General features: G+C 49.3%; 3 long non-coding RNA genes across 5 annotated transcripts; 2 read left to right on the top strand and 1 right to left on the bottom strand.

Annotated features, from left to right (window-relative positions):
* The first annotated feature begins 27,938 nt into the window (after positions 1-27,938).
* On the top strand, positions 27,939-29,910 carry LOC144248626 (uncharacterized). Its single transcript, XR_013341934.1, has 2 exons — positions 27,939-28,393; positions 29,644-29,910. It is a non-coding gene; the product is annotated as an uncharacterized LOC144248626 (long non-coding RNA).
* Positions 29,911-35,985: 6,075 nt separating this feature from the next.
* LOC144248630 (uncharacterized) lies at positions 35,986-39,828 on the top strand. Its single transcript, XR_013341942.1, has 2 exons — positions 35,986-36,189; positions 39,675-39,828. It is a non-coding gene; the product is annotated as an uncharacterized LOC144248630 (long non-coding RNA).
* Positions 39,829-43,612: 3,784 nt separating this feature from the next.
* On the bottom strand, positions 43,613-53,798 carry LOC144248628 (uncharacterized). 3 transcript variants are annotated; one of them, XR_013341939.1, is made up of 5 exons: positions 53,623-53,798; positions 46,263-46,326; positions 45,896-45,973; positions 45,176-45,352; positions 43,613-44,720 (listed from the first exon to the last, which is right to left on the bottom strand). It is a non-coding gene; the product is annotated as an uncharacterized LOC144248628 (long non-coding RNA). The 3 variants fall into 3 exon arrangements; XR_013341940.1 differs by having other exon boundaries at positions 45,275-45,352; XR_013341938.1 differs by lacking the exon at positions 43,613-44,720 and having other exon boundaries at positions 44,722-45,352.
* Between the last annotated feature and the right edge of the window lie 17,033 nt (positions 53,799-70,831).

Below are 70,831 nucleotides of genomic sequence, written 5' to 3'. Positions count from 1 at the left end.
TCAGGCCCCAGCCCAGGGCCAGGGGCCCCTGGGCACATCCTTTGGCCATTTTCCCTGGGAAAGAAAACTCACCAGTCCAGGTTGCTGATGTCAGTTTGTAGGGCTCCCTTGGCTTTATCAGGGCAGCAGAGGTTTGTGGAGGGGACAACTTCAGTTTGGAGTCCAGCCTTCGATATAAGGATTATTTGCATTCAGGTCCCAGCCCAGGGCCAGGGGCCCCTGGGCACATCCTTTGGCCATTTTCCCTGGGAAAGAAAACTCACCAGTCCAGGTTGCTGATGTCAGTTTGTAGGGCTCCCTTGTGTCTATCAGGGCAGCACAACTTGGAGGTGGGGACAACTTTGGTCTGCGATCCATCCTTCGATGTAAGGATTTTTTGCATTCAGGTCCCATCCCAGGGCCAGGGGCCCCTGGGCACATCCTTTGGCCATGTTCCCTGGAAAAGAAAACTCACCAGTCCAGGTACCTGATGTCAGTTTGTAGGGCTCCCTTGGGTCTATCAGGGCAGCAGAGTTTTGAGGAGGGGACAACTTTGGTCTGCGATCCATCCTTCGATAGAGGGATTCTTTGCAGTCAGGCCCCAGCCCAGTGCCAGGGGCCCCTGGGCACATCCTTTGGCCATTTTCCCTGGGAAAGAAAACTCACCAGTCCAGGTTGCTGATGTCAGTTTGTAGGGCTCCCTTGGGTCTATCAGGGCAGCACAACTTGAGGTGGGGACAACTTTGGTCTGCGATCCAGTCTTCGATATAAGGATTCTTTGCATTCAGGTCCCAGTGCTGTGCTTGGGGCCCCTGGGTACAACCTTTGGCAATTTTCCCTGGGAAAGAAAACTCACCAGTCCAGGTTCCTGATGTCAGTTTGTAGGGCTCCCTTGGGTCTATCAGGGCAGCACAAGTTTGAGGTGGGGACAACTTTGGTCTGCGATCCGTCCTTCGATATAGGGATTCTTTACAGTCAGGTCCCAGCCCAGTTCCAGGGGCCCCTGGGCACATCCTTTGGCCATTTTTCCTGGAAAAGAAAACTCACCAGTCCAGGTTCCTGCTGTCAGTTTGTAGGGCTCCCTTGGGTCTATCAGGGCAGCAGAGTTTTGAGGTGGGGACAACTTTGGTCTGCGATCCATACTTCAATATAAGAATTTTTTGCATTCAGGCCCCAGCCCAGGGCCAGGGGCCCCTGGGCACATCCTTTGGCCATTTTCCCTGGGAAAGAAAACTCAGCAGTCCAGGTTCCTGCTGTCAGTTTGTAGGGCTCCCTTGGGTCTATCAGGGCAGCTCAAGTTTGAGGTGGGGACAACTTCGGTCTGGAGTCCAGCCTTCGATATAAGGATTATTTGCATTCAGGCCCCAGCCCAGGGCCAGGGGCCCCTGGGCACATCCTTTGGCCATTTTCCCTGGGAAAGAAAACTCACCAGTCCAGGTTGCTGATGTCAGTTTGTAGGGCTCCCTTGGCTTTATCAGGGCAGCAGAGGTTTGTGGAGGGGACAACTTCAGTTTGGGGACCATCCTTCGATATAAGTGTTTTTTGCATTCAGGTCCCAGCCCCGGACCACGGGCCCCTGGGCACATCCTTTGGCCATTTCTCCTGGGGAAGAAAATTCACCAGTCCAGGTTGCTGATGTCAGTTTGTAGGGCTCCCTTGGGTCTATCAGGGCAGCAGAGTTTTGAGGAGGGGACAATTTTGGTCTGGGGTCCATCCTTCGATATAATGATTCTGTGAAGTCAGGTCCCAGCCCAGTGCCAGGGGCCCCTGGGCACATCCTTTGGCCATTTTCCCTGGGAAAGAGAACTCACCAGTCCAGGTTGCTGATGTCAGTTTGTCGGGCTCCCTTGGGTCTATCAGGGCAGCAGAGGTTTGTGGAGGGGACTACTTCAGTTTGGGGACGATCCTTTGATATAAGGATTTTTTGCATTCAGGTCCCATCCCAGGACCAGGGGCCCCTGGGCACATCCTTTGGCCATTTTCCCTGGGAAAGAAAACTCACCAGTCCAGGTTGCTGATGTCAGTTTGTAGGGCTCCCTTGGGTCTATCAGGGCAGCAAAACTTGAGGTGGGGACAACTTTGGTCTGCGATCCAGTCTTCGATATAAGGATTCTTTGCATTCAGGTCCCAGTGCTGTGCTTGGGGCCCCTGGGTACAACCTTTAGCAATTTTCCCTGGGAAAGAAAACTCACCAGTCCAGGTTCCTGATGTCAGTTTGTAGGGCTCCCTTGGGTCTATCAGGGCAGCACAAGTTTGAGGTGGGGACAACTTTGGTCTGCGATCCGTCCTTCGATATAGGGATTCTTTACAGTCAGGTCCCAGCCCAGTTCCAGGGGCCCCTGGGCACATCCTTTGGCCATTTTTCCTGGAAAAGAAAACTCACCAGTCCAGGTTCCTGCTGTCAGTTTGTAGGGCTCCCTTGGGTCTATCAGGGCAGCATAGTTTTGAGATGGGGACAACTTTGGTCTGCGATCCATCCTTCGATATAAGGATTTTTGCATTCAGGCCCCAGCCCAGGGCCAGGGGCCCCTGGGCACATCCTTTGGCCATTTTCCCTGGGAAAGAAAACTCACCAGTCCAAGTTCCTGATGTCAGTTTGTAGGGCTACCTTGTGTCTATCAGGGCAGCACAAGTTTGAGGAGGGGACAACTTTGGTCTGCGATCCATCCTTCGATAGAGGGATTCTTTGCAGTCAGGCCCCAGCCCAGTGCCAGGGGCGCCTGGGCACATCCTTTTGCCATTTTCCCTGGGAAAGAAAACTCACCAGTCCAGGTTCCTGATGTCAGTTTGTAGGGCTCCCTTGGGTCTATCAGGGCAGCTCACGTTTGAGGTGGGGACAACTTCGGTCTGCGATCCATCCTTTGATATAGGGATTTTTTGCATTCAGGCCCCAGCCCAGGGCCAGGGGCCCCTGGGCACATCCTTTGGCCATTTTCCCTGGAAAAGAAAACTCACCAGTCCAGGTTGCTGATGTCAGTTTGTAGGGCTCCCTTGGGTCTATCAGGGCAGCAGAGGTTTGTGGAGGGGACTACTTCAGTTTGGGGACCATCCTTTGATATAAGGATTTTTTGCATTCAGGTCCCATCCCAGGACCAGGGGCCCCTGGGCACATCCTTTGGCCATTTTCCCTGGAAAAGAAAATTCACCAGTCCAAGTTGCTGATGTCAGTTTGTAGGGCTCCCTTGGGTCTATCAAAGCAGCACAACTTTGAGGTTGGGGACAACTTTGGTCTGGGATCCATCCTTCGATAGAGGGATTCTTTACAGTCAGGTCCCAGCCCAAGGCCTGGGGCCCCTGGGCACATCCTTTGGCCATTTTCCCTGGAAAAGAAAACTCACCAGTCCAGGTTGCTGATGTCAGTTTGTAGGGCTCCCTTGGGTCTCTCAGGGCACCACAAGTTTGAGGAGGGGACAACTTCGGTCTGGAGTCCAGCCTTCGATATAAGGATTTTGTGCTGTCAGGTCCCAGCCCAGTGCCAGGGGCCCCTGGGCACATCCTTTGGCCATTTTTCCTGGGAAAGAAAACTCATCCAGTCCAGGTTGCTGATGTCAGTTTGTAGGGCTCCCTTGTGTCTATCAGGGCAGCAGAGTTTTGAGGAGGGGACTACTTCAGTTTGTGGACCATCCTTTGATATAAGAATTTTTTGCATTCAGGTCCCATCCCAGGACCAGGGGCCCCTGGGCACATCCTTTTGCCATTTTCCCTGGGAAAGAAAACTCACCAGTCCAGGTTGCTGATGTCAGTTTGTAGGGCTCCCTTGGGTCTATCAGGGCAGCAGAGTTTTGAGGAGGAGAAAACTTCGGTCTGGGGTCCATCCTTCGATATAAGGATTTCGTGCCATCAAGTCCCAACCAGGGGCCAGGGGCCCCTGGGCACATCCTTTGGCCATTTTTCCTGGGAAAGAAAACTCATCCAGTCCAGGTTGCTGATGTCAGTTTGTAGGGCTCCCTTGTGTCTATCAGGGCAGCAGAGTTTTGAGGAGGGGACTACTTCAGTTTGTGGACCATCCTTTGATATAAGGATTTTTTGCATTCAGGTCCCATCCCAGGACCAGGGGCCCCTGGGCACATCCTTTGGCCATTTTCCCTGGGAAAGAAAACTCACCAGTCCAGGTTGCTGATGTCAGTTTGTAGGGCTCCCTTGGGTCTATCAGGGCAGCAGAGTTTTGAGGAGGAGAAAACTTCGGTCTGGGGTCCATCCTTCGATATAAGGATTTTGTGCCATCAAGTCCCAACCAGGGGCCAGGGGCCCCTGGGCACATCCTTTGGCCATTTTCTCTGGAAAAGAAAACTCACCAGTCCAGGTTGCTGATGTCAGTTTGTAGGGCTCCCTTGGGTCTATCAGGGCAGCAGAAGTTTGAGGAGGGGACAACTTCGGTCTGCGATCCATACTTCGATAAAATGATTTTTTGAAGTCAGGCCCCTGTCCAGTGCCAGGGGCCCCTGGGCACATCCTTTGACCATTTTCTTTGGGAAAGAAAACTCACCAGTCCAGGTTGCTGATGTCAGTTTGTAGGGCTCCCTTGGGTCTATCAGGGCAGCACAAGTTTGAGGTGGGGACAACTTTGGTCTGCGATCCGTCCTTCGATATAGGGATTCTTTACAGTCAGGTCCCAGCCCAGTTCCAGGGGCCCCTGGGCACATCCTTTGGCCATTTTTCCTGGAAAAGAAAACTCACCAGTCCAGGTTCCTGCTGTCAGTTTGTAGGGCTCCCTTGGGTCTATCAGGGCAGCAGAGTTTTGAGATGGGGACAACTTTGGTCTGCGATCCATCCTTCGATATACGGATTTTTGCATTCAGGTCCCAGCCCAGGGCCAGGGGCCCCTGGGCACATCCTTTGGCCATTTTCCCTGGGAAAGAAAACTCACCAGTCCAAGTTCCTGATGTCAGTTTGTAGGGCTACCTTGTGTTTATCAGGGCAGCACAAGTTTGAGGAGGGGACAACTTTGGTCTGCGATCCATCCTTCGATAGAGGGATTCTTTGCATTCAGGTCCCAGCCCAGTGCCAGGGGCCCCTGGGCACATCCTTTTGCCATTTTCCCTGGGAAAGAAAACTCAGCAGTCCAGGTTCCTGATGTCAGTTTGTAGGGCTCCCTTGGGTCTATCAGGGCAGCTCAAGTTTGAGGTGGGGACAACTTCGGTCTGCGATCCATCCTTTGATATAGGGATTTTTTGCATTCAGGTCCCAGCCCAGGGCCAGGGGCCCCTGGGCACATCCTTTGGCCATTTTCCCTGGAAAAGAAAACTCACCAGTCCAGGTTGCTGATGTCAGTTTGTAGGGCTCCCTTGGGTCTATCAGGGCAGCTCAAGTTTGAGGTGGGGACAACTTCGGTCTGCGATCCATCCTTTGATATAGGGATTTTTTGCATTCAGGTCCCAGCCCAGGGCCAGGGGCCCCTGGGCACATCCTTTGGCCATTTTCCCTGGGAAAGAAAACTCACCAGTCCAGGTTGCTGATGTCAGTTTGTAGGGCTCCCTTGGGTCTATCAGGGCAGCAGAGGTTTGTGGAGGGGACTACTTCAGTTTGGGGACCATCCTTTGATATAAGGATTTTTTGCATTCAGGTCCCATCCCAGGACCAGGGGCCCCTGGGCACATCCTTTGGCCATTTTCTCTGGAAAAGAAAACTCACCAGTCCAGGTTGCTGATGTCAGTTTGTAGGGCTCCCTTGGGTCTATCAGGGCAGCAGAAGTTTGAGGAGGGGAAAACTTCGGTCTGCGATCCATACTTCGATAAAATGATTTTTTGAAGTCAGGCCCCTGCCCAGTGCCAGGGGCCCCTGGGCACATCCTTTGACCATTTTCTTTGGGAAAGAAATCTCACCAGTCCAGGTTGCTGATGTCAGTTTGTAGGGCTCCCTTGGGTCTATCAGGGCAGCACAAGTTTGAGGTGGGGACAACTTTGGTCTGTGATCCGTCCTTCGATATAGGGATTCTTTACAGTCAGGTCCCAGCCCAGTTCCAGGGGCCCCTGGGCACATCCTTTGGCCATTTTTCCTGGAAAAGAAAACTCACCAGTCCAGGTTCCTGATGTCAGTTTGTAGGGCTCCCTTGGGTCTATCAGGGCAGCAGAGTTTTGAGGTGGGGACAACTTTGGTCTGCGATCCATCCTTCAATATAAGGATTTTTTGCATTCAGGTCCCAGTGCTGTGCTTTGGGCCCCTGGGTACAACCTTTAGCTATTTTCCCTGGGAAAGAAAACTCACCAGTCCAGGTTCCTGCTGTCAGTTTGTAGGGCTCCCTTGGGTCTATCAGGGCAGCACAAGTTTGAGGAGGGGACAACTTCGATCTGTGATCCATCCTTCGATGTAAGGATTTTTTGCATTCAGGCCCCATCCCAGGGCCAGGGGCCCCTGGGCACATCCTTTGGCCATGTTCCCTGGAAAAGAAAACACACCAGTCCAGGTACCTAATGTCAGTTTGTAGGGCTCCCTTGGGTCTATCAGGGCACCACAAGTTGGAGGTGGGGCCAACTTTGGTCTGCGATCCATCCTTCGATATAAGGATTTTGTGCAGTCAGGTCCCAGCCCAGTGCCAGGGGCCCCTGGGCACATCCTTTGGCCATTTTCCCTGGAAAAGAAAACTCACCAGTCCAAGTTCCTGATGTCAGTTTGTAGGGCTACCTTGTGTCTATCAGGGCAGCACAAGTTTGAGGAGCGGACAACTTTGGTCTGCGATCCATCCTTCGATAGAGGGATTCTTTGCTGTCAGGCCCCAGCCCAGTGCCAGGGGCGCCTGGGCACATCCTTTTGCCATTTTCCCTGGGAAAGAAAACTCACCAGTCCAGGTTCCTGATGTCAGTTTGTAGGGCTCCCTTGGGTCTATCAGGGCAGCTCAAGTTTGAGGTGGGGACAACTTCGGTCTGGAGTCCAGCCTTCGATATAAGGATTATTTGCATTCAGGCCCCAGCCCAGGGCCAGGGGCCCCTGGGCACATCCTTTGGCCATTTTCCCTGGGAAAGAAAACTCACCAGTCCAGGTTGCTGATGTCAGTTTGTAGGGCTCCCTTGGCTTTATCAGGGCAGCAGAGGTTTGTGGAGGGGATAACTTCATTTTGGGGACCATCCTTTGATATAAGGATTTTTTGCATTCAGGTCCCAGCCCAGGACCAGGGGCCCCTGGGCACATCCTTTGGCCATTTTCCCTGGAAAAGAAAACTCACCAGTCCAGGTACCTGATGTCAGTTTGTAGGGCTCCCTTGTGTCTATCAGGGCAGCAGAGTTTTGAGGAGGGGACAACTTCGGTCTGCGATCCATCCTTTGATAGAGGGATTCTTTGCAGTCAGGCCCCAGCCCAGTGCCAGGGGCCCCTGGGCACATCCTTTGGCCATTTTCCCTGGAAAAGAAAACTCACCAGTCCAGGTTGCTGATGTCAGTTTGTAGGGCTCCCTTGGCTTTATCAGGGCAGCAGAGGTTTGTGGAGGGGACAACTTTGGTCTGCGATCCATCCTTCGATATAAGGATTATTTTGCATTCAGCTTCCAGCCCAGTGCCAGGGGCCCCTGGGCACATCCTTTGGCCATTTTCCCTGGAAAAGAAAACTCACCAGTCCAGGTTGCTGATGTCAGTTTGTAGGGCTCCCTTGGGTCTATCAGGGCAGCAGAGTTTTGAGGAGGGGACAATTTCGGTCGGGGGTCCATCCTTCGATATAACGAATTTTTGCATTCAGGTCCCAGCCCAGGGCCAGGGGCCCCTGGGCACATCCTTTGGCCATTTTCCCTGGGAAAGAAAACTCACCAGTCCAGGTTGCTGATGTCAGTTTGTAGGGCTCCCTTGGGTCTATCAGGGCAGCACAAGTTTGAGGTGGGGAGAACTTCGGTCTGGAGTCCAGCCTTCGATATAAGGATTTTGTGCAGTCAGGTCCCAGCCCAGTGCCAGGGGCCCCTGGGCACATCCTTTGGCCATTTTTCCTGGGAAAGAAAACTCACCAGTCCAGGTTCCTCATGTCAGTTTGTAGGGCTCCCTTGGGTCTATCAGGGCAGCGCAGGTTAGAGGAGGGGACAACTTTGGTCTGCGATCCATCCTTCGATATAGAGATTCATTACAGTCAGGTCCCAGCCCAGTGCCACGGGCCCCTGGGCACATCCTTTGGCCATTTTCCCTGGAAAAGAAAACTCACCAGTCCAAGTTCCTGATGTCAGTTTGTAGGGCTCCCTTGGGTCTATCAGGGCAGCAGAGGTTTGTGGAGGGGACAACTTTGGTCTGTGATCCATCCTTTGATATAAGGATTTTTTGCATTCAGGTCCCATCCCAGGGCCAGGGGCCCCTGGGCACATCCTTTGGCCATGTTCCCTGGAAAAGAAAACACACCAGTCCAGGTACCTGATGTCAGTTTGTAGGGCTCCCTTGGGTCTATCAGGGCACCACAAGTTGGAGGTGGGACCAACTATGGTCTGCGATCCATCCTTCGATAGAGGGATTCTTTACAGTCAGGCCCCAGCCCAGTGCCAGGGGCGCCTGGGCACATCCTTTGGCCATTTTCCCTGGGAAAGAAAACTCACCAGTCCAGGTTCCTGCTGTCAGTTTGTAGGGCTCCCTTGGGTCTGTCAGACCAGCAGAGTTTTGAGGAGGGGAAAACTTCGGCCTGGGGTCCATCCTTCGATATAAGGATTTTGTGCCATCAAGTCCCAACCAGAGGCCAGGGGCCCCTGGGCACATCCTTTGGCCATTTTCCCTGGAAAAGAAAACTCACCAGTCCAGGTTGCTGATGTCAGTTTGTAGGGCTCCCTTGGGTCTATCAGGGCAGCACAAATTTGAGGAGGGGACAACTTCGGTCTGGAGTCCAGCCTTCGATATAAGGATTTTGTGCAGTCAGGTCCCAGCCCAAGGCCTGGGGCCCCTGGGCACATCCTTTGGCCATTTTCCCTGGGAAAGAAAACTCACCAGTCCAGGTTGCTGATGTCAGTTTGTAGGGCTCCCTTGGCTTTATCAGGGCAGCAGAGGTTTGTGGAGGGGACAACTTCAGTTTGGGGACCATCCTTTGATATAAGTATTTTTTGCATTCAGGCCCCAGCCCAGGACCAGGGGCCCCTGGGCACATCCTTTGGCCATTTCTCCTGGGGAAGAAAACTCACCAGTCCAGGTTCCTGATGTCAGTTTGTAGGGCTCCCTTGGGTCTATCAGGGCAGCACAAGTTTGAGGTGGGGACAACTTTGGTCTGCGATACATCCTTCGATATAATGATTCTTTGCAGTCAGGCCCCAGCCCAGGGCCAGGGCCCTCTGGGCACATCCTTTGGCCATTTTCCCTGGAAAAGAAAACTCACCAGTCCAGGTTCCTGATGTCAGTTTGTAGGGCTCCCTTGGGTCTATCAGGGCAGCACAACTTGAGGTGGGGACAACTTTGGTCTGCGATCCATTCTTCGATATAAGGATTCTTTACAGTCAGGTCCCAGTGCTGTGCTTGGGGCCCCTGGGTACAACCTTTGGCACTTTTCCCTGGGAAAGAAAACTCAGCAGTCCAGGTTCCTGATGTCAGTTTGTAGGGCTCCCTTGGGTCTATCAGGGCAGCACAAGTTTGAGGTGGGGACAACTTTGGTCTGCGATCCGTCCTTCGATATAGGGATTCTTTACAGTCAGGTCCCAGCCCAGTTCCAGGGGCCCCTGGGCACATCCTTTGGCCATTTTTCCTGGAAAAGAAAACTCACCAGTCCAGGTACCTGATGTCAGTTTGTAGGGCTCCCTTGGGTCTATCAGGGCAGCAGAGTTTTGAGGTAGGGACAACTTTGGTCTGCGATCCATCCTTTGATATAGGGATTTTTTGCATTCAGGCCCCAGCCCAGGGCCAGGAGCCCCTGGGCACATCCTTTGGCCATTTTCCCTGGGAAAGAAAACACACCAGTCCAGGTTGCTGATGTCAGTTTGTCGGGCTCCCTTGGGTCTATCAGGTCAGCACATGTTTGATTAGGGGACAACTTTGGTCTGCGATCCATCCTTTGATATAGGGATTTTGTGCAGTCAGGCCCCAGCCCAGGGCCAGGGGCCCCTGGGCACATCCTTTGGCCATTTTCCCTGGGAAAGAAAACTCAGCAGTCCAGGTTCCTGCTGTCAGTTTGTAGGGCTCCCTTGGGTCTATCAGGGCGGCACAACTTTGGGGAGTGGACAACTTCGGTCTGGGGTCCATCCTTCAATATAAGGATTTTTTGCTTTGAGGTCCCAGCCCAGTGTCAGGGGCCCCTGGGCACATCCTTTGGCCATTTTCCCTGGGAAAGAAAACTCACCAGTCCAGGTTGCTGATGTCAGTTTGTAGGGCTCCCTTGGCTTTATCAGGGCAGCAGAGGTTTGTGGAGGGGATAACTTCATTTTGGGGACCATCCTTCGATATAATGATTCTTTGAAGTCAGGCCCCAGCCCAGGACCAGGGGCCCCTGGGCACATCCTTTGGCCATTTTCCCTGGGAAAGAAAACTCACCACTCCAGGTTCCTCATGTCAGTTTGTAGGGCTCCCTTGGGTCTATCAGGGCAGCAGAGGTTTGTGGACGGGACTACTTCAGTTTGGGGACCATCCTTTGATATAAGGATTTTTTGCATTCAGGTCCCATCCCAGGACCAGGGGCCCCTGGGCACATCCTTTGGCCATTTTCCCTGGAAAAGAAAATTCACCAGTCCAAGTTGCTGATGTCAGTTTGTAGGGCTCCCTTGGGTCTATCAAAGCAGCACAACTTTGAGGTTGGGGACAACTTTGGTCTGGGATCCATCCTTCGATAGAGGGATTCTTTACAGTCAGGTCCCAGCCCAAGGCCTGGGGCCCCTGGGCACATCCTTTGGCCATTTTCCCTGGAAAAGAAAACTCACCAGTCCAGGTTGCTGATGTCAGTTTGTAGGGCTCCCTTGGGTCTATCAGGGCAGCAGAGGTTTGTGGAGGGGACTACTTCAGTTTGGGGACCATCCTTTGATATAAGGATTTTTTGCATTCAGGTCCCATCCCAGGACCAGGGGCCCCTGGGCACATCCTTTGGCCATTTTCCCTGGGAAAGAAAACTCACCAGTCCAGGTTGCTGATGTCAGTTTGTCGGGCTCCCTTGGGTATATCAGGGCAGCAGAGTTTTGAGGAGGGGACAATTTTGGTCTGGGGTCCATCCTTCGATATAAGGATTTTGTGCAGTCAGGTCCCAGTCCAAGGCCAGTGGCCCCTGGGCACATCCTTTGGCCATTTTTCCTGGAAAAGAAAATTCACCAGTCCAGGTTGCTGATGTCAGTTTGTAGGGCTCCCTTGGGTCTATCAGGGCAGCAGAGTTTTGAGGAGGGGAAAACTTCGGTCTGCGATCCATCCTTCGATATAAGGATTTTGTGCCATCAAGTCCCAACCAGGGGCCAGGGGCCCCTGGGCACATCCTTTGGCCATTTTCTCTGGAAAAGAAAACTCACCAGTCCAGGTTGCTGATGTCAGTTTGTAGGGCTCCCTTGGGTCTATCAGGGCAGCAGAAGTTTGAGGAGGGTACAACTTCAGTCTGCGATCCATCCTTCGATAAAATGATTTTTTGAAGTCAGGCCCCTGCCCAGTGCCAGGGGCCCCTGGGCACATCCTTTGACCATTTTCTTTGGGAAAGAAAACTCACCAGTCCAGGTTGCTGATGTCAGTTTGTAGGGCTCCCTTGGCTTTATCAGGGCAGCAGAGGTTTGTGGAGGGGACAACTTCAGTTTGGGGACCATCCTTTGATATAAGGATTTTTTGCATTCAGGTCCCAGCCCAGGACCACGGGCCCCTGGGCACATCCTTTGGCCATTTCTCCTGGGGAAGAAAATTCAGCAGTCCAGGTTGCTGATGTCAGTTTGTAGGGCTCCCTTGGGTCTATCAGGTCAGCACAAGTTGGAGGTGGGGACAAGTTTGGTCTGCGATCCATCCTTCGATATAATGATTCTTTGCAGTCAGGCCCCAGCCCAGGGCCAGGGCCCTCTGGGCACATCCTTTGGCCATTTTCCCTGGAAAAGAAAACTCACCAGTCCAGGTTGCTGATGTCAGTTTGTAGGGCTCCCTTGGGTCTATCAGGGCAGCACGAGTTTGAGGAGGGGACAACTTCGGTCTGTGATCCATCCTTCGATGTAAGGATTTTTTGTATTCAGGTCCCATCCCAGGGCCAGGGGCCCCTGGGCACATCCTTTGGCCATTTTCCCTGGAAAAGAAAACACACCAGTCCAGGTTGCTGATGTCAGTTTGTAGGGCTCCCTTGGCTTTATCAGGGCAGCAGAGGTTTGTGGAGGGGACAACTTTGGTCTGCGATCCATCCTTCGATATAAGGATTTTTTTGCATTCAGGTTCCAGCCCAGTGCCAGGGGCCCCTGGGCACATCCTTTGGCAATTTTCCCTGGAAAAGAAAACTCACCAGTCCAGGTTGCTGATGTCAGTTTGTAGGGCTCCCTTGGGTCTATCTGGGCAGCACAAGTATGAGATGGGGACAATTTTGTCTGGGGTCCAGTCTTTGATTTAATGATTCTTTGCAGTCAGGCCCTAGCCCAGGGCCAGGGGCACCTGGGCACGTCCTTTGGCCATTTTCCCTGGGAAAGAAAACTCACCAGTCCAGGTTGCTGATGTCAGTTTGTAGGGCTCCCTTGGGTCTATCAGGGCGGCACAACTTTGGGGAGGGGACAACTTCGGTCTGGGGTCCATCCTTCCATATAAGGATTTTTTGCTTTGAGGTCATAGCCCAGTGCTAGGGGCCCCTGGGCACTTCCTTTGGCCATTTTCCATGGAAAAGAAAATTCACCAGTCCAGGTTCCTGATGTCAGTTTGTAGGGCTCCCTGGGGACTGTCAGGGCAGCACCTGCTGGAGATGGTGACAACTATGGTCTGGGATATATCCTTCGTTGTATGAATTTTTTGCTGTCAGGTCCCTGCTCAGGAGCAGGGTCCCCTGGGCATGTGCCTCAATTTTGAGGAAGTTTCTGTTTAGAATGTATGATTTTTTTTTGGCTTAAAGTAAAAAAATTATTTTTCATTTTTAGTGAGGTTTATTTTTTTTTATTGCTTATTGCTATATTTTTTTTATATTTGTGTTAGGTTAGTAGTAGGGATAGCTTTACTTTTATACGTTGAAACGAGGGTCGTGCGTACTGGTGTTCATAAAGGTTTAATATTTTTATGGTTCTGATGTGTTAGGTTAATGATTTTATAACGTTTACAAGAATTTTTTTTGTTTTTATTTCAATACAGGCAGGGTTTTCTTAGTTTTAAGGATTTGTTTGGCATAGATTTTAGAGGCGTTATTGAGGGGATAGGACAGGGTGTCTCTGTTAATCTATTTGGCAATTTGGATACTGGGTAAATAAAATTAATATTTTGGTAGAATTTTGGGGTTTTGTTAGTTTAATTATTTATGAATTTGTGTGCCTGCAGCTGTAGTGTCTCTGCTGCAAGTCTCAGTATCCATTCATGTTTGTGTGCGTTAGGCAGTCCACTCGTGTACCAGCGAGTCCCCCCTGCAAGCGGCCGCAGAGCCGCTCCTTCGCTCTCCTGGGAATTCGGGGAGCGGCACACGGCTCTGCGACGAAGCCTTGATCTTTGTCACTTGGAGGTGGCACCAGGGAGCCTCAGGAGCGGCCGAGGAGTTGCTGTAAGTGGGGGAACTACTAGTGAGGGGGACCAGGGTCCACTCGAGTTTTGGGAACGCCGCCTCACCTCGCCTGCTCTTCAGCCAGGCAGACCCTGCCAGGAGGGCGTGGGCGAAGCGTGCGGCCCGAGGAGCCCGGCGTTCTCAAGAGAATAATGGTGAGCAGCAGAATTGCTGAGTTGTGGCTGCTGTGCGGCTGAGATCGTGCAGTGATGTTTGGTGTTCTCGATTGTAGCTGAGCACAGGACCACAGCCCAGTGACCATAGGACATTCCCCGCAGGCGAGGCAGCCTCCATTGCCAGGCGACGTGGATTCTCACCCCCAGATGCCAGAGAGATAAGTGGAGGGCTAAGGCCCGCAGAGGGGGTGAAAGCGGGGTGCTGGGAGGGCATTTTCAATGAGCTTTGGGGATGGGGATGTGCAAGAAGTGTCCCCTTAGATCAGCTAAAGGGAAAGTGTCTGTTTTGATCACAGTGCTGAGGTGCTCAGGGCAGAGCAGTTCTGGTGTGTGTCCTGTCACTTGTCTCTGGTGCACTCTGTGTTCTTTGGGTCTCTCGGCTCTTTCTTCTCCTCAAAAGCTCTCTCTCCCTGTCCTGTGTCACGGGTGTCTGCACGTATTTGTCCCACAACTGCTCTGCCCTGCTGCATAGCCTGTAATAGCACAAGTCCTGGGGACTTGAAATTTGTCATTTGCAGGGTGTAGTTGGGCTCTAGATTGTATGGGGAGATTGACATAACATGTTTGGTGATGCTAAGTTGTCCTGCAGCCATTTGACACTAGTCCTAACTTCCTTTCAGGTGCTGACAATTCAAATATGTGGCAGAGAGCCCCAGTCCTGGGTGAGGGTGTTGCCATGATCAGGTCAGTCATGGTTTGCATTTGCAGGGGCTGCCTAAATGGTGACCGTGTTACAGCAGTGTTCTTTGCCTTTATTTTTAGGAGGTCCAGGCAGATAGCAGCAGTCAAGGCCGAGTGTGCCAGGTGAGCAGTGGACAGAAGCAGCTGTTGTTGCTCAGGTTTCAAGATTTGGTGCAATTGTAAGCATCCATTGTTGTTTGTGTGCTTTAGGGAATCCACTCAGTGTACTCATACCTCTGTCTCCAACTGGCTGATGGACCAGTTTTCATGCAGATGTGATCTTGTGGGAAGCAATACAGGACCCTGTGACAGATCCTTCCAATTTTCCATTTCAAGGTCCCCTCCTGGTAACCCACAGGAATGGGCAAGGAGTTGTGGTGAGGCAGGGAAGAGGAGTGAGGGTACCCTCAAGTTGCAGCAATGCCATGTCACCTTGTCTGCCCTTAACCTAGGTGTGCCTTGAGATGACGGTGTCAGAATCCAAGCGCGCCTGAGGTGTGTGGCCCAAGACTTCTTGGGAGACGGTGAGTAGCAGAATTGTCAGGTTCTGGCCCATGTGCTGTTAAGGTAGTGCACTGACGTTTGGTTTTCTTTCTCTTGGCAGAGCAAGAGATAACAGCCTGGTGACAACTGGAACTTCCCAGACAGGCACGAGGCCTCGATCTGCACCTGATGGGGATTTGCATCCCCAGATATGTGCAAGATAAGTGCAGGGCTACAATGCACAGAGGGGATGGAAGAGAGGTGCTGGGTTGGGACTCCCCAGGAGGGGTTTTTGAGTCAGTTTTGGAGATGGGGATGTGCAAGAAGTGTCCCCTTAGGCCAGCTAAAGGGAAAGTGTCTGTTTTGATCACAGTGCTGAGGTGCTCAGGGCAGAGCAGTTCTGGTGTGTGTCCTGTCACTTGTCTCTGGTGCACTCTGTGTTCTTTGGGTCTCTCGGCTCTTTCTTCTCCTCAAAAGCTCTCTCTCCCTGTCCTGTGTCACGGGTGTCTGCACGTATTTGTCCCACCGCTGCTCTGCCCTGCTGCATAGCCTGTAATAGCACAAGTCCTGGGGACTTGAAATTTGTCATTTGCAGGGTGTAGTTGGGCTCTAGATTGTATGGGGAGATTGACATAACATGTTTGGTGCTGTTAAGTTGTCCTGCAGCTGTTTGACACTAGTCCTAACTTCCTTTCAGATGCAGACAGTTCCGGTCAGTGGCAGAGAGCCCCAGTCCTGGGGTGAGGGTGTTGCCATGATCAGGTCAGTCATTGTTTGCATTTGCAGGGGCAGCCTAAAGGGTGACTGTGTTACAGCAGTGTTCTTTGCCTTTATTTTTAGGAGGTCCAGGCAGATAGCAGCAGTCAAGGCCGAGTGTGCCAGGTGAGCAGTGGACAGAAGCAGCTGTTGTTGCTCAGGTTTCAAGATTTGGTGCAATTGTAAGCATCCATTGTTGTTTGTGTGCTTTAGGGAATCCACTCAGAGTATGCCAAGCCCCTGTCACCAACAGCTGATGGCCTGGATTTCCGTGCTTGTGAGCCCTCTGGAAGGTGTTGCAGGACTCTGAGATGAAGCCTTGAAATTTTGTATTTCAAGATTGCATCAGAGTTGCCTTTGGCAATGGCTGAGGAGTTGTGGTGAGTCGCCGAGGTAGGGAGGGGGAGCCAAGGTCCACTCGTGTTTCAGCAATGCCGAGTCTCTTTGTCTCTTCTTAACCCAGGCAGACCCTGCGATGACGGTGGCAGCCTCTGAGCCTGGCCAAAGTGTGCGGCCCGAGCGTTCTCAGGAGAACGGTGAGTAGCAGGATTGCTGGGTTTTGTCCATTGTGCAGCTAAGATCATGCAGTGATGTTTGGTGTTCTCGATTGTAGCTGAGCACGGGACCACAGCCCGGTGACCATTGGACATTCCCCGCAGGCGAGGCAGCCTCCATTGGCACGCGACGTGGATTCTCATGCCCAGATGGCTGAGAGATTAGTGGAGGGCTCAGGCCCACAGTGGGGGTGAAAGCGGGGTGCTGGGAGGGCCTTTAGGATCAGGTTTGGGGGCAGGGATGTGCAAGAAGTGTCCCCTTAGGCCAGCTAAAGGGAAAGTGTCTGTTTTGATCACAGTGCTGAGGTGCTCAGGGCAGAGCAGTTCTGGTGTGTGTCCTGTCACTTGTCTCTGGTGCACTCTGTGTTCTTTGGGTCTCTCGGTCCTTTCTTCTCCTCAAAAGCTCTCTCTGCCTGTCCTGTGTCACGGGTGTCTGCACGTATTTGTCCCACAGCTGCTCTGCCCTGCTGCATAGCCTGTAATAGCACAAGTCCTGGGGACTTGAAATTTGTCATTTGCAGGGTGTAGTTGGGCTCTAGATTGTATGGGGAGATTGACATAACATGTTTGGTGATGCTAAGTTGTCCTGCAGCCATTTGACACTAGTCCTAACTTCCTTTCAGATGCAGACAGTTCAGGTCAGTGGCAGAGGGCCCCATTCTTGCGTGAGGATTTTCCCATGATCAGGTCAGTCATTGTTTGCATTTGCAGCGGCAGCCTGAATGGTGACCATGTTACAGCAGTGTTCTTTGCCTTTAATTTTAGGAGGTCCCGGCAGTTTGCAGCAGTCAAGGCCCTGTGTGCCAGGTGAGCAGTGGACAGAAGGAGTTGTTCTGGCTCAGGTCTCCATTTCTGGTGCAATTCTAAGCATCCACTCTTAGTTACTTTGTTTTATTTTAGGCAGTCGTCTTGCAAGATATCTCTGGTCCGGATGTCCAAGGCCAGGTGGGTGCAAGCGTAAGGTCTGGGTGGGTGTGCTTTTCAGGGCAGGGGGATGTTGTTTTCACAGAATCTCGGTGTGGGTTTTTTTGCTTTGTTTTTTTGCAGGTGCTGTCGCTGCCCTAGCTGTGTGAAGGAACAGAGGCGAGCGGGTGAGTTGGCATTTTGGCACGGTGACTCACAGGTGACTCTTATGCAGCAGCATGCTAAGTGTGTACCTTTTTGTTTTTCAGGTATCCTCCAGGCAGCCTGTGGAGTCAAATTGAGACTTCAGGTGAGCTGGGGCAGCGGTGTGTCGGAGTTTCAGGGATTCCTCTTTTCGTGGGCACTAGTTGCATTTTCTGTTTTGTCTTAGGTACCCTGAGGAGGAGCGTAGCTGAAGTTTGGAAACGGCAGCACCGAAGCGGATGTACAGAACATCTCGCCGTTCACATCCAACTGACATGGGATTCCATCCGGTTGTCTTGCAAAAGCTAAGTGCTGGGGCCAGTAGGTGGGAGATGGGGGAAAAACCTTCACTATCACAGGAGGCTATTTGATGTTAGCTTGGAGAAGAGGCCCATAGTGGGATGGGCCCCTCGGGAGCAAAGGGAGAGGGTTTCTCCTCAGCCCCCCCAGAGTCTTCGCTGGGCAGGGCAGTTCCGATCCCTCTCCGCGTTCTCGTGACGTTCGCATCGGCGGCCTTCTTTGACTCTTGACGTTGTCGTGGATCTTTTCACCATAGGAGCCCGCCTTCATGTCTGGAGCTATAGCTACAGTCACCCTGTAGTCATTTCTTCCTTCTCTAGGCCTACTGAGCTTCTTAGGCTTTCTCTTAAGTGCTTTGGCACTAACATCTTGAAAGGCGTTGCATGTCATCATCAAGTGCTACTGCCCTAGGGCTTTCTTTTCTTTGGCATCATCAGCCCATGGCTCATCTTGGGCCAGGAATCTTGGGTCCATAAGGTGAAATTGCCAGGCAGTTTCCATGTGTGTCTGTGTCACGTTGTCTGTGTCCGTGTCACGTTGTCTGTGTCTTAGGCCTTTGTTACATCTCCATGCTTTAGCAACATCATTTTGTGCCGTATCGGCCATATTTTGCTCACGTACCTTCCTGGATATCAGTTATTCTGGCATCTTTACATATTTACTTTTTGGGACCGGACGATGTACATGAGATGTTCTCATCCATCTTCATTCTCAGTTTTGGTAGCCCTTCTCTTGGACTTCCGTACGGATCTTATTAGCCCTTCATCACCTGACCACAGTAGTTCCGTAGCATCTGCCTTCTCAAAGGATATAGGGCTCAAAAATTAGTCTTCTGGAGAATTATATCAAGTCCTCACTTATCTTGTATCTCTGTCGGCTTACATTGTATGCACTTATGTTGCACCTACCTGTGTCGGCTTCTATTGTATGTGCGTATGTTGCGCCTACCTATGTTGGCTTATGTTGTTTGTGCTTATACTGTATGTACCTATGTTGTCTTATATTGTTTGTGCTTATACTGTATGTACCTACGTTGGCTTATGTTGTTTGTGCTTATACTGTATGTACCTACGATGGCTTATGTTGTTTGTGCTTATACTGTATGCACCTACGTTGCCTTATGTTGTTTGTGCTTATACTGTATGTACCTACGTTGCCTTATGTTGTTTGTGCTTATACTGTATGCACCTACGTTGCCTTATGTTGTTTGTGCTTATACTGTATGCACCTACGTTGCCTTATGTTGTTTGTGCTTATACTGTATGTACCTACGTTGCCTTATGTTGTTTGTGCTTATACTGTATGTACCTACGATGGCTTATGTTGTTTGTGCTTATACTGTATGTACCTACGATGGCTTATGTTGTATGCACCTCTGTTGTGGCAATTGTGATCGGAGCTGCCTTGCCCGGGCACGTAGTCACGCTCAGGTAGAGCAGTTATAAAGCTTTGCCGTTCATCTGTTCTCTACGGGGTTTGGGGTACAACACTGATGGGCCCAGAGTTGGTATAGCTCCTAGCTCTCAGATAGTCAGTCACTGACCGCCTCCCCTTGTCTCGTAGGTCCCCGGGTCCCTACAGAATTTCCTGGAATCTACCATTTGACATGGAGGTCCTGCGGTCAGAAGAAGCGTTTAAGCATATTCTTCAGTGCAGCGTTTCACGTAAGGGTGGCAGCCAGCGTGTCAGCAGAAGAATGTGTGAGAGTGTGACTGTCTGTGTCTGTCTGTGAGAGTTTGTGTGTGCTTGTGTCTGCAGCTGTGTGTGTGTGTGTGTGTGGAGCAGTTCCAACCTTGTGTGTATGGCCTTTGCCTTTCAGGGGGGGTTTTCATCAGGCAGGAGGATTTTTTGGGAGTCTCCGGAGCGAGTTGCCGTGAATGTGAGTTTGTGCGTAACGCGAAGGGGGCGTGCACGTCGGCGGAGCGTTTTGCGCCGTTTTTGTTCCGGGTGCGTCATAACAATAAAAGCGTTGTGGACTTTTCTGAAATGGAGACACGGTTATATTGTGTCAATATGTATTTTCCTTGTAATACATTATATTGTTCTGTCTTTGCAGGTGTTCCTGTCTTTTGATGTATTTTGCTGTATGTAAATTGGACTTGTACTTGTGTGCCTAGGTATGATGTATTCTTTGTTGTATTTGTCTCTGTACTTGCGTTTGTATACATTGTTTCCCTGTGTATTGCTGAAGTTTAAATTAAAGGAATAAAGATTAATCAGCCCTAATAATGATACCTCTTACCCTCTGCCCCGCCCACCATCCATCTCCTGTCTTTCTTTGGTGTGGTTGAGTCGTATCATTTTCACCCTTTTTCTCCCTTTGCCTCTTACTTTCCTCTTTAGTCTATTCCTCACTTTATCCTTCCATGTGTAACTCTTTGTCTCTGGCTGTGTTTTCCTTTGTTTCCATTTCTAACACATCTCTATGTTTCTCTAACCCTATTTCCTTCTCACCCTGTCTATTTTCTTCCCTTCCTCTACATGTATTTCCCCATGTCTCTTTGTCTCTTTCAATCTAGGTTTCACTATGTTTTCTTCTTTTTTTTCTCTTTGTCAGCCTTTGTCTTTCTAACACTTGCTATCATTTTCTTTGTCTCTAACCCTTTTTACTTTTCTGTCCAACTTTAATTTTTTGTGTTTCTAACTCTCTATTTCTTTCTCTCTTGAACCCTACCTTGTGTTCAGTCTCTCCATTTGTTTTCCTGTAGGTTTTCAGCTCTATTTCTTCTTTTTCTTGTCTCTCTATTTGCTTTTCTCTTTCATTTCAAGTGCTTCCTTTTCTCTTTGTCTTTCACTCTTTTTCTCTTTACCCCTCCTTTCTTTTGCCTTTCTCTTTCTAATCTGAATTTTTTGGTTTCTCTTTTTATCTCTTTTATTTTTCTTGCTCTGTTTTCTTCATACTCTTTTCTCTTCCTTTTCTTTTTCTCACTCTTTCTTCTCGCTCTCTTCTTCTCACTCTCTCCTCTTCTTCTTCTTCTCACTCTCTCTCCTCTTCTTCTCACACTCTCCTCTTCTTCTCCTCGCTCTCTCCTCTTCTTCTCACTCCTCTTCCTCCTCTCTCCTCTTCCTCTCATCTCTCCTCTTCCTCCTCTCTCCTTCTTCTCGCTCTCTCCTCTTCTTCTCACACTGTCTTCATCTCTCTCTCTCCTTCTCACTTTCTCCTCTTCCTCCTCTTTCTTCTTCCTCTGACTCTCTCCTCTTCTTCTTACTCTCTCCTCTCACTCTCCTCTTCTTCATCTCACTCTCTCCTCTTCTTCTCACACTCTCCTTTTCTTCATCTCACTCTCTCCTTCTCACTCGCTCCTCTTCCTCCTCTCTCCTCTTCTTCTTCCTCTCTCCTCTTCTTCTCACTCTCTCCTCTTCTTCTCACTCTCTCCTCTTCTTCTTCTTCCTCTCTCCTCTTCTTCTTCTTCCTCTCTCCTCTTCTTCTTCTCACTCCTCTTCTTCACACTCTCTCCTCTCCTCACACTCTCTCCTCACACTCTCTTCTTCATCTCTCTCTCTCCTTTTCTCCTCACTCTCTCCTCTTCCTCCTCTCTCCTCTTATTCCTCTCACTCTCTCCTCTTATTCTTCTCACCTTCTCCTCTTCTTCATCTCACTCTCTCCTTTTCTTCTCACTCTGTCCTCTTCCTCCTTTCTCCTCTTCTTCTCACTTTCTCCTCTTCTTCCTCTCTTCTTCTTCCTCTCTTCTTCCTCTCTCTTCTTCCTCACTCTCTCCACTTCTCACACTCTCTTTTTCTTCTCACTCTCTCCTTTTCGTCTCACTCTCTCCTCTTCCTCCTCTCTCCTCTTCTTCTCACTTTCTCCTCTTCCTCCTCTTTCTTCTTCCTCTGACTCTCTCCTCTTCTTCTCACACTCTCATCTCACTCTCCTCTTCTTCATCTCTCTCTTCTTCTCACACTCTCCTTTTCATCTCATTCTCTCCGTTTCTTCTCACTCGCTCCTCTTCCTCCTCTCTCCTTTTCTCACTTTCTCCTCTTCCTCCTCTCTTCTTCTTCCTCCTCTCTCCTCTTCTTGTTCTCATTCTCACCTCTTCTTCTCCCACTCTCTTCTTCATCTTTCTCCTTTTCTTCTCACTCTCTTCCTCCTCTCCTCACTTTCTCCTCTTCCTCCTCTCACTTCTTCTTCCTCTCTCCTCGTCTTCTCACTCTCCTGTCTTCTCACTCTCTCCTCTTCTCACACTCTCGTCTTCATCTCTCTCCTTTTCTCCTCACTCTCTCCTCTTCCTCCTCTCTCCTTCTCACTCTCCTCTTCTTCTCTCTCTCATCTTCCTCCTCTCTCTCTCCTTTTCTTCCTCTCACTTACTCCTCTTCCTCCTCTCTTCCTCTTGTCACTCTCTCCTCTCTTCTTCTCACACTCGCTTCATCTCTCTCTCCTTTTCTTTTCACTCTCTCCTCTTTCTCCTCTCTCCTCTTTCTCCTCTCTCCTTCTCACTCTCACCTCTTCTTCTCACTGTTCTCTTCTTCTCACACTCTTCTTCATCTCACTCTCTCCTTCTCGCTCTTTTCCTCTTCTCTCCTCTTCTTCACACTCGCTGCTCTTCCTCCTCTCTCCTATTCTTCTCACTCACTGCTCTTCCTCCTCTCTCCTCTTCCTCCTCTCTCTCCTCTTCTTCCTCTCTCTTCTTCCTCTCACTCTCTTCTCTTCCTCTCACTCTCTCCTCTTCATCTCACTCTTTCCTTTTCTTCTCACTCTCTCCTTTTCCTCCTCTCTCCTCTTCTTCTCACTCTCTCCTCTCTCTCATCTTCCTCCTCTCTCTATCCTCTTCTTCGTCTCACTTACTCCTCTTCCTCCTCTCTCTTCCTCTTGTCACTCTCTCCTTTCCTTCTCACACTCTCTTCTTCCTCTCACGCTTTCCTCTTCTTCTTGCTCTCTTCTCTCCTTCTCACACTCTTCTTCATCTCTCTCCCTTTCTTCTCACTCCTCTTCCTCCTCTCTCCTCTTTTTCTTCTCACTCTCTCATCTTCCTCCTCTCTCTTTTTCCTTTTCTCGCTCTCTCGTCTTCCTCCTCTCTCCTTTTCTTCTTGTCTCTCCTCTTCTTATCACTCTCTCCTCTTCTTCTTCTTCTCACTCTCTCCTCCTCTTTCTCTCTTTTTTCCCCTTTCTGTACTTAGAATAAAAAAGCAGGAGTAGAAAATACCGTGCTCCGAGGAAGTAAAAAAAAAGAAAAACAACTTTAAAAATAAAAATTTCTACTCCCTGGGAGCATCAAAGTAAAAATAAAAATTTTTACTCCTTGGTAGCATCAAATTTTCCACTGCTGCGCCTGACAATATTTTTATATTTATATATATATGTATAGGGGGGGTAGGGGAGGGGTCTGTCTGGTAGCCACACCCCCACCCTGAATCCTCCCTCTACCCTAACCCCTTCCCTGACCCACCCTCCACCCCCTCCCCCACACCCTGACCCCACCCCTAACCACGCCCCCAATGCTGACCCCCCTCCCCCAATGCTGACCCCACCCTCTAACCCCCACCCCTGTCCTTACCCCCTCCCCTGGCCCCGCCCCCAGCCACACACCCTCCCCTGACCTCTATTAAGATATCCATTAGGATACGTATAAAAATCTGAAATAAAATATAATAGGAATAAATGTAAGAAATTATGAAAATATAATTTTCCATCAATATCCATTGCAAATCCGAATGTGAATATAAATATGAAAAACATAAAAATAAAGCGTGTTGAACTGCAGCTTAAGAGTAAAGCTTTTTTCTTTCAGTTCCTATCGGGTCTCAGGCAGGCTTTTTGTTCCGTTCTTTCCCGCGCGGACGCTTTGGGGCGTTCGCTGCCGAGGCCGTGCCGGCGGGGACGGCGCGGTACTGCCGCCGTGTGGGCAGAGAGCGGTACTGCAACCCGGCCGCCCTCTTGGGAGTGCCTTGGCGCGGACTCGCTTGAAAAGTGCTGCCGCCTTGTGGACACAGGGCGGTACTGCAACCCCGCCGCCCTCTTGGGAGTGCCTTGGCGCAGACTCGCTTGAAAAGTGCTGCCGCCTTGTGGAAAAAGGGCGGTACTGCGGCCCCGCCTCTCGCAGCCGCCCTCTTGGGAGTGCCTTGGCGTGGACTCGCTTGAAAAGTGCTGCCGCCTTGTGGACACAGGGCGGTACTGCGGCCCCGCCGCCCGCAGCTGCCCTCTTAGGAGTGGATTGGCGCGGACTCGCTTGAAAAGTGCTGCCGCCTTGTGGACAAAGGCCGGTACTGCGGCCCTGCCGCTCGCAGCCGCCCTCTTGGGAGTGGCTTGGCGTGGACTCGCTTGAAAAGTGCTGCCGCCTTGTGGACACAAGGCAGTAGTGCAGCCGCTCTGCCCGTGGCCGCACTCTTGGAAGTGGCTTGGCGCGGACTCGCTTGAAAAGTGCTGCCGCCTTGTGGAAAAAGGGCGGTACTGCAACCCCGCCGCCCTCTTGGGAGTGGCTTGGCGCGGACTCGCTTGAAAAGTGCTGCCGACTTGTGGGCACAGGGTGGTACTTCAGCCCGGCCGCCCTCTTGGAAGTGGCTTGGCGTGGACTCCCTTGAAAAGTGCTGCCGCCTTGTGGACAAAGGGCGGTACTGCGGCCCCGCCTCTCGCAGCCGCCCTCTTGGGAGTGGCTTTGCGTGGACTCGCTTGAAAAGTGCTGCCGCCTTGTGGACAAAGGCCGGTACTGCAGCCCGACCGCCCTCTTGGGAGTGCCTTGGCGCGGACTCGCTTGAAAAGTGCTGCCGCCTTGTGGACACAAGGCAGTAGTGCAGCCGCTCTGCCCGCAGCCGCACTCTTGGGAGTGCCTTGGCGCGGACTCACTTGAAAAGTGCTGCCGCCTTGTGGGCACAGGGCAGTAGTGCAGCCGCTCTGCCCGCAGCCGCACTCTTGGGAGTGCCTTGGCGCGGACTCGCTTGAAAAGTGCTGCCGCCTTGTGGACACAGGGCGGTACTGCGGCCCGACCGCCCTCTTGGGAGTGGCTTGGCGCGGACTCGCTTGAAAAGTGCTGCCGCCTTGTGGACACAGGGCGGTACTTCAGCCCGGCCGCCCTCTTGGAAGTGGCTTGGCGCGGACTCCCTTGAAAAGTGCTGCCGCCTTGTGGACAAAGGGCAGTAGTGCAGCCGCTCTGCCCGCAGCCGCACTCTTGGGAGTGCCTTGGCGCGGACTCCCTTGAAAAGTGCTGCCGCCTTGTGGACAAAGGCCGGTACTGCAGCCCGACCGCCCTCTTGGGAGTGCCTTGGCGCGGACTCGCTTGAAAAGTGCTGCCGCCTTGTGGGCACAGGGCGGTACTGCAACCCCGCCGCCCACGGCCGCCCTCTTGGGAGTGGCTTGGTGCAGACTCGCTTGGAAAGTGCTGCCGCCCTGTGGACAAAGGGCGGTACTGCAACCCGGCCGCCCTCTTGGGAGTGGCTTGGCGCGGACTCGCTTGAAAAGTGCTGCCGCCTTGTGGGCACAGGGCGGTACTGCAGCCCCCCAGCCAGCGCCCGGCAAAATCACCGAGACGGGGCGAGGGGCGGCAGCGAGCGGCGAGCGGGGCGATGTCTGTGAGTGAGGGGAGGGCTGGAGGCGGCTCCGCGGCGGCGCCGGATTAGGATGGCAGCGGCGAGGGAGGCTTTCTGTCCCGTTCCGGCCGCCGTCCGTACCGGAACGCTTTGTGCCTTTCTGTCCCTCGCCGGCCGCCGTCCCCCACGTGTCGGGAGCCCGGCGCCGCCGTGATGGCGGCGGGCGGTGGGACCGGGCTCGGGCGGCTCTGGAGGCGCTGCTGGAGGTGGGATTCGGGGCCCGGCGCGCTGAGGGCGGCGGCACCGGGGGGACAGCGGGGGAGGGCGGGCGGGAGCAGCCGGAGGGGACCCGGCACCGGGAATGGGATTGGGGGGGGGCGGGACACACGGACAGGCCCCGGAGCCCCCGGGACCCCCAAAACGCCACCGAGACCCCCAAAAAACCCCCCGGGACCCCTCAGAACCCTCTGGGACCCCCCAAAAATAACCGGGAGCCCCCCGGTCCCGCAGGGCGAAGGCGCTGGCGCTGACCGGGAACCGGGGAGTGGAGCCGGCCGTGGACTGGTGAGGGGGGACCCCAAGAACACTCCCGGCACCCCCAAAAATACCCGGCGGGATCCCCCAAAAACAGCCCCGGGACCGCCAAAAACAGCCTCGGGAACCCAAAAATTCCCTTCAGGACCCCAACCCCCCCCCAGGACCCCCAAAATTCCTCCCAAAAACCCCTTGAAACCTCCAAACTTCTCCCCAGGACTCCAAAGCCCTCCCTGGGACGCCCAAAATTCTCTTTGGGACCCCAAAACTCCCCCTGGGACCTCCAAATTTCCCTTTAGGACCCCTGAAATTCCTCCTGGGACCCCCAAAACCCCCTGAGACCCCAAAAGTCCTCCTGGGATGCCCCAAAGACCTTCCAGAACCCCCCAGAACCCCCTCCAATTTTGGGTCCCCCCCCCGATTCGGGGTTCCCCCCGGTTTTTGGGTCCCCAGGCTGGTGGCTCATGAGGACGACCCCGACTCGGACCCCGAACTCCCCCCGGGTTTGGGGGCGCCGCCCGCGGGCCTGGGGGGGCCCCGGCAGCCGCCGGCCCCCGAGGACGAGACCCAGAAGTGAATTTTGGGGGTCGGGGGGGAATTTGGGGGTTGGGGAGGAAAATTTGGGGTATGAGGAGCTCAGGGATATTTTGGGGTTCAGAGTGGTTAATTTGGGGTTTCAGGGTGTTTATGGGCAGGGTTTTCGGGTATTCTCGGGAGGGCTTTGGGGTATTCTTTGGTGGGTTTTAGGATATTTTTGGGTGGATTTTTTGGGGTATTTTTGGGAGGGTTTTGGGCTGGTTTTGGGGCATTTTATGGTGAGTTTTTTGGATATTTTTAGGAGGGTTTGGGTAGTTTTGGGTGGGTTTTTGGGGGCATTTAGGACGATTTTGGGGTATTTTTGGGTGGGTTTTGGGCTGAAGGCGGCTCAGCGGCGGCGCTGGAGAAGGATGGCAGCGGCGAGGGGGGCCCGGCGGGGCCCTGCCTTTGCCAGCCCCTCCTGCCGCCCTCCTTGGAATGGTTTGGGGCAGTATGGGGTTATTGAGGTAGGAGTAATTATTTTGTTGTTGTTGATTTAATGTGGGGTTTTTTTGTTTGTTTGTTTGTTGTTGTCGTTTGATGTATTTGGTTTGTAGAGCAGGAACTGTAGACAGAATCCTGCAGAAGTAATATGGAATTTGTCCTCCCAAAACCCGCCCGGCTTCCAACCACTTTCAGCACGTGGTCTTCCTTAGCAGCACATGGTTCCCCCACACTTGGGAGCCGGTGCACTCTACTTTTCTCTCCTCCTTTGCTGACAGATCCTGCTGAGGCTGAGGACAAAGCCCTACCCCTACACGGACAAGGCAGCAGACCTGGTTCGGGAAGCCAGCGTGCTCCAGGCTGCTCCAGGACTCTGATCAAACATCAGCATCCCCGTCTCTCACGTTGATGGTACGTGGTAACCCCTTAAGAACAGAATTCCACCTTTTCTAACCCTAAGCAGCAAACTGGGGACGGATAACTCTAGAAATCCTGTCATGTAAGGACCTCCAGGATTCAGCCCTCCATGTGTCCTTGGTATCAGAGGTTGGAATTGCAGAGTTGCCACTTTACCCCCAGACGTAATTTTTGATGTGGTTGTGCCACTTTAACAGTATTTGAAATCTCTCTTCGTGTTCTTGCAGCAGCATTTTCGAAGCACAATGGAAATGTAGCCCTTCTGCCGGGAGCGGTTCACAGATTCGTGGAATCCCAGAAGGGTTTGGATGGGAAGGCACCTTTTTTTAAAGCTCGTCCCGTTCCAGCCCCTGCCATGGGCAGGGACACCTTCCACCATGCCAGGGTGCTCTAAGCCCTGTCCAGCCTGGCCTTGGACACTTCCAGGGATCCGGGGGCAGCCACAGCTTCTGTGTGCAACCTGTGCTGAGGTGCCCTGAGGAAATGTGTGAGCCGGAGGGAGCCGGGGCCGGGCGGAGGGAGCCGAGCTGTGGGAGTGGGCGAATGGAGGCGGGAGCGGGCGGGACTAGGCGAGCGTGGGCGAAAGCGGCCGAAAGGGGCCGAGGAGGCGAGCGGAGCCGAGCTTTGCCGAGTTCAGCCGAGGCGAGCCGAGCTTTGCCGAAGAGGCGAATGGAGGCGAATGCGGCCGGAAATAGCCGAGCGTGGCCGAAAGTAGCCGAAGCTGGCCGAGGAGGCGAGTCCAGCCGAACGGAGCCGAGCTCTGCCGAGCGCAGCAGCCCGGGCGGGGCTGAGCCGGGGCGGAGCCGGGGCGCCGGGAGGATCCCCTCCTGTCCCTCTCTCTCCCGCTCCATGCCCCTGCCCGTGTTCAGTTACCTCTCTTTCCCCCGTTTCCGTGTCCCCCCCAAACCCGGCTCCTTCCTTTCCTGTCCTGTCCCTGCCCCGCTGCTCCGTTCCATTCCCCCTCTCGGTGGTGTGAGATGAGATTTGAGCCCTTTCTGACACCCACGCGTGCTCTTTGTGTTGTCAAATCCCGCGTGTGAGCCAGAAGCTCTCCCTGCCTATTTTGCAGGTGGATGTGCCATTCAAAGCCCTGGAGGCAGGGCTGAGCACCGGCGAGCCGCGCGTGGCTGCTCTGCACAGGGGGCGTGGCAGGAAACACTCGCTGAGTGCCGGAGGAGCGAACGGGAGCCTTGGCCCTGCCATCCTCTGGGATCTCCGGGGACACTGCAAGCACTGGCAAAGAGCCGAGAGCCATGGGAGCAGCGCTGAGCGAGGCTGTGTCCCAGCCAAGGAGTTCCTCCTGTGTCCCTTAAGAGGATACCCCAGGGCTGGTTTTCTGCATCAAGACTTCTGATCAGACCATCTGTAGACCTCTGGCTTAATGTAAATATTTATTTATATGTTTGTCTCTGACAGCAAAGCACGTATCTCCTGACTTCCCTGCTATTCAGTATCTGCTGAACTGGCTGTGCATTTTTCCTAAGCTAAGGAAAACCCTCCCTCTGATTCTGTAATTTCCAAAGGAGCAGCATTGAGTCACTTATGTTTTTCTTGTCTCCATAACTTTAGCTTGACTCGTGCTCAAGGACAGGAATGACTCAAGAACTGTATGTGGTGAATTGTTAGTTTGGCAGGGGTTTTTGCAAATTCAGGGCTAAAATGTGATGTAAGAAAAGGCTTTTATTGCAGCAGTTAGATTTTTGCAGCATGGCAGATTTTCAAGCCTCTAAGTAAATCACTTCATTCAGATTTAAACTCTCTTGAAATATGCTTGATATGTTTTGGGGTTTTTTTCATTGTTATGCTACTTTTCGTTTTGGTTTGATTTGGCTTTCTTTTTTGCCTGGCGTGGGAAAATTTTACAGCTCTCACTTTTTTCTTCTCCAGTTGAGTATAGTGTTACCTTCTTAATTCAAAAACCATTTGCTGTATGGAAAAAGCACCTTGCCTTTGTGAAGGGCCAGGTGGGAACTGTTTTAATGGCCAGTGGCACAGCCCTGTAGCACACAATTCCCAGGAAGTGGGGAGCCCTCTGCCAGGCAGAGCCACCTGGCCAGGTTCCTGCGGGTGCTGCTGCTGTACCCGGCTGATGAGGTGAGAAGCAGCTTGGCTTTATTGCCAAAATAAAACTCACCCGTTTTCCTATGAATCCCAGCAAAGTGGTCCCAAAGGCTCTGTCACTCAGTCTCTGCTTCCATTGGTGTGGAGAGGCTGGATCCCAGTTATCACCCCAGCAGTGCCCCTGCCTCCCTTTTCCCCACTTTTCTGTTCCAGTCGTGCGAAATATTCAGGCTTTGTTTTCTTCCCCCTGCGGTTCACTGCAGATCCCAGAAAACCCACAGGAGGGAAGATCATTCCTTGTGCTTCCACCTCCAGGTGAGAGAGGAGATGGTCACATCCTAGGAGCCTGATTTTGGAATGTTTTCTGGAATTGGCCCAGTGGCTTTTACTTCTGGGGTTCCTGGAGTCTGTCCGTGGCAGGTCCAGCCCGTGCTTCAACTGAGAGCCCTCAGTCCGCAGGGAAATGAACCTTTGGGGAAGTTCTTACAGCTCTGCTTAGTGCTTTATGAATGGTGATGATTTTCTGGAAGTAGGCTGTCCATTCTGACCCTTTTTCTTCCCTCTCCCTGCAGACTGTACCTGCTGAGAGGCTGAGGTGAGACCAGGATCTGTAAAATCCCTGACTCTCCGTGTTTTCCCGAGGCTGAAGCCGTGTTTGCTGTCAGTGACGACAGGGTGGGAGATGCTAAACACTGAAAACTTTGGGGTTTTTCCCCTGAACTCCCCAAGACTCTCTGCAGCTGTGCCCTGTCTATCTCTTGAAAGAGTTTCTGGATTTACAAAGGTTTTTACATTCTGCAATATTTATCTATAACTCGATTAAAAAGAATCCTACTGTATCAATGTGGTGTTGATTACTTTGTTTGAGTCGGTTAATTAAAGCGAATTGTTGGTAAGGGGTTTGAGCATCCCTTAGTTGGAGCTGGCAGCTCTTATTTAATTTCTCTTCATTCCTTTAATTTCTTTCAATTATTTCTTAAGCCATTACTGCAATTAGGATGCACGGTAAGGACAAGAGCATTTCTGCCCTGCTGGATTGGGAAATCCGAGCCCAATTCCTTGGAGAGATTGAGGGGATGGGGATCTGTGCCTCAAGCTGGGTTTTGACAGTGGGAATTTGGTGAGGAAGGAAGAGGAGAGATCCCACGGAAAGTGGCTGAGGCCAGTTCCGCTGGCTTTGGGTGCTCCTACCCCCGAGAAAATCATCCTGGCTGAAGGGAGCTGGAAGAAGCCAGGGGGCTGCGCCGGGGGCTGTGCAGGGACCCCAAACCCTGGTCAGGGGCGCTGGGCAGTGCCAGCTGCAGAGGAACGCTGCAGAGGGGCTGCGCTGGAGCCCCTCAGCTTCCATGCAGAGATGCTGGCACTGCGGGGCTTTCGGGACACTGCCGAGAGGCTCCGCTGCCAGAGCCGGGGAGTTCTCCCGTTCTTTTCTGTCGTGCTGGGCACCTGGCAAGTCCTTCGAGCCCCGCAGGCTGCCAGTGCCAGCGGAGCAGCTGGAATCACAGACGGTCACACAGAAACCGGGCTGGGAGAGCAAATGAGCTCTTCCATGTTGTTTTTCACAACGCGTTTTGGATTTATACCAGAATCTCTTCTCTCCCCTCAGACCCCGTACCCCTGACTTTTGAGTTTTCTCACAGAAATGTCTCGGCCTGCACCGGGAAAAAGAAAATTCCCTGGCACGGCGGGGAGCGGCGGGGTTTGGGGGTGCTGGGGCGGCACGGGGGTCCCCGCGCCCCGGCCGGTCTCGGTCAGCCCCGGGAAATCGCCGCCGCCGCCGGCTCGGCCCCGGCGCCGCCCCGGTGCTCCGGCCCGAGAGAGACCCCGACCCGCCCGCCGGGGCAGAGGCGGCACCGCCGGGAGCCGAAGCGGCAGCCCCGGGCCCATCCCGGCGGGCCGGGAGCGATGGCCCCGCCTCCATCCCGGGCGGGCCGGAGCCTCAGGGGCGGGCCGGGCCGGAGCCTCAGGGGCGGGGCCGGCGCTGGCTCAGGTGCGCGGGACCGCGGGGCACCTGCGTGGGGTGGGGCCGAGGTTATTTAAGTGCCGGGAATCGCTGCAGCCGCCATTTGCTCACTCGGAGCGCAGTGAGGGTGGTGGGTTCTGTGCGGGCTCCGCAGCTTCGCCCTTCTCTCCTTCCCCCTCTTTACTCTTCCTTCCTCCTGCTCCCATTCCTCTTCTTTTCCTGCCTTTCCCCCGTTTTCCTCTCCTCCCCAAAGCCGACTGCTTTCGCTCCCCTTTTGTGCCCCCTTCTACTCTTCCTTCCTTCTGCTCCTATTCCCCTTCTTTGTCTTCCTCCTTTTCCTTCTCGTCCCATTTCGGCCTCCCCTCCCGTCCCACCATCTACCCTTCCTTCCTTCTCTCCATATTTCTGTTTTTTCTCCCCTAAACCCACTCTCCCTCCTCCCCCAAATGCGACCCCCCCACTCGTCCCTCACCTGTCCCTGCCCCGCTGCTCCGTTCCATTCCCTCTCTCTTCCCTCCTCTGTCCCGTCCCTCTTTCCCCCTGCCGGTCTTTCCCTTCCCCGCCCGCTTTCCTCGCAGCCCGACCTCCCTCCCCACCTTCCCGCATGCTCCGCTCTGCTCCCCTGTTCTCGTTCCCCATTCCCCTTTTCCTTCTTTCCTCGCAGCCGCGGGGCTCGGGGCGCCGCAGAATAAAGCCCAGAGGGCCGGAGCCGGCGCCCCCCGCCCTCGCTGGGGTCCCCACACGGGGCCGGAGCCGCTCTGCGGGTCCCCCCATTGCAGTCTAATACACGGCGGGTGGGGGGGTTAGGAAGGGCCCCCTCCGGAGGAGGGGGTCCCGGGGGGGGGGGGGGGCCAGGGTGGGCCCCCTCCGGAGGAGGGGGTCCGGGGGAGGGGGGCGGGGTGGAGGGGGGGCCTTCCCCCCTCCAGCCCCGCCCCCTCTCCGGGACCCCCTTCTCCGGACCGGGACCCGGGGGGAGGAGTGGGGTGGGAGGGGGGGGGGGGGGTGGGGTGGGGTGGGGGGGGGGTGGGTGGGGGGGTGGGGGGGTGGGGGGGGGGGGGTGGGGGGGGGGGGGATAGCAGAGGGGGTCACGTCACTCTGCGCCGTGAACAGAAATAAAAAAACACACGACCGGCGGTCCCCTCCATCGCCCCCCCCCCCCCCCCCCCCCCCCCCCCCACCCACCCACCCCACCCACCCCACCCCCCCCACCCCACCCACCCCCCCCACCCCCCCACCCCCCCCCCACCCACCCCCCGGGTCCCGGTCCGGAGAAGGGGGTCCCGGAGAGGGGGCGGGGCTGGAGGGGGGAAGGCCCCCCCTCCACCCCGCCCCCCTCCCCCGGACCCCCTCCTCCGGAGGGGGCCCACCCTGGCCCCCCCCACCCCCGGGACCCCCTCCTCCGGAGGGGGCCCTTCCTAACCCCCCACCCTCCTCCCCCCAGGACCCCCTCCCGACCCCCAGCCCGACCCCCAGTGTGATGTCGGGAAAGCCGCACCGCGGCAGTGTCGGGCCGTGTATTAGACTGCAATGGGGGGACCCGCAGAGCGGCTCCGGCCCCGTGTGGGGACCCCAGCGAGGGCGGGGGGCGCCGGCTCCGGCCCTCTGGGCTTTATTCTGCGGCGCCCCGAGCCCCGCGGCTGCGAGGAAAGAAGGAAAAGGGGAATGGGGAACGAGAACAGGGGAGCAGAGCGGCAGTCGAGGGGAAGGGGACGAGGACAGGGGGCCGGTGGGGAGAGGTCGGGGTGTGCAGGGCAGCTGGGGAGGGGCCTGGGGGGAGAGCCGGGTGAAGGAAAAGAAAGATTGAAGGCAGCTTTGGGGAAGGAGGCGGAATGTGTGGAGGGGGAAAGGCATCACGGAAAGGCGGCAGGAGGAACCGGGAGCGCGTGGGGGGGAGCAGGGGGAGGGGGCACGGGGGAGCCCGGCTGGGGAGGGAAGGAACAGGGACACGATGGAGGGACAGGATAGTGTAGGGGTGAGTAGGGGAATAGAGAGGGAGGACAAGGAAAGGGGTGTAGGGGGGCCCGCCCGGGAGGGAGGGAGGGGAGGGCTAGGGGGGAGAGGGAGGGGGGGGGGTTTGGGGGGGGGGAGGGTGTAGGGGGTGGGGGAGGGGAGGAAAGGAGGGTAGATAGGAGAGGTACAGAGAAAAAGAAATACAAAAGAAAAGAAACGCGCAAGAAAAGCAAAAGAAACAGAGATATGGAGCCCGACCGGTCGTAACCTCCCGCTCCGAGCGCCCAGCACCAAATGGCTCCGCCGCGCTCGCCCCGCGGTTTAAATACCCGCGGCCCCGCCCCGCGCAGGCGCGCTGGGGCCCCGCGCACCTGTGCGCGCACCTGTGCTGGCCCCGCCCCCGGCCCCGCCCCCCGCCCGTAAATGGCGGCGGCTCCGCGCCCGCCCCGTGTTCTGTGTGGATGCTCGGACGGACTGCGGCGGGACCGGCGCTCGGAGCTCCGTGCGGGGATCGGATCGGGGCAGCTCCCGGCCTGCGCGGCGTCCGAGGCGCTCAGCTGAGATCGGGATCGGGATTTGGGTCCTGGGCCCGCCGGTGTCTGCTGGGGGAGCCGGGCAGAGCCGCTCCTTCCTCGGCGGGCAGGGAGGGGGTGCCGGGGCCGGCGGATCGAGGCGGGATCGCGGCTGGGATCCGGACCGGCAGCGCCGCGGCCGGGAGGAGCCGCTCCGGGACGGGCGCCGCCGCTCCAGCTGCGGCCGGCCCGGGGCTCGGGTCCCGCCGGGGCTCGGGTCCCGTTCTCGCTGTGGCCGCGGGGAGCTGGGGCTGCGTCGGGGCCGGGACCCCATCGGCACCGCCGCTCCCGCAGCGCCGCCTCCGGCCCCGCGGGCGGACACGGAGCCGCCCCGCAGCCCCCGCGGGATGCCGAGCCCCCCCGCCCCGGTAGCCCCGTGGCCACCGCGCTCCCCTGCGAGCAGCAGCGCCCGCCTCCCCCGCCCCGTGTCCGCATCCCCGGGGGAGCCCCGCCGGACGAGCGGGGCTGCGGCGCCGCGGCCGGGAGCGGCCGCTCCGCCGGGGCCGCTGCTCCCGCTCCGGCTGTGCCCGGTGCGGGGCTGGAGGCGCCGGAGCCCCCGAAGGGCAGAGAGCACCTCCTGTCCTTGGCTCTGCGGGGCGGGAGCTGCCGTGCCCTGCCCGTGGCTCGCAGCGTGCCGAACGCACGTCCCGGCACGGGCACCGGCGCACGGGACAGCGCTGGCACGGACACGGCTGAAGGGCTGCCCGCGGCTCCTCGGCCAGGGGCTGCTCCCCACAGGCACGCAGGGATGCTTCAGCCCGGACAGCCGACAGCGACAGCCGACAGGGACCCCAGGGAACGGCTGGCATTACCTGGGAATGGAGGCACGGGCCGTTTGCAGAGGGGCTCTGACGGCAATCCCTGTTGCCGACCTCCCCGAGCTCCCACACAGCTGCCAGGTATGTTCCAGCCACCCCAAATCTCCTCCCTCTTTTCCAGCCTGAGGCCATCATTCACCAGCAGCATTTCAGCCAAGGCAATCTTCCTTCACGGGTACTAAATGCCAAGCAAGAGCCTCGGAGATGCCTTGAAATCAGAGGTTCGAGTGCGATGATGTTCGGAGATTTCCAGGGAGCCAGCTGGAGGTGCAGAAGGGATGGAAAACTCTCACAGGTGGGTCCCACTGGAGGTGTGCTGCAGGCAGGGATGTGCATCCCTTTCCTGAGGAAAACGGACATGCCGAGGCTCTGAAAGGAGCTGAGCTTCTGCAGGAGAGATGTTCTGCCTCAGCACAGGCCGGGAGCACATCCAGCCACCGCCTTGTCCTGCTTTAAAACATTAACTGGAGCCTGAGCTCCGGGTGGGGAGGGAGCTGAGAGCCGGAGGGGCAGGAGCAGGGATGGGAGATGAGGCTGCTGGAATGTCACCTGGAGCAGCTGAACATGTTCTGTCCCTGCAGGAGCCAAAGCAGATCCCTCCTGGCCAGGCTGGATGGGAGATGAGGCTGCTGGAATGTCATTGGAGCAGCCAGGAGCCAAAGCAGATCCCTCCTGGCCGGGCTGGATGGGAGATGAGGCTGCTGGAATGTCATTGGAGCAGCCAGGAGCCAAAGCAGATCCCTCCTGGCCGGGCTGGATGGGAGATGAGGCTGCTGGAATGTCACCTGGAGCAGCCAGGAGCCAAAGCAGATCCCTCCTGGCCGGGCTGGATGGGAGATGAGGCTGCTGGAGTGTCATTGGAGCAGCCAGGAGCCAAAGCAGATCCCTCCTGGCCGGGCTGGATGGGAGATGAGGCTGCTGGAATGTCACCTGGAGCAGCCAGGAGCCAAAGCAGATCCCTCCTGGCCGGGCTGGATGGGAGATGAGGCTGCTGGAATGTCACCTGGAGCAGCCAGGAGCCAAAGCAGATCCCTCCTGGCCGGGCTGGAGGGCAGCTGCTGGATCTGCTGTGGGGGAAAACTCCCTGCCCCTGCCAGGAGCGCTGGCTCTGCTCTTCCTCCAGCTCCTGAGCAGTGTCAGGGCCACCGTGAGGGAGTTCAAACCCAAAAAATCCCCACAGCCCACGGAGTGAATGATCCCAGCAGAGAAACGCAGCATTGAAATAAAAATCTTACAGCTCTGTCAAAAAGGCTGTGACATCGCTGCAACGGGATTGCCAGGAACCTTCTGGTTTGCTCTCGGAATGCTCTTGGTTCTCTTTTGTGTATTTTTAGTCCCTCAGTGGACAGCTTGTAGAATTTATTCTGGGACTTAGAGGTTGAGCAGGGTTGGCTCAGGATTGACCTTCACCTCTGGTGCCGCTTTGCGCAAACACAACGTGGCCGGGCTGGGTGAACTCGTGACCTCAGCTTTCCCCTCCAAAATGTCCCTCGCTTATTTCCCTGGGGTGAGCTGGGATTTTGGCCCAGACTGTCACTCCTCACCTCCCCGTGCCCGCGCGGTGTCCGTTGTGTTCCCCACGGTGCCCTGGGGACACCGGTGGGTCCCTTTGCCTTTCTCCTGCCCCTTTCCAGCCCGAGGCTCCTCTGCCCTCGTCCCACACACAGCACAGGGGCACCGAAGGGGAAAGGCTCCAGAAAACATTTCTGCGATTCCTCAGCAATTCTTTCAATTCCCCGGGGAGAGGAGCGTGAACTCACAGCCACCGAGGCCTGACGGGTTCCTGCAGCGAGAGCTCGGCGCGTGTCCGCAGAGGTGAGTGCGGCACCCGAAAGGAAAAAGCGCGGGAGACAAACGTGATTTCTTTTGCTTCAAAGTTATTGCAAGTTCTTAAAGCCCGACCAACTTTTGCTCTTGCTTTTGGTCGGGTGGAGCAGGAGCAGTGGGCAGAGGTGGTGCCATTGATGCGGACGTGCCCGATGCTTTCTGGGGCAGAAAAGGGAGATTAAGCTCGCCTTACGTCAAGCAGCTATTTAAAAAGATTTATAGCTCTTTAAACGTAGCGCCCTTTAATTACCATAATGTTTCTTCCACGATTTTAACTAATTCTCGGTGTATTTTATAAAACTTAAAATAACACCTCCTCCCCATAAAACAGACTCATCAAGCATTAGACAAAAATTCCTTGTGCCAGTCTCAGGCTTCCACATCTAACAGGAGACCCTCCCCGTAAGCAAACAAAAAAATCAAAATAACGTACCAAAACTAGTCCTTGCTAACATTAAAAATACAGCTCGACCGTATCCAAAAAACCCCCGATTTTATTTCTTCCAAATGCCAAATACTCTTCAAATTCTAAATCAAAAACTCTTAAAAAACAAAAACCATTTGTCCAAGCCCACAAAAAATATAAAACAATCCAATCGATATCCTACATTTAACAAAACCCACTACACAAATTAGTACCATTTGAAATGTAACATAAATAAAAATCTATGACTAAGAAACATATCTCCCAATAAATAAAACCACTCTGTAAAGATATAAGTAATAATCTCAACTCAACAAGCTAAAATTTCTCCAAAACCAAAAGACTTAAAAAACCTTCAATACTTATAAATAACAACATTCAATATGTTAAGTGTTAGTAAAATCAAACAAACTTAAATGTCAATGCATTTAAATAAATACATTAAGTTTCTTTTTATCTATTAAAATTAAGTTTATTATTCCTTACTATCAAAATTCATTCAGTCTAAATTTAAATGTTATGTAATATAACTTACCCTAAATTTTATTAAAAATCACTTCTCTAAACTATACAGTATATGGTTAATTTTATTTAAAAAAAATGAAACTACTCAAATTACAACAACTAAAAGAAAACACTAACAAACACCTATTCAGAAGTTAAAAAAATATAGTGTATTATGTCATCAATTTCATCAAAAATTCTGTTCTTCATTACAATCTCTACTCTTTTTATCTTTCATAAGTAACACCAAAAAATAGCAATTACTATTCATATCATGCTATTTAAGAATTTTACTCTATTTCCTTAATATATATTTTTAAAGTTATCCTAACTTCTTCAAACACTTACTACTAATATACTAATTATATAATAATTTTTATAATAAGCAATATTTATTAAATATTATTATAATATTTACAACCAACTTTCATGTACTTTGTTATCTCTTTATATAATGATCTAAAAAACACATAAAATTTCTAATTCCTACTTTTTTTATTCTCTACTTATACAGCTCTTAAAACAAGTTAACCCTCTAACTAATCTCTACACTAACTCTATAATTTAACCTAATGTTATCTCACAGTTTTAAATATTTTTCAAGACTAAAAAAAAATATATTTTATTAAAAACCTCCTCCAGACTGTTAATCTTATCACTTTCCTCAGTTATTACTACAAAATCACTTCAATGTAAAACCCGACTACAACATTAATTTCTATTTCTAAGTTTCACACTAAGTAATCGCTCTCTCATACATTTTCTCCACCTTCACACTCTCAATATCCAAATCCAAACTCACAATCCTGTCCATAACCACTTTCAAATCTTTAAACAAAAGTTTACTATACTCAAATCTATTCTAAAAACACTTCTAAAAAATCCAATTATTAAATAATGTAATTCATCTTTAATCCTAACATTTTTACTCTTAACTACTATTTTTAGAAACATTATATAAGAATACATTAAGTAACATTCACCAATTAAAATTTAAACTAGAACCTAACCCTAACTCTACCTAAATAAAATAATTAACAAGAAACCCAAATATTTTCTACGTCAAAAATAAAATTCAAATAATTTTAACTTAACAATTTAACTTTATCGATATAACAAATAAACTTATTTTTATTTTAAACTTAAAAAATCATTATCCACACATAATTATTTAACTTGCTACTAATTTAACATTTATCAACTGTTAAAAACTCTAAAATAACGTACCATCTTTTAATACTTACTAATGATATAATTTCACCTATGTTACTAATTATAGATGTTATCTAAGTAATTCCTAATTATTGTCAATTTCTTCTTTACTACGTACATTATTTTATTCTTATATTTCTTCATGCTTATAACTGAAAAATTATAACAACTTATACCATTATCTTGCAAGTCTCTATACAATTTTATAAAACAAAACTTAACAAGACTTATTTCTCATGTCAAAACATAAAGTTTACTTATATCTCAACAAGTACAAAAACCCAAGTCAATTTCAATAAGGACCATAAAACCAGATCACACAAAAAACACACTCGCCACTCCACAAATAAAACACCAATGTAAATACAAAGATACACTACACTATGTAAATACAAATGGTAGATTACGCGAGAATTGCAACATACGCCTGACGTCTTGTACTGCACCCACCAAAATATAGAAAATTTAGGTTTTTTTATAAATATAAAAATCAATATTATAAACATCTTATTTAATAACTTACAAAGTATAAAATTCTATCAAATATTATACTTCTACTCTCTTTACTTTATTTACTTTTAATTATATCACTTTACCAATTAACCAACCTAAAACAAACATTTCAGTAACTTTAACTAAAGTTTCAAGTTTAAATACTTTGTATTTATCTAGCGCTTCTCAAAAAAAATCCATTCTTTACCTACTTACTTAATATACCAATAAAAAACATTACAAGTAATCCATATAATTAAAAAGCCCTTACATTATTAGCTCTTAATATAAAAATAGTTACCAATTTAAAACAAAAAAGTCATTTATCCATCAATAGTAATCAAAATATAAAAGTAATTTTAAGCCTTGAAACTTAAAAATGGTAGGATCACATTTTATACCACCTATTACTTCAACAACACTAAAATAATTAAATCAATTGAAATATTATCTAAATAAACGATCTAATTCTACATCCCTTACACTAAATACCTTTCTAACAAATATAAAATATTAAATACGCAGTTTTACAAAAAATCAACAATAAATTTTCTTTTATTAACACACAAACATAAATATAAAAATTGAATAAAAGTTATAAATGCATCTAATCACATAAAATCTACTTATAAAAGTGTACAACTTTAAGAAATATCAAAAATAAGAATAACTAATATAACAATAAATAAAATTTAACACCATAATTTTAAAATCTTATAACAAAATTATACATTTAAATTATATTATTATAATAATAATAACGATAACACCTTCTTTATGTTAATATATGCAACAAATGCTTAACAAAATCCATTAATAATTTTATTTTTTTTAAATACAGAGGGAGAGGGGAGACGTGGGAACGGGAAAACCAGAAACTCCCACGGACACTGAAAGATTTGATCTGCAGCCTCGGGAGAAGCTGGGATTGATGTGCAAGTACAAGACGCGGGCATTAAGCAGGAAAAGAATGAAATAAAAGGCAATCCCTTCTGTTTCTGTGGCTGTCAGTGAGAGCCTGCCCCGGCTGAGCGAGAGAGAAACCGCGTGGGCACGATGGGGAAGGGCTCGCAGGGCAGGGCTGGGGCTGTGTGGGCTGAACGGAGAGTTTGCACCTTCTGACAGGAGGCGCTGAGCAAAAGTCCCCTCGGTGCAGCGGAGCCGAGCGAAGGCGCTGGGCTGGAAAAGCCAAATAAAGGCCGGGGTCAGAAATTCCGGCTGCCTCGGAACAAAGAGCCGTGAGCGCTCCTGAGCCCCGGCAGCTGCTCGCTCTGTGAACCCCCACGCGCCGGGGCTGGGTTTGCCTGAGCCCCGAGTGCCCCCGGCCCAAGAGCAGCCCCGGCCCTTCCCTGCTGAGCGCGCAGCGATCGCAAAGGAAAAAAGGAAACTCTGGCCGGCAGGGCTCTCTCTGCGTGGGTTAGGGCAGGGCCCTGCGGGGAGCAGGGCGCTCCAGCACGGACAGCCCGGATCCAGAGCAGCTCCGGGGCTGAGCAGCGGGCTGGGGACAGCTGGGGACAGCCGTGAGCAGAGCCCGTCAGCCTCCCTCCGGGGCTGGGACTGCCTCGAGCACACAGCTCCTGCCAGGTGTGGCACCTTCAGACTCCTCGCCACAAACGAGTTCTGATCTCGCTCTCGGGGTGACCTGCACCTCCTCCCCAGAAACCGCAGGAATTAGAATTTCGGGCCGCTTTTACAAACTTTACGTCAGCTTTGCAAATGCAAATCCCAGCGGGTCCCTGCTTCCCAGAGCGCCGGTCCTCAGCCATCTCCACTTCCCTGGAAAACTGCTCCAGCTCCAGGCTGTACCAAGGTGAGCACAAGTCTGGAGAGGTCAGAACCCTCACCTGGACCGCTGCACTCGGAGCGAGATCCAGCTACAAATGGAATTCCAGAAACGGCCTCCAAAATGTTCCATAATCACACCTTTAAAATGGCTCCACAGGGCAACGGCTCCCGTGCCAGAGCGGCACCTGCACGAGTCCTTGTGCCAGCCCTGGCGCCCTGAAAAACACAAGAAACCAACATCACACAGGCCTTGTTTGCAGAATTCCTGATCCAAGCCCTCACCTGTCCTGCCCAGCACCGAGGGAAATCTGACACGGTATTCATAGGTAACCTTTGCTGAGAGCGGCCATCACCCCGGTCCTCCAGCCTGGGCAAGGTTTTGCAGCGAATGGACCCAACTTCTAACCCTGGACCTAAATTTCTGTCAGCTTTTGTTAGAAAGATACTGGAGAGTAAATCCTACAACAGATTTAAAACGTTGCGCAAGGAATAACCGGCCCAGACAAAACCAAACCACCCCCATCTCTGCTCCACCCCATTTCTCCCAATTTTGGGAGAAATACTGATAGAGTTTGTAAAGACTCCCCTTCCCTGCTGCACCGTCCTTCACTGCACGTCCCTGTTGAGAGAGAAATGGAACTGGAAACAAGTTTTAAAGGATGAGTTTGTAAATAAGACTAGATACTTTAGAGAAATAGAACTATGAAAGATGCACTCTAATAAGATTCATGAGGGGTAATTTCAGATGATTGGTTTTAAGGCATAGTGTAGCAAAAGCTAATAGGCCAAGAAACGCTTATAATGTATTGTAATTAGGAAATAGTTGGCTTCTGATTGCGGTGGCATGAATTATAACATCTGTATTGTCTCACCCTTCACGTGAGACTGAAAATGAAATAAAAGTTTTTAAAAACACTTCTCAGTTGCCTTATTTCTGGGTCAGAAAAGGGCATAATCTGATAAACTGGTGCGTTGTGTGAGGAAGATTTATCTCTCTCAATGTCCTATTCCATGGCATTTCTAAGTCAGCGTTTCTTATCTCAAATTTTCCATTCAGATACATACTATGTAAACCTCCTGTCAAACTCTGACAATTTTCTGCAAGTCCATTTCCCACAGCAGAACTGCTCCCTGCCCAGCACAGGAGCTGCGAGTGCTGTTGCAGGGCACAATGCCTGAAGGAACACCGGAGCTGTGACATTAAAACCAGCAAAAGCAATTACTAAGTAAAAGAGATCCTCACCTGCTCCAAGAACTGAACCTCTGTGGCTCATCCTCACGGGGTGAACCTGCTCCAGGGAGGACTCTCCACGCAGCCCCCGAGACCTGGGGTCAGACGCTGCCCTACCAGCAGAAGAACAAGGGGTTAGTGAAGCTTTTTGGACACATTCTGGCCTCAGAGTGGTCTGACAAAACATCCGTCAACGTGGATCTTTAATAAAGGCAGCTGGTACCTATGCTTGCAACAGACTTTCGTGTGTTATTTCCTCGGTCTCTGTTCTAATACATTTTGATATTAAAAGTGTTTAAACAAGATTTAACCTGAGCTCTGCACCCTGCCGTGCTCCAAGCCCTGAGGAAGAGCTGGACATCCTCACACTCGCCCAAGCTGAGGCAGCTCTCACGTAGGGACAGAGCTGCTGCAGCATTTAACAACACTTAGAAATCACCCCTGCCTTGAGGGCGTCCAGAGCTGGGAGAAAGCCCTTCCCACCACCCTCTTGGATTTCCCTCCCTGCCCCTGGCTTTGCTTCCAGCTTGGGACGGTTTGTCCTGGGGCCATTTCAGCAGCACGAAGGGCTTTTCCAACCTCAGGGGTTCCACGGGAGCCCAGTGACTGACCCAGCTGCGCACCCAGGCACACGGATCGATTATCCTGCCGTGAGCCAGAGCACTCCAGGGCATCCTTGGAACAGCTGCGGAGAGCGGGAAAAAGACACAGCTGCAGCACCGATCCCGCTCCCTGCTTTCCCAGAGGGGCAGGAACACCATTTCCTCCCGAGCCTGAGAGCTCCCAGGGAAATCCCTGTTAGGGTGGCACTGAAGGTGCCACATTTCTGGCACCCTTGCCCTAGAACCACGGCCCAGCAGGTTTCTGTGGGAGCGGGGATTGTTGCTGCAGCTCAGAAGCTGCACATCCCTAAAGCATTTCCTTAGGGACACGAAGCTCCCCGCGCGCATGTTGTAGTCCAGTTTGTAATTTCAGCGTCTTTCAAGAGAGTTTAAATCGCAATGAGGCGACTCGGTGCCAGCACAGCATTAGCTACGGGACATCGGGAGACTCACCAGACGACATTCTCGGCAGAGCCTCCATTCTCAGCGCTCCAGCTGCAGCGTTCGCATCTCTCACGGACTCCGAGCTCCGTTTCCAGGGCTCCCATCGGGAAACCGGCGGCCGCTCCCAGATGCAAATGCCCAGGGCACCGCCGATCCCAGCCCCTGCTCCCTCTCCCCCCCGGACCCCCCTTCCTCCAGCCTTTACCCCTTTTAGAGCCACGGCCCCGCCCAGGACACAAACGGAGGCTCCCAGGTGCCTCCTGAGACCCAAATCATTCCAGGGGCATCAGGAAATCAAGAGAAATAAACTTTGTAGCCATGATTTCATGTGTTTTGACTCTTCACATGGATAGTCTTAAGCCGTACTTTGTCATCATTTGGTCAGCTCATGAGGTTTTTTAGTTTTTAAAATTGTGTTTTCTCGAGGCAGAGAAACTGCAACTATCTATCTTTGAGTAGAGGAGCACATACAAAATGTCAGGGTGAAAGATTACTCATACCAGTGTGAAAAAAAACGCTAATCGCTTGGTTTTTAAAATTTTAAAAGTTTAATAATAATAAAATGGCTATAAAAATAATAATATCATTAGAGTACTAAAGCTTAGAGTTAGGACAATTACAAGACAATAAAAAAAGTAAAGAATTACGGACGTCCGGATGTTCTCGGACATTAAGCTACGAAAAGCATGACTTGTGAATAAAGGAATCGCCCTTAAACTAATATACTTGTTGCATATTTATATATCCTTTATGGTTATGAATGCATTCTATTTTAAACAAGAAACTCTGTTTGTTGTATGTTAATTGTTTCCTTTAATCCCTTGGTGTCTTCGAGTAAGGCCTGAAGAAATTAGCTTCTTCTGATAAGAAGCCATAAATTCCTCTCCTTTGGAAGATTTAGGTGTTCTTTGAAGTAAGTATCTCATTCCTAAAAAAAAAACTTCCCCACCTACATAGTCTCTATTTTAACATTATGTTAGAACCTAAAACTGTATTTAACACACTACTTAAGCAAATGAACACAGCATAACTTTCTAACATTACACTTATAATATTCATTATAGCCTTTGAGAAAAGCCAATCATAAAATATGCATTTTTCACACCAGCAAGGACAAGGAGGTATTGAAGGAGACTGTTGAAGGAGAGGTAAAGTCTTAAATGCTAAAACTGAAGACAGAGCATCACTAAGTCAAATAAAAGATTTGTCTATTTGCTTTTAAACTGATACAAAGCAAGACAAAGTAAATTATTATAACTACTTCAAATCTAGTTGAAAATGTGCTGAGGTGTGCATTAAGACAAAGGTGGAAGTTTACAAGTTACAAATGCTTAAGACACTTCTTGCTAGGGATAGATAGCATTGCATCCATTCCTGAAAGATTTGCATCTCAAAAAGATATGGCATATGAATTCTTAAATTAGACCAACAATGACATGCACCCAAAAAAGAAAAACATTCTCTCTTCTCCCTTTCTTTTCTGCTTTCTTGTCATAGAGTGTGACTAAGGAGAAACGAAAAGAATCCATGAGTGACAGAGCTGATTCCAATCAATCCTCCCCGATGGAGTGATCAAAGGCCAACTGTAGTGGACCAAACAGGGCTTTCCCCTTGGAAGTGTATTCCATCCCGTCGAGATCAGCACAAACACAAGGGATGAAACCGACTTCCCACGGCTGCCATCCAAGCTATGACACTGTAACTCAGTACCACCTGCACATTTTTTTGCTTGAATCCTTAAAGTAATGATTCTCTCCATCTCCATCCCTTAAAATCCAATTCTGTCAGCTTTTCAGTGTTCAAAAATGAACTAGTTAAGATAGCACTGAGGAAAGAAAGAACACAATAAGCATATTTTATTGTGTAAGTAAGTAGATTTGAGATGGAATTACTAAAAGGTAAGCATACATGGACCCCCCCCCCCACACACACAGTTGTCTTTTTGCAGTTGCACTTAAGGATTGTACTTCAAATATGGTTACACAGATATCTTCCCCCCCTCCACATTGACTGCCTCTTAATATTAGAACCGAATCTGCCACAAAATTACATGAAATAAAACAGTGAGAAACATACTTGAGAATGACTGTTGTTTACAAAACAGGTAATTTATAGTATACAATTACTGATAAGGTAGAACAAGAGTTCAAAAACTGGACTGCTTTACAAAGCACTTCTTCAAACATCAATTTTGGATTATTGCTGGAAGGTACTAAATGGTCTGTTATAGACTAATTTACAGACATTCATAGAATAGTGAAAAACGCATGCTTTAGAAACCTGGGACATTTCATGCCTTTGTGCTAGCAGAACATGAAGTGATTGGCATTTTTCAATGTAGGTTAGCAGCATTTAGAGTTTTTATTCTGGTGTACTAACTGATTCTACGTATTTTTTCTCTTTTTTTTCAGGTGATTTTTCATCTTCAGGTTTAGTCCATGGAGGGCTGTGAAACTTCTGTAAAGGTAAAAACATGGTGTATAGAATACATATATACATAAACAGAAATAAAAAAGTCTGTTAAAATTCCATGGCAATGGAATTGTCCCTAGAAAAGGGTCCTGATCTCTAAGAAAGCATCATTAACAACCTTCACAGTGCAAAACCATACAAGTCTGATGCTACATACAGCTTCATATCACTGCATATTTTATGTATATATGTATGAAAACAACCACATAGGTATTTAATATTTAATTATTTTGGATAACTCTCCTTACTCCTGCTTCCAGGGCTATACACATCACACTGTCAAATTAAGTAATTTGACTACTAATTCATTTGACTACCAGCTTTCCAAATATTTCATAGTTTGCAAGTTGTTACCAGCCAGAAATCATTTTGAACAGGTCAATTGCAATCAGACACAGACAAAGTCTGAATTAAGTAGTCTTCTCTTTTGAGACAGAACTTGGTGAAGAATGTGTAAGTATACTTTAAGTAACTGAATCTCATGAGACTTTTTAGTAAAACCCCACAAATTACTCTGGAAGAGAATACCTGAAAGCTTGTCTCTGTTTCTGCTGCTTCCAAACGAGATGTTGAATCATTACGATTCCCCAGACATGTCTTGGCAACCTGTCAATAGAAATGTCAGAGATAACTACTTCATATTTTTTCCAAAAATATTCCGTTTAAAAAAAAAAAAAAAAAAAAAAAAAAAAAACCCACCAAAAAAAAACCAAAATACCAAAAAAACCCCAACAACAACAGCAAAAAACCAACCCAATTTGGGTCTTCTTTTAAGCCTACTTAATGAAATGGAACTAAGTTTTCATAGCTAAACTTATCCCAGACTCCCATCATCCCTGTAACAGTCTTCAACAATACAGTCTTGTGACAGCGAGTTTAACAACTTCATACTTACCCAGCTTTTTTTCTTCGTGTTTAAATCTCATCACCAATAGTGAAGTTTACTTCTACAGGTGGTCCTAGGGAACAGAAAATTAATTACAAGTGCCTTTTATGGGTGAGGAAATAGTAACAAACAGTAGAAAATCAGCATTAGTTAGAACTTCTCTATTACTATTCTCTTGGCTATACTCTGGATCTCTTAGGTATAATAATCCCTGAATAGGAATATAAAGTCACTGAATGGAGAAGTCAGGTGACTCTCAAGGCAGAAAATCTTGCTGCATTACTTCCTGTCATTTTATTCAAGAAATAATGTCATATTCTTTGCCAATATGTTTTTTAATATCTGGGAAAGCAGAGTTGCACAGCATAAATAAAATTAATTACAAAGTGGATTTTTGAACTAAGGAGATCTTCAGGTATGAAACCAGAGATTTGCTCAACACTGGAAATTCTACTGTATTTAAATCCAAGTCCCTTCAGGAGTAGGATTAAGGATGCAATAAGAAAAGGAACTGAAAGATTAAATGCAGTCAAATATTCATAATACTTGGTCATTGCTCTAAAATGAGTTCACATTGGAATTTCTCTACTTGTTTTGCTATTAAAAGTGACACATTTAAATGGAGTGAAAACTACAAGGTTTTTTTAAAGTTTTGAGTCAGCAAGACTCTTTCCAGTGTAACAGTGGGAGGGGTTTAGTCATGTTTAAGCTACTGAAGGCAGCCTCTGAGATGATGCAGATGGATTTGATGTGGGGAACTCTTTCTCATATTTTCCCACTCTAGACAGTAGAAATAAAAATTGGATTCATGTAGGGAATAATCAAGGCAGTATTGATTAAAATAAAGTCTATTGATAAAGCACCTACTCCTTTTATGACAAAAAATCAAACATCAAACAAACACGTGGTTTATGTCTTAGATAAAGACTAAAAAGTCAGATGACAGGGTAGCAATTTTTCGTAGTCTTGAAATACTTCAAAACCTTATACGTGTGGTCCTGTCAAAACTTCCATTTAAATTATTTACTCTTAATCTAGATTTAAAAAAAAATATTCCAAGCTGAATTATCCTCAGAAAAAATGAAGATTTAGGTGACTTCTAGGTGTGTGGCTTGAGGACAAAAGATACTCTAGGTCCAACAATCAATAGTATTGCAAAATGTGTAATAAAGAGGATAGAAATAATGCTAATTAAATATGATAATTTACATAGCCAGAATTTTCTCTGACTGTACCTACTAGAACATGAAATCAGGTGACCTATTTCACCAACATCATTTATAGGAGATAGGAAGCAAAAACTATTAATTGCATTAGTAAAGCTAAAGGTCAACTTCTTAAGACATATGCAAAGGAAAAAGAAAAAAACAACCCCGGTCTGCTTTAGAGAAAATAAAAGTGAACAATAAAACAATGCTGTATGAGTGAGTAGCCTTGCAGTGTCTTCATAGGCCAGACAACAAAGGCTATCTTGATAGGAAAAGAGCAATAAAGATTAAGTCTGTACTATTTCACATTTGTTCACTCAGAGATCTTCTCCTTTTAGTAGCACACCATATGGATCACTGTTGGAGAAAGACAGGGACTTTTTCCTAAGGATGTCTTTATGATGTTAAAGCATAACATATTCATTATTGACTCCTTATCACTGTGAAACATTGTATATCATTACCAAATAAATTACAGCTTGAAAACAACAACAGTTCAATAGCCAGGACTGTAACCAGCTCCTGTGGACGAGGTGCAAACACACACACACACAGAGGGCTGGGTTTAACAGAACACAAACTGAATCCCACACACATATGACCTCAGGCATATATATATAAATACATACATATACATACACCCCCACCTGTGTGTATTTATGTGTTTTTATATGTCTATATCTACATGCATATATAAACACATAAATATGCAAACACGCATAACACATATATCTTTGTGTCCCTCAGCTAAAGATCAGTGACAGAATATAAACTCAATGAACTAGAATACCTTCCACACCCTTAGGTGACAAAGGAAGCAAAATATTAAACTTCGGCTATTGTTGTTAGTTCCCTCTATGCCAAATAGTGGATTGTTTTGTATGTTTGTCCGTCAGATTTCCTCCCATGAGAGGTACAATCATTACCAATGGACAGAATGAGAGCTCGACATGGCAGAAACTATCAAAAAGCAAAAACTATTTGCTGTGTTGCTTTCCTCAGCTTAGCATGCAGCCCAATTAACAAATTATCTGTGTGTGAAATTATGGCTATAAAATCTGCATATTGATTGGTCACGTACACCAAATTTGGGAAGTTATGGTATTCAATTGTCCTAGTAAACAGCACTGCAAAGCTGGAGAGCTTCACAGCTGGATGTATAAATGACAAAGGTGGATAAACAAAGGGTGCATCTTTATTACTGTGAGAACCCCGGCCTTGCTCTGGGGTCTCATGTGGTGGTGAAATTCCTCCTCCCACCCGTGCTTCCAAAGAAAAACTCCGCAGGCTTTAGCTGTTCGGTCTCAAGGCAGTTTATCGCTAGTTATCTAACAGATTATGTTCTTGGACTGCGGCTGTTTGATCAGCGGCCTGGGTAGAGGCACACACAGCCCCTGACATCCTCTCGATCTGCTGCCTTCTTCGTCTCCCTCTCCGCCCAGGGCTGCTGCTATCTTTTATAAGATATATTACGTATAACACGTTTATAATTATTCCCCAATACCTACTACCTACGTTGCCAAGTGTTTTTCTACTCTAAACCAATCTGTGAGTGCCAACATCACCAAGAACATGGAGGTAAGGAAAAAGAAGGAGGAAGAACAGGATCAGCCCACTTTCCTCCATCTTAGAACTTCTGACCCCCATGTACATGCGTTAAAACCCCCCTGTACAATACTAAAAAAATTTCCCCTCTACTTTGTAACTACTTTTACTATACTATCTAACCTTTTGTGATTGCTTGTTCCACCTCCAAAGTTGGCAATTCATTCCATGGCTCAAACTCAAAATCACAGCTGTTTTTCAGCTGTCTGCCAGGGTCTAGAATGCCTCTGACCAAGGCCTGGAACCTCTAAAAATGTCTGAGAGACATTTTGAGTTCCCACATATTAGAAAAATTTTAACACGCCAGTCAGAACTCAGCATGTCCAGTGGCTATTGAATCATGCAACTTTACCTGCGAACAGCTGAACCATGTAAATATAAGTATTTTCTACGGCATCAACTCAGCAAATCAGAACTGGCTTTATGGTCAAAAAAACCATAACAATTTAAGGTCAAATAATCAATTCACAAGTGAACAGGAAATCAAGTTTAAATAAGTGGTATTATAACAGTTTTTGCAGTTAGAAAATCATTCTGCTGCTCCTAAAGAGCATCATCCAGATTTAGTTGACCAGACATTGGAGTTTCAGTGTTCCTGTGCATCACTGCTCCTCTTGGCTTCATAGGGCACAAAAAGCAGATAGGGAGGTTGTTTGTAAAGCACGATGGGGGAGAAAGTACTGGGTTAATTCTGAAGAAAAGAAACCAGATACAGGAGAAAAGAATGGTGCGGTTAGATCAACTGACAAACTAGTTATCTTAGTTGTCAGGTTAGGTTCACAGTTTACTCAAAGACACGTCTTATCAGATTTGCTCATGAATTTGTTACAGATCTGTACTGGGAGCTGCTTTAATCACTGTTTAGAAGAAAGATACAGAACAAGAAGTATGTGAAATGTGCATATACCTTCTCAGAAGACACCTCTGCAGTTTTTCATACGCTTTTCCTGTTTTAGATCAGTGTGCTAAGGGGATGGTTAAACTCAGATGATGTAACTTCTTATGACCTTCCTCTTCCTAGTCCTCATTTACAGAATCAAATTTCCTTTAAGGATTTTATTGGCTTGAAATTTCGTTATAAAAATGGTTATTTTTTTCTCTTATTACACCCTTTGGAAAACAATTGGAGAGTGCAATTTGATCAAAGCTCTGAAACAGATTTAAGAAAATAAAGCAAAATGCTGTAGTTGCTTAGAAACGTATACAATTTTGGCTCCAATACAGAATACCCTTTGTCGTTGAATGATTAATGAACATGGAGTGTTTTTTTATTGCAGGAAATTAAGGCAGTAAATAAAAAGCACTACCACTTCTATTTATCAGAGAAGATTCTGTAAGGACAAAGCAAAAAATCTAATAAGAGAACAAAGAATAATTTTATAAGTTCTTTGATGTTGTAGCAATACCAAGCAGGTAGTTAAAAATGAGATGTTATATGCATAAGAATTCTCTGACACGAAAAGGCAATTAAGTAAATTATGGTGTAAAAGCCATAATCCCAAAAGCTTTTGGGAAGACAGAAAAGGGAAGGAATACAGGGGGAAAAGCTCTGCAGAACTCTGGTTCTGCACAGAGACTTTCAGGAGTCAGACATAAGAAAGCATCTCCGGATAAGGCTAAGAAAAAGTAGTACTGACAAGATGCCTCTAATAAAGTACAAATAATAAAAAGAATGGAAACTTTTACAATACCAAAGGTAATTTGGAGGGGGGGTTTTGATGAATTTCAGATGCTGTATCACAGGATATTCTACCTACTTCTGGCTATTGCTGGTCCTATGCCAAATTTCATTACAGATAAATATCAGCAGCGTCTAATTTCCAGATTTGCTACTCTGTATCCCATTTGCCAATAACTTTTCATTTTTTGTATTTCAGTATTTGTTCTAATGTAAATGACACTAATTACTCTGAACAGGCATAAGCCCCATAAATACAAAATTGCAGAAAGATCACAAATTTAAGATAGAGATGCTTAGCCATACAGACTTAAAAATACCAGTTGGAACCAGCAACTAACCATTTTGCTTTATTTTTTGCCTCAGTATCTATAAGGTTGCATGTTCTTCTCTAGTTAGTCTTCACTACCTTAATTCTTTCTAAATAGAAATCACATTTTATTTATCAGAGACACAATAAGAGGACCTTTGTGAAGTTCTGAGAAAGGATTACTGAAATAATAGGTTTCTAAGCAATGCAGTTTCTAGTACATCTTCACAAATATTACTTTGAAATGCTGCATTACAACCTTAACCAGCCAGCCTTAATCTTCCTTCATTTGAATGCAAGAAGCTGTAAAAACTTCAGAAAAAATGACACAGTCAAGTAATGAAAAAAACAATTAAAACTCTTCCTAAGTGTTGCATTTTCTCCAAGTGATAGTGTTCACAGGTACAAATGGCAGTTTTGACTTACCAAAGAATTAGGATCCTTTGGGTATAAATTCCTTCCGGTACTTTCAGAACTTAAAGTGGTATTTCTAATGCCACTATATGTAGGCTAATTGTAGAAAGAAGATTTTTATTTCAGTTCTCAAAGCTAATAATTTGAATTCCTTGTGCCTTTCGTCTCTCTAGGTTAATGTGAGATGATGATGATGATGATGAAGAAAAGGTTGCTAACCAATGTCATCACCTGCACTATTTTTATGGCCTGTTAAGATGGACAGGGTGTCTGTCTGCTGATGGACTAAACAGTTAAAAATACAAGCTGTTAGAAGGACAAAAAACAACCACCTAAATAAGTAAACCACCATCTCAATAACTAAAACCTTGATTTTATGGAAAGGTGAATCTTTTAGGTGTCTTTGATTGCAATACTTGATGCAGAAATTAAATACTGGTTTGACTTTTGAAATATATTACCAGTTATTTTCTTTCCCTTTCTCTTTTAATGTATTCACTTCTGTATAAAAGAGCTGTTTAAAATGTTTGATACAAGTATTTAGCCTAAGAGGAAGAAAAAGAGGAGAGAGTGAGGAGGAGAGCGTAAGAGGAAGAAAAAGAGGAGAGAGTGAGGAGGAGAGCGTAAGAGGAAGAGTAAGAGGAGAGAGGGAGGAGGAGAGCGTAAGAGGAAGAAAAAGAGGAGAGAGTGAGAAGAAAGAGGAGAGAGTGAGAAGAAAGAGGAGAGAGTGAGAAGAAAGAGGAGAGAGTGAGAAGAAAAACTGAGAAGAAAAGGAAGAGGAGAGAGTGAGAAGAAGAAAGACTGAGAAGAAAAGGAAGAGGAGAGAGTGAGAAGAAGAAAGACTGAGAAGAAAAGGAAGAGGAGAGAGTGAGAAGAAGAAAGACTGAGAAGAAAAGGAAGAGGAGAGAGTAAGAAGAAAACAAAGCAAGAAAAATAAGAGTCAGAGATAAAAAGAAAAACCAAAAAAGTCAGATTAGAAAGAGAAAGGCAGAGAAAGAGGAAAGAAAGGTGGGGTAAAGAGAAAAAGAGTGAAAGACAATCAGAAAAGGAAGCACTTGAAATGAAAGAGAAAAGCAAATAGACAAGAAAAAGAAGAAATAGAGCTGAAAACCTACAGGAAAACAAATGGAGAGACTGAACACAAGGTAGGGTTCAAGAGAGAAAGAAATAGAGAGTTAGACAAAAAAGTTAAAGTTGGACAGAAAAGTAAAAAGGGTTAGAGACAAAGACAATGATAGCAAGTGTTAGAAAGACAAAGGCTGACAAAGAGAAAAAAAAGAAGAAAACATAGTGAAACCTAGATTGAAAGAGACAAAGAGACATGGGGAAATACATGTAGAGGAATGGAAGAAAATAGACAGGGTGAGAAGGAAATAGGGTTAGAGAAACATAGAGATGTCTTAGAAATGGAAACAAAGGAAAACACAGCCAGAGACAAAGAGTTACACATGGAAGGATAAAGTGAGGAATAGACTAAAGAGGAAAGTAAGAGGCAAAGGGAGAAAAAGGGTGAGAATGATACGACTCAACCACACCAAAGAAAGACAGGAGATGAATGGTGGGCAGGACAGAGGGTAAGAGGCATCATTATTAGGGCTGATTAATCTTTATTCCCTTAATTTAAACTTCAGCAATACACAGGGAAACAATGCATACAAATGCAAGTACAGAGACAAATACAACAAAGAATACATCATACCTAGGCACACAAGTACAAGTCCAATTTACATATAGCAAAATACATCAAAATACAGGAACAACTGCAAAGACAGAACAATATAATGTATTACAAGGAAAATACATATTGACACAATATAACCGTGTCTCCATTTCAGAAAAGTCCACAACGCTTTTATTGTTATGACGCACCCGGAACAAAAACGGCGCAAAACGCTCCGCCGACGTGCACGCCCCCTTCGCGTTACGCACAAACTCACATTTACGGCAACTCGCTCCAGAGACTCCCAAAAAATCCTCCTGCCTGATGAAAACCCCCCCTGAAAGGCAAAGGCCATACACACAAGGTTGGAACTGCTCCACACACACACACACACACACAGCTGCAGACACAAGCACACACAAACTCTCACAGACAGACACAGACAGTCACACTCTCACACATTCTTCTGCTGACACGCTGGCTGCCACCCTTACGTGAAACGCTGCACTGAAGAATATGCTTAAACGCTTCTTCTGACCGCAGGACCTCCATGTCAAATGGTAGATTCCAGGAAATTCTGTAGGGACCCGGGGACCTACGAGACAAGGGGAGGCGGTCAGTGACTGACTATCTGAGAGCTAGGAGCTATACCAACTCTGGGCCCATCAGTGTTGTACCCCAAACCCTGTAGAGAACAGATGAATGGCAAAGCTTTATAACTGCTCTACCTGAGCGTGACTACGTGCCCGGGCAAGGCAGCTCCAATCACAATTGCCACAACAGAGGTGCATACAACATAAGCCATCGTAGGTACATACAGTATAAGCACAAACAACATAAGGCAACGTAGGTACATACAGTATAAGCACAAACAATATAAGACAACATAGGTAGGCGCAACATACACACATACAATAGAAGCCGACACAGGTAGGTGCAACATAAGTGCATACAATGTAAGCCGACAGAGATACAAGATACAAGAAAACCCGCCCCCAGGACTGGGACTCTCTGCCACTGATTGGAGTTGTCAGCATCTGAAAGGAAGTTAGGACTAGTGTCAAACGGCTGCAAGACAACTTAGCATCACCAAACATGTTATGTCAATCTCCCCATACAATCTAGAGCCCAACTACACCCTGCAAATGACAAATTTCAAGTCCCCAGGACTTGTGCTATTACAGGCTATGCAGCAGGGCAGAGCAGTTGTGGGACAAATACGTGCAGACACCCGTGACACAGGACAGGGAGAGAGAGCTTTTGAGGAGAAGAAAGGACCGAGAGACCCAAAGAACAGAGTGCACCAGAGACAAGTGACAGGACACACACCAGAACTGCTCTGCCCTGAGCACCTCAGCACTGTGATCAAAACAGACACTTTCCCTTTAGCTGGCCTAAGGGGACACTTCTTGCACATCCCTGCCCCCACACCTGATCCTAAAGGCCCTCCCAGCACCCCGCTTTCACCCCCTTGCGGGCCTTAGCCCTCCACTTATCTCTCTGGCATCTGGGGATGAGAATCCACGTCGCCTGGCAATGGAGGCTGCCTCGCCTGCGGGGAATGTCCAATGGTCACCGGGCTGTGGTCCCGTGCTCAGCTACAATCGAGAACACCAAACATCACTGCATGATCTTAGCTGCACAATGGACAAAACCCAGCAATCCTGCTACTCACCGTTCTCCTGAGAACGCTCGGGCCGCACACTTTGGCCAGGCTCAGAGGCTGCCACCGTCATCGCAGGGTCTGCCTGGGTTAAGAAGAGACAAAGAGACTCGGCATTGCTGAAACACGAGTGGACCTTGGCTCCCCCTCCCTACCTCGGCGACTCACCGCAACTCCTCAGCCATTGCCAAAGGCAACTCTGATGCAATCTTGAAATACAAAATTTCAAGGCTTCATCACAGAGTCCTGCAATACTTCCTGAGAGCTCACAAGCACAGGAAATCCAGGCCATCAGCTGTTGGTGACAGGGGCTTGGCATACTCTGAGTGGATTCCCTAAAGCACACAAACAACAATGGATGCTTACAATTGCACCAAAACCTGAAACCTGAGCAACAACAGCTGCTTCTGTCCACTGCTCACCTGGCACACAGGGCCTTGACTGCTGCTACCTGCCTGGACCTCCTAAAAATAAAGGCAAAGAACACTGCTGTAACACAGTCACCCTTTAGGCTTCCCCTGCAAATGCAAACAATGACTGACCTGATCATGGCAACACCCTCACCCCAGGACTGGGGCTCTCTGCCACTGACCTGAACTGTCTGTATCTGAAAGGAAGTTAGGACTAGTGTCAAACTGCTGCAGGACAACTTAACAGCACCAAACATGTTATGTCAATCTCCCCATACAATCCAGAGCCCAACTACACCCTGCAAATGACAAATTTCAAGTCCCCAGGACTTGTGCTATTACAGGCTATGCAGCAGGGCAGAGCAGTTGTGGGACAAATACGTGCAGACACCCGTGACACAGGACAGGCAGAGAGAGCTTTTGAGGAGAAGAAAGGACCGAGAGACCCAAAGAACACAGAGTGCACCAGAGACAAGTGACAGGACACACACCAGAACTGCTCTGCCCTGAGCACCTCAGCACTGTGATCAAAACAGACACTTTCCCTTTAGCTGGCCTTAGGAGACACTTCTTGGACATCCCCATCTCCAAAACTGACTCAAAAACCCCTCCTGGGGAGTCCCAACCTGGCACCTCTCTTCCATCCCCTCTGTGGGTTGTAGCCCTGCACTTATCTTGCACATATCTGGGGATGCAAATCCCCATCAGGTGCAGATCGAGGCCTCGTGCCTGTCTGGGAAGTTCCAGTTGTCACCAGGCTGTTATTTCTTGCTCTGCCAAGAGAAAGAAAACCAAACGTCAGTGCACCACCTTAACAGCACATGGGCCAGAACCTGACAATTCTGCTACTCACCGTCTCCCAAGAAGTCTTGGGCCACACACCTCAGGCGCGCTTGGATTCTGACACCGTCATCTCAAGGCACACCTAGGTTAAGGGCAGACAAGGTGACATGGCATTGCTGCAACTTGAGGGTACCCTCGCTCCTCTTCCCTGCCTCACCACAACTCCTTGCCCATTCCTGTGGGTTACCAGGAGGGGACCTTGAAATGCAAAATTGGAAGGCTCTGTCACAGGGTCCTGTAATGCTTCTGGCAAGACCACACGTGCATGAAACCTGGTCCATCAGCCAGTTGGAGACAGAGGTATGAGTACACTGAGTGGATTCCCTAAAGCACACAAACAACAGTGGATGCTTACAGTTCCACCAAAAGCTGAGCAAAAACAACTGCTTTGGTCCACTGCTCACCTGGCACACTTGGCCTTGACTGCTGCTATCTGCCTGGACCACCTAAAAATAAAGGCAAAGAACACTGCTGTAACACGGTTACCATTTAGGCTGCTCCTGCAAGTGCAAACAATGACTGACCTGATCATGGGAAAACCCTCCTCCAGAACTGGGGCTCTCTGCCACAGATTCGAACTGTCTTCATGTGAAAGGAAGTTAGGACTAGTGTCAAATGGCTGCAGGACAACTTAGCATCACCAAACATGTTATGTCAATCTCCCCATACAATCTAGAGCCCAACTACACCCTGCAAATGACAAATTTCAAGTCCCCAGGACTTGTGTTATTACAGGCTATGCAGCAGGGCAGAGCAGCTGTGGGACAAATACGTGCAGACACCTGTGACACAGGACAGGATGTGACAAACCAGGGGACAGGACAGGGAGAGAGAGCTCTTGATGAGAAGAATATCTGCAAGGACCGAGAGACCCAAACAACACAGAGTGCACCAGAGACATGTGACAGGACACTCATCGGAACTGCTCTGCCCTGCATGCCTCAGCACTAAGGTCAAAACAGACACTTTTCGCCTTTAGATGGTCTAAGGAGACACTTCTTGGACGTCCCCAATTCCAAACTGACTGAAAAACCCCTCCTGGGGAGTCCCAACCTGGCACCTCGCTTATCACGCCCCTCGGTGGGTCATAACCCTCCACTTATCTTGCACATATCTGGGGATGCAAATCCCTGTTGGGTGCAGAAGAACGCCATCTCCCTGTCTGGTAAGTTCCAGCTGTCACCTCTTGGTCTGCCAAGGGAAAGAAAACTAAACATCAGTGCACAATCTGAACAGCACATCGGCCAAAACCTGGTAAATCTGCTACTCACCATCCTCCTCAGAATGCCCGGGTGTCTTGGCCCTCACACTTTGGGCGTGCTTGGATTCTGACACCGTCATCGCAGGGGACACCTAGGTTAAGTGGAGACAAGGCAACATGGCATTGCTGAAACACGAGTGGAATCTCATTCCCCCCCGACTCACCGCAACACTTTGGCCATTCCCTCAGGGCTACCAGGATGGGACCTTGACATGCAGGATTGGAAGGCTCCATCAGAGGGTCCTGTAATGCTTCCAGCGAGATCACAAGGGCATGAAACCTGGTCCATCAGCCAGTTGGTAACGGAGGTATGCGCACTCAGAGTTGATTCCCTAAAGCACAAAATCAAGAATAAATGCTTAGAATTGCACCAAAAATTGAGACCTGAGCAAAACCAACTGTTCCTGTCCACTGCTCACCTTGGACACTCGGCCTTGACTGCTGCTATCTGTCTGGACCACCTAAAAATAAAGGCAAAGAACACTGCTGTAACACGGTCACCCTTTAGGCTGCCCCTGCAAATGCAAACAATGACTGACCTGATCATGGCAACACCCTCACCCAGGACTGGGGCTCTCTGCCACTGATTGGAGTTGTCAGCATCTTGAAAGGAAGTTAGGACTAGTGTCAAATGGCTGCAGGACAACTTAGCATCACCAAACATATTAAGGCAATCCCCTAATACAATCTAGAGCCCAACTACACCCTGCAAATGACAAATTTCAAGTCCCCAGGACTTGTGCTATTACAGGCTATGCAGCAGGGCAGAGCAGTTGTGGGACAAATACGTGCAGACACCCATGACACAGGACAGGGAGAGAGAGCTTTTGAGGAGAAGAAAGAGCTGAGAGACCCAAAGAACACAGAGTGCACCAGAGACAAGTGACAGGACACACACCAGAACTGCTCTGCCCTGAGCACCTCAGCACTGTGATCAAAACAGACACTTTCCCTTTAGGTGGCCTTAGGAGACACTTCTTCGACATCCCCATCTCCAAAATTGACTCAAAAACCCCTCCTGGGGAGTCCCAACCTGGCACCCCTCTTCCATCCCCTCTGTGGGTTGTAGGTCTCCACTTATCTTGCACATATCTGGGGATGCAAATCCCCATCAGGTGCAGAACGAGGCCTCGTGCCTGTCTGGGAAGTTCCAGTTGTCACCAGGCTGTTATCTCTTGCTCTGCCAAGAGAAAGAAAACCAAACATCAGTGCACCACCTTAACAGCACATGGGCCAGAACCTGACAATTCTGCTACTCACCGTCTCCCAAGAAGTCTTGGGCCACACACCTCAGGCGCGCTTGGATTCTGACACCGTCATCTCAAGGCACACCTAGGTTAAGGGCAGACAAGGTGACATGGCATTGCTGCAACTTGAGGGTACCCTCGCTCCTCTTCCCTGCCTCACCACAACTCCTTGCCCATTCCTGTGGGTTACCAGGAGGGGACCTTGAAATGCAAAATTGGAAGGCTCTGTCACAGGGTCCTGTAATGCTTCTGGCAAGACCACACGTGCATGAAACCTGGTCCATCAGCCAGTTGGAGACAGAGGTATGAGTACACTGAGTGGATTCCCTAAAGCACACAAACAACAGTGGATGCTTACAGTTCCACCAAAAACTAAAACCTGAGCAAAAACAACTGCTTTGGTCCACTGCTCACCTGGCACACTTGGCCTTGACTGCTGCTATCTGCCTGGACCACCTAAAAATAAAGGCAAAGAACACTGCTGTAACACGGTTACCATTTAGGCTGCTCCTGCAAGTGCAAACAATGACTGACCTGATCATGGCAACACCCTCACCCCAGGACTGGGGGCTCTCTGCCACTGATTGGAGTTGTCAGCATCTGAAAGGAAGTTAGGACTAGTGTCAAATGGCTGCAGGACAACTTAGCATCACCAAACATGTTATGTCAATCTCCCCATACAATCTAGAGCCCAACTACACCCTGCAAATGACAAATTTCAAGTCCCCAGGACTTGTGCTATTACAGGCTATGCAGCAGGGCAGAGCAGTTGTGGGACAAATACGTGCAGACACCCGTGACACAGGACAGGCAGAGAGAGCTTTTGAGGAGAAGAAAGGACCGAGAGACCCAAAGAACACAGAGTGCACCAGAGACAAGTGACAGGACACACACCAGAACTGCTCTGCCCTGAGCACCTCAGCACTGTGATCAAAACAGACACTTTCCCTTTAGCTGGCCTAAGGGGACACTTCTTGCACATCCCTGCCCCCAAACCTGATCCTAAAGGCCCTCCCAGCACCCCACTTTCACCCCCTCTGCGGGCCTTAGCCCTCCACTTATCTCTCTGGCATCTGGGGATGAGAATCCACGTCGCCTGGCAATGGAGGCTGCCTCGCCTGCGGGGAATGTCCTATGGTCACTGGGCTGTGGTCCCGTGCTCAGCTACAATCGAGAACACCAAACATCACTGCACGATCTCAGCCGCACAGCAGCCACAACTCAGCAATTCTGCTGCTCACCATTATTCTCTTGAGAGCGTCGGGCTCCTCGGGCCGCACGCTTCGCCCACGCCCTCCTGGCAGGGTCTGCCTGGCTGAAGAGCAGGCGAGGTGAGGCGGCGTTCCCAAAACTCGAGTGGACCCTGGTCCCCCTCACTAGTAGTTCCCCCACTTACAGCAACTCCTCGGCCGCTCCTGAGGCTCCCTGGTGCCACCTCCAAGTGACAAAGATCAAGGCTTCGTCGCAGAGCTGTGTGCCGCTCCCCGAATTCCCAGGAGAGCGAAGGAGCGGCTCTGCGGCCGCTTGCAGGGGGGACTCGCTGGTACACGAGTGGACTGCCTAACGCACACAAACATGAATGGATACTGAGACTTGCAGCAGAGACACTACAGCTGCAGGCACACAAATTCATAAATAATTAAACTAACAAAACCCCAAAATTCTACCAAAATATTAATTTTATTTACCCAGTATCCAAATTGCCAAATAGATTAACAGAGACACCCTGTCCTATCCCCTCAATAACGCCTCTAAAATCTATGCCAAACAAATCCTGAAAACTAAGAAAACCCTGCCTGTATTGAAATAAAAACAAAAAAAAGTCTTGTAAACGTTATAAATTCATTAACCTAACACATCAGAACCATAAAAATATTAAACCTTTATGAACACCAGTACGCACTACCCTCGTTTCAACGTATAAAAGTAAAGCTATCCCTACTACTAACCTAACACAAATATCACAAAATATAGCAGTAAGAAAAGAAAAAAAAATAATCCTCACTATAACTAGAATATAAATTTTTTATTTTAAGCCAAGAAAAATTCATACATTCTAAACAGGAACTTCCTCAAAATCAAGTATTTCAATAAACCCAAAAAACTCTAACATATTTCAAATAACTACAAAAAGGCTAAAAAACATAAAACAATCAAGCAACCCACCACAACTATCTAAAACTATCTACAATAAACCTTCTTTAAAAAAACCCAACAAATACTTCTTACCACCTCAACAATACATCACCAGCGACACCAAACAACTCAAAATACTGTAACTCCCATCCAAAAAATGCTCTATAAACTGAAACACTAAAACTCATCTAAAACACCCACTTACCCTTCAATAACCTCCTCTAACCTACACACAAATCTAAAACCAGTAAGAATTAACTATAAACTATCATACCCTAAAGAACTCCACCATTAAACACTACTGTACCAGACTTACTATAAATCAAAAACCCCAAAACACACCACTGTTAACATCACCAAAACATTTTTCTCCATTCCTCTAACAACCAAATACAAGCCTCGATTTACTTTCACTTGAAAAACATACAATACACCTACAACCAACTGCCCCAAAAATAAAAACACAGTCCTACCATCCAGCATAAATTCATCCAAATGAAACTTCAAAAAAATAAAGCTCCAAAACATCTGTAATAATCCAACATCATTAGATGAAAAGTATAACAAAAATATTTTTTAAATCATCCAAATTCTTCTAAAAGACTATTATACCACAAAAAAGGAAAAAAAAAAAAAAAAAAAAAAGCAAAATCAAAAAGCATCAAAGTCCCACCAATTTCATCAAAAACAGCCAGAATGGCTCCACGAGCCAACAAAAAAAACCCCAACCTATAAGAAAATGCCAAACCACCTCAGAAACAAACAATAAAACACAGCCCCTCTTACCATGGTATTATTTTAGTACTATGATTAAAATACACATTCTATACAAAAATGTCCTCTACCCTTCCATCAATGCCACATAAAGCAAATAAATTAACTGTTATCATACAGGACATCCATATAAAAAAAAATCTCAATCGCCCTAAAACCTTAAAAATAATTACAAATTAACCCCAAAATGAAAACTTTAACAAAAGAAACCCAAAAACAAACAACAGAAACTAAAAATACACCACCATAGAACTAACTACCAGCAAAAACAACCCCACACTACACTCTTTTCACTAACAGTTGTCAGTGAGACACATCACAAAAATGAAACAAAAATAAAAAACAGCCCTAGAGAAACCCACAAAACAAATCACAAAACCCACTAGAAAAAGAAGTCCAACCAATTTACTAAACTTCAAACCATACAACAGACCCTGAAAGCTGCTAAAAATTAAAACCGTACCTCTACACTAACTCAAAGAGTAACCAGCATTCTGCTAAGTTAGCTTTAAAAACCAAACTAATAAAGGAGATTAACAAAAACCTAAACCACTAGACAATAAAAAGAGAAGCACCCAGATAAATAACTACCTAAAAAAATCCACTGTATAAATACACAAGTTCCTAAAAAAAAACCACTGATAAAAAGCAACCAACAAATAGATCAAACTGAAACAAAAACCCAAATAAATACAGTAACAACAAAAAAAATTATTCCTAACTCAATAAACCCATAATGCCTCAAACCATCAAAATACAAATACCACCTAGAAATAAACACATCACCAAAAGAGAAATGTAACCACAAACAGTAAGTCCCAAATTACCGGTAACAATAAAACGTCCACAACAATTAAACAAACCAAATGAATAAAACCTCTATAGGAAAATTTAAAAAATGCAATTACCAAGATTAAAAAAAAAACCTCACTAATTCACTACAGCACACTACCTCAAGCCCACCAAAACAAACACAATGCACTCGCGCTAATAAAAGCCTCCACAACCGAATTGAAAAACAACCCTCTACATCATGCTACGACCCATAAAAACCAGCGTAAACCTTTAGAAACGCATCCTTAAAAAACATAAGAACCGATCAAAAAGAAATCCAACAACAACACTCAATCCAAAAAAAACCTTGTCACGAGCACCCGAAGCAAGAACCGTAACAACCAAGAAGCGCCCGGGGCCCTTCTCCTACAGCGACGCCGATCAAAAGCCACCGATCCCAGGAGCTCCTCAGGAGCGCCTCAAAAGCAGCGCAGCGAGGGAGGCTGGAAGATGCGGAGCCGCGCTCCCGGCCCCGGGCGCAGCGCGGCTCCGGCAGGAAAGCGGCTCCTCCGGCAGGCAGAGGCGGCGCCGCGCCGGCAGACCCCCGCCCGCTGCCCCCGGCCCGGCGGGGCCGGCACCGGGCCCGGGGGGCCCCGGCGGCGCCCGAGCCCCGCGCCCGGAGCGGACGGAGCGGCGGCACCGGCCGGCACCGGCGCGGCGCCCGCGCCGCCTCCCCCGCCCGCCGGCCCGGCCAAAGCTCCGCTCGGCTCCGCACGGCTCGCACCGGCGCGGCTCCGGCGGGCCCGCGGCAGCCCAGCCGCGCCCAGCTCCCCTTCCGCCCCGGCCAGCCCCGGCACTGCCGGCAGGGCTCCGCGCCGCACCCTTCGCTGCCGGGCCGGGGGCAGAAGAAGCGCCCCGAATGCAGCGGCACAGCCCGATCCCCGCCCTGCCAGCGCTGCCACGGCTGCAGCTCCCTTCCTCTGAAGGCCCGACACGCTCCGGCGCTCACCTCACCCCAACGAGGGCACAGAAACGTAGCCTTCCCTTCAATCGCGTCCCCTAGAAGAGAAGAAAAGAAGCGGCTTGCCTCAAACGATGGCAAAAGGGGGCTTTTTACCTCAGTCCAAACCCCTTAAAAGGGGGGACAACAGGACTGCCCCCTCCAATTCAACCTCAGGAGGACGAAGTTTCAAAGGGAAAGGAGAAAAGTCCCGGCTGCAAAGGCACACTGGCTCACCTGCTGCTTCTCGGCACAAAGGTTTGTCCCTCGGCTCCTCCTTTGAACAATGCTCCACGTATCCAGGTGGCTTTCCAGGTGATCCCCCACACCCTGTCCGAAGCGCCCACCATCCTTCCAGGAGAGAGCCCCGGGAGCCCCCCATAAACTCCTCTCCTCCAGCAGCTCCGTACAAAAGCGATGGGAGGAAAACCCCCTAAATCAGCCGCCGGAGGAGCCGCCCCTTCCTCATCATCCTCACAGCTCACACCGGGGGCTGCTCTGAGCCCTCCTCATCCTCACAGCTCACACCGGGGGCTGCTCTGAGCCCTCCTCATCCTCACAGCTTACACCTGGGGCTGCTCTGAGCCCTCCTCATCCTCACAGCTCACACCTGGGGCTGCTCTGAGCCCTCCGCAGCCTCACAGCTCACACCTGGGACTGCTCTGAGCCCTCTTCATCCTCACAGCTCACACCTGCCGCTGTTGCCGCACTCCAACAGCGTCTCTCTGTCTCCAGCACACAGCCCACTTCGCACAGACACAGATCCAACAGAAATCTGCTACGGGTGTCGGCTTTTCTTAATCCGCCTGGGTGCACGGTTAAAACATGTACATGCATTGATGGTCATTGAGAGAAAGCTTTCCCCCGGAGAAAACAGTCCTTTTAGCTGCTCTCCAGGGCAGTTGGACTCCCCCTGTGCCTTCTTCGGGGGTCAGGAAAAGGGGCTGAAGACTCGGGGCTCTGATGCCATTTGGGGCACCCCAAGGTCCCCAGGAGAGGGACGCACACTGCGGTGGGGGAGCGGGTGGGTGGCGAATGAGGGGAGGGGGCCACGCTGGGTGCCGTCCCGCAGAGTAACCCAAAGCTGCCCCAAAATTCCCTGGGAGGGGTGTGCGTATAACACTAAAACCTGGCAAGTGTTTTGTTTTTACAGCTATTGGTAAAGAATAGGATTCTAAAACTAAACGCATTTGGAAATGAGCCATCTCTCTATCCGTTCATTTGTGTGCAGGAACGTAGGAAGCTGGCTGGGGACGGGCAGTAGTTCTGAAAATCATGCCCTAGCCTTTTTCTCTAGGAACGAACCAAGCAAGTGCCCTGAAACCAGCGGAGCAACTGCAGAGGCTGAAGGGAACAAAAAGGGCTCCCCGGCACCTTTTCCCTCCATTCTCTGCCATTCCCCAAAAGGCGTCTCAGTCTCAGAAGAGGCGTTTGTTATGCAGCTTGCCAAAATGAATACCTGTCAAATCCTAACTCTTGCCTTTTGTTTAACGTGTTCTTACTTCCTATTTATGTCATCACAGAAAGCAAGGAAAGAAGAAATGTGACTGGTTCCCACTATTGCTCCGTGCAGGCATTTTTAAAGGCTGCTGTACTTCTGTCCTCTTTTTCCCCTCCAAGCTTGACTTTCCCCCTCCTTTTTCGAGGTCTGCTGCTTTGGGTGTCCTAAGCAGGGCTGGGTTCCTCGGCAGGGGTCTTAGGACTCGCTACTGCTTCTGCTTTTTGCGAAGGTGTATCAAAGTGTGCCAGCAAAAGGACTGTTTTCTCCAGGGGAAAGCTTTCTCTCAATGACCATCAATGCATGTACATGTTGTAACCGTGCACCCAGGCGGATTAAGAAAAGCCGACACCCGTAGCAGATTTCTGTTGGATCTGTGTCTGTGCGAAGTGGGCTGTGTGCTGGAGACAGAGAGACGCTGTTGGAGTGCGGCAACAGCGGCAGGTGTGAGCTGTGAGGATGAGGAGGGCTCAGAGCAGCCCCAGGTGTGAGCTGTGAGGATGAAGAGGGCTCAGAGCAGTCCCAGGTGTGAGCTGTGAGGCTGCGGAGGGCTCAGAGCAGCCCCAGGTGTAAGCTGTGAGGATGAGGAGGGCTCAGAGCAGCCCCCGGTGTGAGCTGTGAGGATGATGAGGAAGGGGCGGCTCCTCCGGCGGCTGATTTAGGGGGTTTTCCTCCCATCGCTTTTGTACGGAGCTGCTGGAGGAGAGGAGTTTATGGGGGGCTCCCGGGGCTCTCTCCTGGAAGGATGGTGGGCGCTTCGGACAGGGTGTGGGGGATCACCTGGAAACACACCTGGATACGTGGAGCCTTGCTCTGAGGAGGAGCCGAGGGACAAACCTTTGTGCCGAGAAGCAGCAGGTGAGCCGGTGCGCCTTTGCAGCCGGGACTTTTCTCCTTTCCCTTTGAAACTTTGTTCTCCTGAGGTTGAATTGGAGGGGGCAGTCCTGTTGTCCCCCCTTTTAAGGGGTTTGGACTGAGGTAAAAAGCCCCCTTTTGCCATCGTTTGAGGCAAGCCGCTTCTTTTCTTCTCTTCTAGGGGACGCGATTGAAGGGAAGGCTACGTTTCTGTGCCCTCGTTGGGGTGAGGTGAGCGCCGGAGCGTGTCGGGCCTTCAGAGGAAGGGAGCTGCAGCCGTGGCAGCGCTGGCAGGGCGGGGATCGGGCTGTGCCGCTGCATTCGGGGCGCTTCTTCTGCCCCCGGCCCGGCAGCGAAGGGTGCGGCGCGGAGCCCTGCCGGCAGTGCCGGGGCTGGCCGGGGCGGAAGGGGAGCTGGGCGCGGCTGGGCTGCCGCGGGCCCGCCGGAGCCGCGCCGGTGCGAGCCGTGCGGAGCCGAGCGGAGCTTTGGCCGGGCCGGCGGGCGGGGGAGGCGGCGCGGGCGCCGCGCCGGTGCCGGCCGGTGCCGCCGCTCCGTCCGCTCCGGGCGCGGGGCTCGGGCGCCGCCGGGGCCCCCCGGGCCCGGTGCCGGCCCCGCCGGGCCGGGGGCAGCGGGCGGGGGTCTGCCGGCGCGGCGCCGCCTCTGCCTGCCGGAGGAGCCGCTTTCCTGCCGGAGCCGCGCTGCGCCCGGGGCCGGGAGCGCGGCTCCGCATCTTCCAGCCTCCCTCGCTGCGCTGCTTTTGAGGCGCTCCTGAGGAGCTCCTGGGATCGGTGGCTTTTGATCGGCGTCGCTGTAGGAGAAGGGCCCCGGGCGCTTCTTGGTTGTTACGTTTCTTGCTTCGGGTGCTCGTGACAAGGTTTTTTTTGGATTGAGTGTTGTTGTTGGATTTCTTTTTGATCGGTTCTTATGTTTTTTAAGGATGCGTTTCTAAAGGTTTACGCTGGTTTTTATGGGTCGTAGCATGATGTAGAGGGTTGTTTTTCAATTCGGTTGTGGAGGCTTTTATTAGCGCGAGTGCATAGTGTTTGTTTTGGTGGGCTTGAGGGAGTGCCCTGGAGTTAATCGGTGAGGTTTCTTTTAATATTGATGAATGCATTCTTGTTTATTACATTATAGGGGTTTCATTCGTTTGGCTTATTTGATTGCCGTGTATGTTTCATTGTTGCCGAGAACTTGGGAGATATTGTTTGTGGTTACATTTCTCTTTTGGCGACGTGTTTATTTCTAGGTGGTATCTGTGTTTTGATGGTTTGAGGCAATTTTTGTTTCTTGAGTTAAGAATACTTATTTTGTTGTTGTTAATATATATTTTTTTTGTCGTTTGATGTGTTTGGTTGTTGTTTTTATTGGTTTTACTTTTGGGAACATGGGCATTTCCATGGTGGATCTCTTTAGGTGTTTATTTTATCTGGGGGGTGAATTTTTTGTTTCTTCGTGGTTCCCATATTTTTATATCTGTAATTATTTGGTGTTTTTTTTTAGTTAATTTTATAGAGCATGGGGTTCTCTTTATGAGTTAGTGTAGTGGTAGGGTTTTGGTTATTATTTTTTTTAAAAACTTTGGGGGTCTCTTGTATGGTTTGGAGTATGGTAAGTTAGTTGGCTCTTTTTTTTTTTTCCTTTATAGTGGTTTTTGTGATTTGCTGTGTGGGTTTCTATAGGGTTTTTTAAAATATTTGTTTCGTTTTTGTGACGCGATAAGAGCTGCTGGTGAAAGGAATGTACTGCGGGTTTTTTTGCTGGTAGTTGGTTGGCTGGTGGAGCCTTTCTGAATTTTTTGGACGGTATTGGTGGGAATTTGATGCTGTTTGTTTTGGCATTTTATATTTAGGAATTAGATTATAACTGCAAAGTTTTAACTATAACTCTAATGAAATAGAACACATGCATAAACATGATAATGGGAATATAAAGCTTCAATTTTAAATGTAAATGGAAAATATATAAATGAAACGTGTAACATAAATAATGCTGTCCGTTACTATTAGGTATAACCTTGTTTGATATGGAGTATTTTATATGTTTATATGCATATAAATATCGATTATAAACATAAATATCCATATAGAAATGTATAATTAATACATGTGGATATATGAATATTACAAAACAATAGGAATCAATACAGTACCTAATGCGTATTTAACTGTATGTGTCTTATTATAACACATTTCATGTCATAAATACTATCTATCGAAATATAGTACCTCAAAATGTTGTGATAGAATAGATAATTACTTATAAAAATCAAAAATAGAAGTATAGAAATATTTAAATATAATTTAGAATAAAGGGGATTTTTATTTTCTATTTGGTATTAGGTAGGGGTTTTATTATTAAAATTATGAATAGAAATAAAGTAAAATTAGAAGTCTTTGTATAGAAATATATCCTAAATACGTTGAGATCGATTTGATAATTCAAAGGTAAGTAAATATAAGTATTAGCAGTGTGTACGAAATAGAGTTTAAAAAATAATTTATCTATCTCGCTACCTTATTATATATATATAAAATATATTTATAAATACATCTATATAAAGTAGAAGTTCAAATGTGACTATAATGATGAAAAAAATATAAGAATATTCGAAAATCGTTTAAAGAAAGGGCTTTTTTCGTTTTTATTTGGTTGGAGGCAGGGTTTTAATGGAAAAGAGATGAATATACATTTTAGTTTGATATCATTCTAAATATGGAAATATATAATCAATGTATACAGGTGTATATATAAAAATATAAAATAGAAATAAAAATGAGTATTAGGAAGAGATAGACTATAAATAGCATCATACATCAATCTACATTTAAAATATACATTTGAATATAAATGCGAGAAATGGAGATACATTTAAATGGAGTTTAAATAAAGGGTTTTTTTAAAAAGATTTTTACTTGGATAGAGGCAGGGTTTTATTTTAAGCAATACAAACCTTTTAGAAACCTAAATCTAACTATAGAAATATGTAAGCAATCTAATAAGATATGTATAAAAAATAAAATGTAATAAAATAGAATAGGAATAAATGTAAGAAGTGATAAAAATACAATTTTCCATCAGTATCCATTACAAATCCGACTGTGAGTATAAATCTGAAAAATATAAAAACAAACCCTGTTGCAATGCAGTTTAAGAGGAAAGCTTTTTTCTTTCGGTTCCTGTCGGGTCGCAGGCAGGCTTTTTGTTCCGTTCTTTCCCGCGCGGACGCTTTGGGGCGTTCGCTGCCGAGGCCGTGCCGGCGGGGACGGCGCGGTGCTGCCGCCGTGTGGGCAGAGAGCGCTACTGCAGCCCGCCGCCCGCGGCCGCCATCTTGGGAGTGGCGTGGCGCGGACTCGCTTGACCTTCTCGAGAGGGCGCGAAAACGAGGACGTTGAAATTCGAGGACCCGTGTCTGTTTTTTACACTGCGTGAATTGCGCGCACCGCCGGCGCCCCCCGACGAGATTTTCCGCGGAGGTTCGGGTGTCGTGCACACGGGCTGTGGGGTCAGCAGCACCGCGAGCGTGCGGGTTTTTGGCGGGAGCCGACAGGCATGGGCAAAAACGCCTCTCTCCGTCAAGGTCCCCACGGGCCGCCATCGTGTCGCGGACCCTCTGGACAAGTGCTGCCGCCTTGTGGGCACAGGGCGGTACTGCAGCCCCCCAGCCGGAGCCCGGCCGAAGCGGCGGGAGGGGCGAGGGGCGGGAGCGAGCGGCGAGCGGGGCGGTGTCTGTGAGTGAGGGGAGGGCTGGAGGCGGCTCCGCGGGCCGAGGGCGGCCGGGGCCGGTGCCGGCCGGTGCCGCCGCTCCGTCCGCTCCGGGCGCGGGGCTCGGGCGCCGCCGGGGCCCCCCGGGCCCGGTGCCGGCCCCGCCGGGCCGGGGGCAGCGGGCGGGGGTCTGCCGGCGCGGCGCCGCCTCTGCCTGCCGGAGGAGCCGCTTTCCTGCCGGAGCCGCGCTGCGCCCGGGGCCGGGAGCGCGGCTCCGCATCTTCCAGCCTCCCTCGCTGCGCTGGTTTTTAGGGTCTTATCGATGTGTTTTAAGGATTATGGAGCTGTTCTAAGAGCTCTTAGGAATATGTAGGGATTTTTTTTTTTTAAAAGGTTCTTTGGGGGCTTTTAGGGGTGTTTTAAAGTAGGGTATTTTTATTTTGTTTTTATTTTATTTTAAGGGCGTTCAGAGGCTATTGTTATGTTGTTGTGAAAGTTTTAAGGCATTTTGAAGATGAGGGATTTTTTAGGGCATTTTTATGGGTTTTTAGGGTCTTTTCATGGCATCGCGGCTGAGGGGCAGCTTGAGGGGCACTGTGGGGCCTTGAGGGTGACAGAGGCTGTGCCTCAGGGGGGAACGGGGGGGGGGACAGTGGGTGACACAGAGAGATGCTGAGGGGGGCAGGGGCAGCTGGAGTGTGACACAGAGAAGCTGGGGGCTGAGGGGCAGAGGAGAGGGATTAAGGGTGGCACACAGGAGCTGAGGGGCAGCTGAGAGGGGGCTTGAGGGGCAGGGGGGGGCTCGAGGGTGACAGCCAGAGCCTGAGGGCTGGGGGGCAGAGGGAGGGGTCAGGGGTAAAGGGTGAGGCCTTGAGGGCTGGACAGTCCAGTGGAGATCAGGGCTACAGGGTACATCTTAGGAGGCAAGTTAGGGTACAGGTGCGGCACCCCTCACGCCACCCGTACCTCACCCTAAGCAGCCTTTTCCCTTTTCAGCCCCAACAACAGCAGCACAGCACAGCAAGCCTGACAGCGAGACCACACCGGAAGCCTCCCAGTGGGACAGGGCAGCGACCCTCGCACCAGGACAACGCCGGAACCCTCAGAGGACAACAGGACCCGCTGCTAAAAGGTAGGGATGACATCTGTGGGCTAGAGAGCAACAGGAAGGGGTTTGGAGGCTGAGCAGGCTTCCTTGAGTGTTTTTTTTTTTTTTTTTTTTTGCAGGGCTATTAGGAATATTTAGGGGAATTTTGAAGGCTTTCTCTGGTGACTTTTAGAGAATTGTTATACCTTCCTAATGGCTATTTTAGGATTCCTTGGTGCGTTTTTAGGGTAAGGATGAGGGTCTGACAGGATGCCCACTGAAAATGCAGAGTACTTCTGGAATGTACTGGAGTGCTTGGGGAAGGTGCCAGTGGAGGGCCAGTGGGTAAGGTGCCATGATGCTGGTCTGAAGGTTGTGATTTCTGAGCAAAGCAAGGTGGTTGTGGTTAGGGTTTTATGGTGGCAGATTTCTGGAGGTGAAATACTGCACAGA

This window comes from Lonchura striata, unplaced genomic scaffold, assembly GCF_046129695.1.
Source record: "Lonchura striata isolate bLonStr1 unplaced genomic scaffold, bLonStr1.mat Scaffold_202, whole genome shotgun sequence".
Lineage (NCBI taxonomy): Eukaryota > Metazoa > Chordata > Aves > Passeriformes > Estrildidae > Lonchura > Lonchura striata.
This window is presented reverse-complemented; position numbering and strand designations above follow the sequence as displayed.